The sequence below is a fragment of the Castor canadensis genome, chromosome 10 (genome assembly GCF_047511655.1).
Source record: "Castor canadensis chromosome 10, mCasCan1.hap1v2, whole genome shotgun sequence".
NCBI lineage: Eukaryota > Metazoa > Chordata > Mammalia > Rodentia > Castoridae > Castor > Castor canadensis.
In genome coordinates this window covers 5661664-5733752 of record NC_133395.1, presented here as the reverse complement: position 1 = coordinate 5733752, position 72089 = coordinate 5661664, and the positions used below count along the sequence as shown (strand labels likewise).

Genomic DNA, 72089 nt, shown 5'->3' with positions numbered 1-72089 from the left:
TTTATTGTTCCTAATTTTTAAAAGAAAAACAATAGAACATTTTCGATAAGTGAACTCTCCCTTTCTTTTTCCCTACTTTCACTCCCTACTGCTCAGAAACCACCATTATAGGAATTTGATGTATATGTTTCCTGACTACATTATACTCACACACAAATTATATATTGCTTCTTTTTAAAGTGTGCAAGTATATTATATTGTATTGCACTATGAAATTCTGCATATTGCTGTTTGAGATTATGTAGTATATTTTTAGTATTCATGTGTACTCATTTCAACCCTATCTTAGGAATACAAACCTAGTTCCCACATTTTACTTGTTGCATATTCATTCTAAATCCACCATGTTGATACATCATAGTTTCCAGCCATTCACCGTGCTGCAATACATACCTTTGTGTACATTTCCTGTTGCACACAAACATGAATTTGTCTAGGATCTGTGCCTTGTGCAATTACCAATTTGCTCCCTAAATAAACTAAGCTGATCTATAATTCCAACAAAATACATCAGTGTGTTTTGAGAGTTGGTCATTCGGTTGGCCAAACCTTATGGTTGCCTGACAGCTTAGACCAGCAATGTTATGAATGATAGGTCCGAGTAGGGGACGAAACACACAGTCCCAGACTTGTGGATCATTATATCGCTATTGGCCAAATATTCTGAGGCTCCTTTTAAGGGTCCTCCTCGCAGTAATCATCATCAGTGGGGAAGAATTGTGGATCTCTCGTCCTGTGTACTTTTGCCAATGAAATGTGAGTAGAGAGTGATATATTATTTCTAAACTTTTACAGGTTTATTGAAGGCCGGTGTGAGGTTCACCAAATCTGTTAGTTGCCTCTGTCCAGTGATTTTCCAGAAAGAGGAAAACCCAGTGAAGGTTTCAGAGTGAAAGCAATGAGTAGACATTCAATTTACCCAAAAAGGGACAAAAATCAGGAACAAAATGCAAAATTTTGTTGTTGGAATGCACTTAGATGGTGTGGTCATTTGTTGTCACAGCATAACCTTGCTTATCCTAACCGATACAGTTTTGAAATAAAGAGAAACAGGGATGGTAGCCACTGTAGTGAAACTGAATGAGTGAAATGAATGAGTAAATAGACAACTGTGTGCACTTCAAGGAAAAGGTTTCTAGTACTATGCTGGTTGTATTTGAGGGCAATACAGAAATGCTATTTTATTAGTGCTTAGTTTTTTTTTTTTAATCAGAAATTCAGAACTACGGTAATTCTTATAATCACCACTTATAATAGATGAAAGCCAAAAAAAAAAAATCCAAAGTTTCAAATCAAGAGAAAAATAAGAAAGAATCTGCATACTTACAAAACTTTCCTTGTTAAAATTCACAAGGAATTTTAAGAAGGAAAACCTGGGCTTTCAGATCTAGAGAGAGGTTTAATAATTCTCTTATAACTGAATGACACAATGTATTTTGTTCTGTCCATTTCTTTTGGATTAATAAAATAACATGAGTTTATAATTCAACATTTAATTTACTATCCCTTGAGAAGGGATTAAGATACTTGAGGAAATTTTAAAATATGTAGATCCCCCAGGTTAAATCAATATCTCTCTAGGGATTCATTATGTCTAGAAACTGAATTTGGTAGCTGTGCTGTGTGGTTAGGCTCAGGTTCTCCTGGCCCAAGTTTGTATCTATTGGTGTAATATTTTCAGTTGTGTGTTTTGAAAAAGAACATTCCTTGAACTCAGGGCCTCTATCATTTGAGCCACTCTGCCAGCTCTGTTTTACTTTGGGTATTTTCAACATAGGATCTCATGAACTACTTGCCCAAGCTGGCTTTGAACCTTAATCCTCCTGACTTCTGTCTCCTGAGTAGCTAGGATTACAGGCATGAGCCTTTTCCTAACTCTTTGTCATCCTTATTTTTAAATTTTACTTTTAAAGTACCTTTAACTTATAAAATAATGGAAATAGTGAATAGAAATAGTGAAGGTATTTTTTGTTTACTTCTTATAGTGTTATATTTGCCAAAATAAACAGTTGAAATTCTAAAAAAAATATGTAAATAACAAGGATTAGGATGCACAGCTTGGCATTATTTAAGAAAATAGCCTAATTAAAACTTAAGAAGTTGGAAACCAGGAAAAATCACATAGGCAATTTGTTCAAAATTTTAAGTGCTGGAACTATACAGTGGGAGAGGACAAACTGCAAAGAATCTGAGCTTGAAGAGCTCAGTGCTCTCTGGAAGTTTTATTAGGTGTACACTAAGCAATAAGCACTGAGTAAGCTTTCCTACTATGCTACTTTATAGTGTTGTATAAAGAGAGACTCAAAAACTACAAACCACAGCACCTATCTTCCCAGACCTTAAAATGTACTTGGGCAAGCTGGATATAGAAAAGCATGTAGACAAGCACCTAGTGGTACAGATCAAAACCCTCAGAGTGACACAGGTAAAGAGGACTCAAAAGAAGCAGAAGGTCCCAGGTGGCAGGGACCCAGGTGTCCAAGGTCCAACAAACAGCGGGTGGCAGAGACCAGACTGGAACTGGGGTTCTTTTAAGTCTGAAACATAGCTCTGAATTTCATTGACTCCATCTTGAGGCCAAGGGGCTATATACAGTACCCAAAAATGTTTTTATTCTTATCTTTTTGGTCTCCATGTGGTTTCATAAATTTGAGGCAAAATATAGTAAGATAGAATGTTTGTATTTCTGGCAACTCTGAGTGCTTCTTCCCACAGAAATCACCTGACTGGAGGTAGCCCATGTTTCCAGTAGATGGAGCATGGGCAGACTTCCCTGTCTACCTGGCCCTCCCCATGTGCGACCCCTCCAGTCCCTCACAGGTCACTCCAGGCAGCCCTAGTGGGCCCCATTCTCTGACAGGCCAAGATGATAAAGATGCTATGCAGATCCACTAAAAGCTATTTCCCCTCCCTCTAGCCCCCCAAGCCATGAGACAAACTATGCTCCACATAAAAGAAATACCCATAAAAGAAAAACATTGGGAAATTTAGTTCCCCGACTGTCAAATGTCACCTATCCTGCACCTGGGTTTTGCTCCATTTCTTCAGCCCCCTTTGCTTCTGCTCTCCTCCTCTAATCTCTGTTTATACCTTTCCTTGTCATTCCAACGTCATACGTTCTCTGCCGCCTCTTAGACAGTGACTTCAACTCCCTCCCACCTCTGGCTTTCATCACTCTTCTTGGGCTCTTTGATAAAACAAACAACCTCCCCATCAGCACCTATCCTTGTGCACTGGCCCAGGACCTGCCCTCCATCCACAGCCTCCAGCAGGAGCCCTGGGCAGGACCAGGCACAGCCACTGTGGTCCTAACCTTCCATTTTTACCAGTTTGTTACTATTTGCTTATTTTATTTATTGGTTTCATTTGCCTATTTTCAACTACTTTCTGAAAAAAAGTATTCAGAAGAAACAGACAGACATATTAAATGGTTAAAACAAGAAAAATTAAGGACCAGCTAACTGAAGAGGGTAGAAATAATTATACCAAAAGGAAAAAGAAAAGTTTAAACAATAGTAATTTCAATGGTGCTTCCAGCAGTTCTGAGATGCATAGCAAGCATGGCAAAAGCCACACACACAAGAAAGGGTGGACTTGCTATGGGTTAAACAAGTCAGATGAGTTAATTCTCAAATTAAAAACCATACTAGTGTGTTTAGAGGAAAAAATTCTGCTACTAAATGTTGAGGAAAAAGACAAAAAAGGATTTTTTATTGTTTTTATAACAAGGAACTATTTCTCTGAGTATTTTAGAGAGAAATAAAACAGATTTTTTTCTCTCAAAGGAGATCTTGGGGTAAACATAAAACTCGCCCCCTCTCTGCCTACAAGAATTCTCTCGCCTGTGAATGTCAACATGGCTGGAATGTCCCATCCCTGGGAATGAGCGCTAATCCTGACTGCTTCTGTTGTCCCTGACATGATCTAATTTCACTGACTGCTAACATAACTTGCTAACTTTAATTACCACTTAACACCTGAAAATTGATACTTTGAAGGCCACCGAGAAGCCCCTTCCAAGGTTCCGGCACGGGGACACTATTTTTCTTGACAGACCTATTGTGTGAAATAGACTCATCATTTCATTAGTTCTGGACATCAGATTGCTGGGAGCATGGCTCACTCCCCTTGGCGTGTCCGGGCCTGACAGCTCCCTTCCAGAGTCTGTGAAATCCCATTCTCTCTGGCAGCCCCTCTGACCTGCCCTTTGCCTGGCTGGCATCTCCCCTCTGCAGGGGAGGCTACCTTAAGCCCTTCCCTTTCAGGGACCATTGAAAGCTGCCCTTTAGAAGTTAAACAAGAGTTGGAAGCCCACAAATCATGCACAGAAAAATTCTTTTAACTTGCCCCAAAATTATCTAAGTGGACAAACCCAGCTGCCTCGCTCAATGGCTTTCTGAACAAAAAGAGCTCACAAAGTGTTTTGCTTGACCCGGAAAGCTATCAGAACTGGATCACAAGGAAAACTGCCAGAGTTTCAGTAGCTCCAGGCACATGCCAACCCCTGGCTTCTTAACAAACGCCAGGCCTCCCTTGCCAACGTGAAAATGGGTGTTTGCCTGGCCCTGGTTCACCAGTCTGGGCTGCAGCCTGGGCTGATAACATTGTCAGAAGCCTCAGCTCCTCCTCAGAGGCAATGGGGGCCTTGGTTTATGGGGGTGCCTTTCAATTAGCACTGTGCTCTGCAGAGCTGGATGGCCTGCCAGTTGGCACAGGCACTGCCATCAGCTGCCTCAGACGGGGCGACACCACCAAATATGTGAAAAAGAGACAGCAGTTAACACAGGCTAGGAACAAAAACAAATCTGAGAAAGGAGCTGGGAGACAGGTGGGGTCCTGAAAGCTCCTGCCTCCGGGGACAGGTGGAATGTGGCAGGAACGTCCGCGGAGAAGTTCAGACCTGATTTTTCTCTGAATGCTGCAAACTCACCAGGGTGTGTCTCAAATAGATACGGGTGCCTGAATCTCCTCTTCTCTGTAAGTCTCTGTCTGAAATAATCACCTTGATACCTTTGGTGTTTGGGACCTAAGACATGTTTCTGACTAATGAGTGTGGCCAAGTTGTTTTTAAAAAATCATCCATGATTGTTTGCAATTTTCCTTTTCTGTGTTGCCTGGAGACCTACCTTCTTCAGTTTAAGCTTCCTTTACCTATGAAGGTAAAGAAACACCTTGGCCATTTTTTATGGTCACATGATAAAGGATCCAAGAGAAAGAGCACTTTGCTGCAGGTGCCTCTGGAAATCTAATCTGAGCACAGGGATTTGTCCTGTCCTGGCATAAAAGACATGAAGACTTCACTGAAATCCGCCTGCAAGGAACAGGTTAGCCTTGGCTGCACCCCCGACTTGAGCACAGTCACACATGCATTCTTCACTGTTGGGAAATCACCTTGATGACAATTACTAACCTTTACAGCAGTGTGGAAGGTGGCCCTGGGAAAAAGATGTACAGAAACTCATGTTTCCCATGGGTCCCCAACTCAGTCACCTCTCTTGGCGACTCTTCTTTCGGCTGCCTGGGGACCCTGGCACCTGTGGCAGAGTGGAGGTGATCAATTAATAACTGATTAGCAATTGAGAGGGATAAGGCTGCTAAGTAAGGGCGGGCTGGCTGGAGGAGGTGTTCAGCTGTTTACTTGGCTAAGAGAGTGAAGAATTCAAAGCTGAAAACTACAAACCCAAAGAACCTTATAATCTAATGTAATACCCCACACCCCTACCCCCTCACCCTTGCACATTTCTCTCTGAACAAGTAGAAAAGAAGTTTCCCTTTGTGCGATGGATTGATTGACTCTTAGTTTTGTTTTTATCATTTATTTATTTTATTTTTGGCTGGAGTTTGAACCACTTGAACCACACTCCAGCCCTTTTTGCTTTTAGATATCTTCTGGATAGGGCATCTCATTTTTGCTCAGGGCCAGCTTCAGACTGCAATCCCCCTACCTATGGCCTCCCAATTACCTGGGATAACTTGTGCGTCCCACCACGACCAGCTTGCTGGGCTAGCTTTTTGCCCAGGGCTGGCCCAGAACCCACGAGATCTTCTGATCTCCCTCTCCAGAGTAGCTGGCATTACAGGCAAGAGCTACCACACACTCACACGTGCTTACCATGCATGCAGCTCTGGGGCCAATCCCCTCCACCAGAAAGAAACAGAAAAGCCTTTGCCCTCGTCTCTACCAAATTACAAACATATCTTGTTACTTTAGTGAGCAAGGAAGGAGGCATGTCTTACTATATCACAAATACTTTAATATTTTGAGAGCTATATTTAAGACACTTGGATTCCTTTGATAGCAGTTTCAATGTAACTGGCTTTCTGGGGTCTTATGTATTCAGTGTTACAGATTGTAACAGATTGTTCTTAGAAGGAATCTGGTGAGACTGCTGAAGGGGTCCTTGGAACAGAAATTAGTAAAGAATCCCTCTTACACATAGAAATCATTTCTCCTCAACTCTGAGGCAATTTTCTTAAAAATGGGCAATGTCTTGTCCTTCCAGAATGAAAGAGCTGGTTTCGCTAAGATGAGGAATCCCTTGGAGGCCAGAAAGATGGGGCCCAGCAAGACCTGGAGCTGCCTGGCTAATCAGGCGGGTTTCACCTGGGAGGCAGTTCCGCTCCTCTGAGTCAGCCTTGGCCTGGTGTTGGGAAGAATACAGACGTCACTTTACAAACACCAGGCTCCACTCAAACTCCAGCCTCCATGTGTTTCCGCTTATCTCGGGACACCCAGCCTCCCAGCCTCTGTCTGACTCCCCCACCCTGGACCTTTGATCTCTGCCTTGATTCAGCTTCCCAGTCTGACCACTGCTCCTGGACAGCTACCCTTTCCAGGTACCACTGCCTGAACAAGCCCCCTGTTTCCTCACTTTCCAGGATCTTGACATGACAGAAAGAAGTCCATCTTGCATAGAAAGTATAAGGTGGATCAAGATGAACTCCAGAGGGAACAACTGAGGACAAAATGGCTCAGGTTCACAGTAGGAGGTGCTCATCCTCCATGCAAAGAAGTGAACACAGAGATTCCTTTTTGCTTTTGCTTGTCTTTTCCTGTCTGGGTTCACAGAACCCTGAATAATAATCACAAAACCATCCAAGGGCTCCCAGGTTATAACCTCTGCTATAGACAAAGGGAAAAGCAACTTCCTGTCCTGAATCACATGAGTCTGGGGGTAGAATGCACACTGGATTCCACACAGGACTCAGTTTTTCTCTGGCAGTTTCCCTGACTTCTCAGCATCTTCAGATTCTCCTTCCTTCATCAGGGCAAGAGTTCTCCCGAGGCCTTAGTGGAGTCACCCAAACCCACTCCATACAAGGCTGAAAGAGTCGTGTTCTCTCCATGGCTCTAGCTGCCTGAGGTCCAGCTTGCTGTGCCCCAGGAGTTACGAGGGCCACTCAAGCAAGCCCCCACCCCACACTCTTACCAAGGGTGGTGCTACTGTGGCTGTTGCCTGGTGCTATCGATATTCTTGTCATTGGCGTATTGTACCAATAATCAGCTTCTTGGAAATGTTTTCAGCTACAACTTGGTACAGTACAGATTACTCAGACACTCTTATGCATTGCAATTACACTTTTTTTTGGTGGTACTGGGGTTTGAACTCAGGGCCTTGTGCTTGCTAGGCAGGTGTTCTACCACTTGAGCTATGCCATTTTGGCATTGGTATTTTTGAGATAGGATCTTGCTTTATGCTTGGACTATGATCCTCCTAATTCTAATTGCACTTCTCTGCGTAGTTAGGGTGACAAGTGTGTGCCACCTCACCCACCATTAGATGAGAGGGGGTTTAGGGGTTTTGTGAACTTTTTGCCTGAACTGGATTCAAACCATGATCCTCCCAATCTCTGCTTCCTGAGTAGATGGAATTATAGGCTTGAGCCAACCATGCAGGGCAATTACAAATTTAATGGCTGGTCTGAAATGGGAAAGGAGAGAAATCAAACTTGTCCATTCTTACAGTTTTCTAAAAATTAAACAATCATTTAACGATTACATATTTTTCCACTCACCAAATCTGCCTCATATATATGCAACAAAAAAAATAATAGCCACAAAAGCTAACAATCTTACTACCAACAGTGCTGTACTTTTATTAAACCATCTGGCCATCATGACAACTCTATTAGGTTGGTACTGTTAGTTTCCCCATTTTACAGATGAGGAAACTGAGGCATACACTCAGAAATTAGAATTCGGCAGGAGGCAAGATTCTAGGGTGGAAGAATATTTTCTCACATGTTTCCTGCTTCACTGACTTCCATGTGACACCCTGTGGTATCCACATCTTTTGAAAACTGGACAACTAATCTACCAGGGTTTCCTACTGTGGGTTTTAACTTACAGGAAGTTGGGGAAAGTTGTGAAATAAATGTAATGAGTCAGACTGCTTTTGTAGAAAACCGAAATAAAATGAAAAACTACACAAAACATCAGATTATATCACATACCCAATGAGAAAGTTTCATGAAGCTTTTGTTTCAGTGGTGGTGGTGGTGGTGGTGGTGGTGTGTGTGTGTGTGTGTGTGTGTGTGTAGTTGTGTGTACATGGGGTAACTGCAACACGTAACTGGACTGCATCACAAGAATTCCGTAAACACCTTCCCATTGTGGCCTGTCCCTGGGCAGGGCCACAGGGTTTGGGGTCTTACTGAGTTAACTGGGACCTGCCTGAGGCGGAACCAGTCCCTTGTCCTTATCTGAGCAAAGGGACCTTATCACCTCACCTCTGGAGCACAATGACAGCTATCTGCCCACTTCCTTCCTAGTGAGAGAAATAAAGGTGCATTATCTTCATGGCATGACTTAAACACAGACCACAGAACTGGAGTCCCCCTCACCCCTCCAGTATGACTCATGATTTCAGTCATCACAAAGGAACTGTGGCAGCAAGGCCTCGTGTCCCTCTTCCCTCTGGGCTCTCCTGCAGAGCCCTGGGATCTGCACAGGCAGATAGGCAGGCAGGCGTTTCTCTTGGGGTGAGGACGCTCTAACTTGGCAATGAGGTGGAGCTGGTGGATGTAGTCCCAAAAGCAGCAGCCTTGACAGAGGCTTCCTTCCTCCCTCCCTTGGGTAGGAATTAGGGCAGCCTCCCTACTTTCTCCAAGAAACAAAATCCTTTTGGCAATTGACTAAGCTATCTTCATCCTCATAGCAGTCATTCTCCTGGCTTAGTAATTGGCATAGGTACATTTGAGGGACTTTGGTTTTGGCATATGCAAAAAATTTTTAATGCACATTAATTGGTTGGGTGTGGTGTGTATGTATGCTTGTAATTCCAGCACTCAGGAGACTGAGGCAGGAGGATTGAAAGTTCAAGGCCAGCCTGGGCTACACGGTGGGTTCCAAGTTAGGCTATGTAGTGAGACCCTGTCTTAAAAAAATCAGTTAAACTAACAAGAAACATCAATTGGACTTTATTTAAATCTATTTTTAAACTGACTCATAAAACATATGAGTTGTACATATTGGGGGATGTCATGTGACGTTTCCATACATGTATGCATTGTGCATTACTAACATTAAAGGTTTCACCAAATTTTGAAACAGAATTTGAACAGAATCATAAAAAGTAAAATTATTTAATAGTTTCTTCAAAGCACTGTGCAAGAAGCAAGTATTGGATATACACTTTAAGTATATGCATGGGATTCGTAATCTGAACAGGTCTAAGAAACACAAGGCAAACACAAGAAGACAGACTGCTGGCCTTCAAGCTTCAGCCTCCTGTTGCAGCCCAACCATGAGACTTCAAAACCTCTCATGCTGTGTGGGACCCAGCAGGTGCACAGCTGTCCTCCAGCCCCAACCCTCTGTGCAAATAGCTCTAGGACTATGTTTTTGTTACCCTGTTTATCATAAAACTTGGAAGTATGAATCAGTGGCAGATAATGTCCAAAGAGATGGCTAACTAGAGTCAAGCAGGGAGATAAGAACGAGTTATTCTCTCTGGTCACAGTAACAGTTGCTGTTTGCAGTTCTCTCTAAAAATAAGAGTAAAATTAAGGATGGTCAGACTTTCCTTTGCTGTATCACACATCCTCTACAGCTATCTCTGTGTCTTCATTCTTGCCTTCACAATAATAACCACTTACATTTAACAAGCCAGTGCTTTATTTTTCACGCTCTTAAGAATGGTGGCACCCAGCACTTTCATATCCATGGCCTCATTTTACTCCTACAACACCTGAAGAGGCAGGTACTTCATACGGAAAATGTGTACAACAGAGTTTATGGGATGTGCCCACGGTCATGCAGGAGGAAGTATGGGGTCTGGAATGCAATTCGGGAGTTATTTAATCGCAAACCTTGTCCTTAACGTCTGTGGAACTCTAGCTGGGACACCACCAACATCCTCAGATACCCCCAGTCACATCCCTCCCTCGCACACTTGGGTTTCTCAAGTTTTTGCATGGCAGTGTAGCTAATGCTGTATTTGCCCATGTGGCATTTTACCCAGTGCTAAAGGACAATTTTCCCCAAGTAGGTAGAATCACGACTCTTGTACTGATACGAAAATGAGTCCACGTTGCAGGTTTTTACTTAACTCAAGATGAGGGAACTGGTGAGTTGCAGCTGTCAGTTTAAACAGAATACAAAGGCCAGGCATAATTTTATACCAGGAGCATCAAAATGAATGTGCAGATTGACACCCAGCTTCATCCACCATGGGGGAGGAAAGTGGATTGAACATAGACTCCACCAGACAGAATTTAGTTCCATGTCTTCAAACAACATTTTGTATTGTTATCCAAGATCTGTAAATTTTAGAGTTCTTTTGCAAAACCATTGAAAGGCATGGACCAGAGAACCCAGACTCAAAGACCACCTATTTGTACAGCGGTCCCCCAGGTACTCTTCATTGTTTACTTTTGACCTGTGGCAGCCTTCCCATCCCAACGGGACTGAGTAATCATGACTGAGCACCTGCGTGACCTGCAGAGCTTAGGGTATGTAGTATCCAGCCGTCCACAGTTGACATTTGTCATAATGTACAATTTTCCATGGAAGCACAAATTTCTCCTTATGCCAGTTAAACTACACAGTTTTGTATGTTATGCAAAGCAAGTGATGTGGATTCTGGGGATTTCTTTCAGAGCAGCAACGGAGGGAGGTGTTTGGAGAATTCATTTTCTAGGGCTGACATGACAAAGCTTCAGAGACTGAGTGACTTCGAACAACAGGAATTCATTTTCGCACAGTTCTAGAGGCCAGAAGTTCAAAGTCAAGGCATCTTTGGAGTTGGTTCGTCCTGAGACTGAGAGAGGCTCTATCCCAGGCTGCCCTCCTGGCTTGTAGATGGTCACCTTCTCCCCGTTTCTTTGTACTGTCTTCCTAGTTTCCACATCTTATAAGAACACCAGTCATATTGAATCAGGGTCCTCTCTAATGTGTTTATTTTAACTTAATTATCTCTGTAAAGACTCTATCTCCAAATTATCACCTTCTGAGGTACTGGGGTCAGGACTTGAATGTCTAAATTTTGGGGAACACAATCTAGCCAATAACATTTTCCCAGGAAATTTGAACACGCATTAACTACACAGTGAACATGGTCAGAACCTCTGCCAATCGCTGAGAATGGCACTGAAGGCCACGCCATCAGCCTTCTGCTTACTCTGGAACCCAATGGCTACTTGTTGACACCTCAACCCCTACCATTACCTGCTTTTGGTAAAGTTCTGCTCTCTGGCAGCAGCCAGCAAAAGTAGAAAACTGACATAGGTATAGCATTCCTCAGTGATGCACTTTTTGGCACTTTTATTTTGTTATAGTTTCTGGGCCTTTTGGTTTATTGTATTAAACCAGGAAAAGATGAATCTTACCCTGAATGTGAGTCAGTAGCACTTTAGTATAAAGTATGTGTTGGCACCAGATTAGCTAACATAGCAGAGTTGTCAGGTACAATGAGTGTTTGTTTTTTCCTTACTCTGGGGAGGAAAAATGAGAATGGTTTTCCCCTTCATTTAGAGATATGGGAAGAGGCTGGGTAGATAATGGGTGTTGTTAAGCTGAGTGTTCGCATTAAAAGAGGCATTGGTATAATAACTTGTAGCCAATATGTGATCACTTGTGGTGAAGGGTTGAGGCCAGCTGTTTGAAGTATGACACACTGGTCCAAGGTCATTACCAAGTACCTATTACCTTCTAGGCCCCTGTATGTGTGTTATTTCCACTAATCATGACAGCTCTTCAAGGCAGTGTTAATTGACCTCTTTTCTTTGATGAAGAAACCGAGGTTCCAGGAGGTTAAGCAGCTTTCTCAAGAACTGAGAGGCAGGACAGCTTCCCACTGAATTCATCTCCGACAGAAAAGCATTTGGGGCATCCTTGACAAGAACCATGCTAGGGTAACACTGGTTACTCTTTGATTCTTAAAGAGCTCCTTCACTGGTCAAATGCAGCCTGGTCTGGAGTGAGTGGGAAGGCCCCTGATTGCAGACTTGCACAGTGAGGGATGCCAGAGAGAGGTGGGGGTGGTCCCCATTGCTGTGAGCTGCATGCCGCCAGATTCCTAAGGCAGGGGGAACCACCATCACCAGCCAAGGCTGCTCTTCCTCACAACAGGATCTCTTCCTAATGTGTTTTTGTGACACGATGTACCAGCCTCCTGCAGCTCAGATCCACAGAGCACAAGCCTGGTGAGTGAGCTCTCTCCCCATGAATAGAAACTGGCAAGAAAGAGAGAGAGCTAAATTAAACAAGCCCACCCCATTGTCCCTCATCGTGGTTGTCACCACTAGCTAGTAATGGTGTGTCTTTGCCTAAATAATAGAAAGCCATCCCCACTTGCTCAACTCCTACAAGAAAAAAATTGAGTATGTTCTTGGTGTGAAGAAGAAGAAGGAAGAAAAGAAAAGAAATGCTTATCCTTCCTGTTCTCAGGAACTACAGCCAAAGACAGTCAGACATCTGGACAGTGAAGGCAAAGCTTGAATGTTACAGAATGTTGTTGGGAATAGAGGATCCAGATATGAAGCCACACAACTATGAGCAACTTATCTTTGACAGGGGAGCTAAAAATATACGATGGAGAAATAGCAGCCTCTTCAACAAAAACTGCTGGGAAAACTGGTTAGCAGACTGCAAAAAACTGAAACTAGATCCATGTATATCACCCTATACCAAGATTAACTCAAAATGGATCAAGGATCTTAATATCAGACCCCAAACTCTTAAGTTGATACAAGAAAGAGTAGGAAATACTCTGGAGTTAGTAGGTATAGGTAAGAACTTTCTCAATGAAACCCCAGCAGCACAGCAACTAAGAGATAGCATAGATAAATGGGACCTCATAAAACTAAAAAGCTTCTGTTCATCAAAAGAAATGGTCTCTAAACTGAAGAGAACACCCACAGAGTGGGAGAAAATATTTGCCAATTATACATCAGACAAAGGACTGATAACCAGAATATACAGGGAACTTAAAAAACTAAATTCTCCCAAAACTAATGAACCAATAAAGAAATGGGCACGTGAACTAAACAGAACTTTCTCAAAAGAAGAAATTCAAATGGCCAGAAAACACATGAAAAAATGCTCACCATCTCTAGCAATAAAGGAAATGCAAATTAAAACCACGCTAAGATTCCACCTCACCCCTGTTAGAATAGCCATCATCAGCAACACCACCAACAGGTGTTGGCGAGGATGCGGGGAAAAAGGAACCCTCTTACACTGTTGGTGGGAATGTAGACTAGTACAACCACTCTGGAAAAAAATTTGGAGGCTACTTAAAAAGCTAGACATCGATCTACCATTTGATCCAGCAATACCACTCTTGGGGATATACCCAAAAGACTGTGACACAGGTTACTCCAGAGGCACCTGCACATCCATGTTTATTGCAGCACTATTCACAATAGCCAAGTTATGGAAACAGCCAAGATGCCCCAGCACTGACGAATGGATTAAGAAAATGTGGTATCTATACACAATGGAATTTTATGCAGCCATGAAGAAGAACGAAATGTTATCATTCGCTGGTAAATGGATGGAATTGGAGAACATCATTCTGAGTGAGGTTAGCCTGGCTCAAAAAACCAAAAATCATATGTTCTCCCTCATATGTGGACATTAGATCAAGGGCAAACACAACAAGGGGATTGGACTTTGAGCACATGATAAAAGCGAGAGCACACAAGGGAGGGGTGAGGATAGGTAAGACACCTAAAAAACTAGCTAGCATTTGTTGCCCTTAACGCAGAGAAACTAAAGCAGATACCTTAAAGCAACTGAGGCCAATAGGAAAAGGGGACCAGGAACTAGAGAAAAGGTTAGATCAAAAAGAATTAACCTAGAAGGTAACACCCACGCACAGGAAATGAATGTGAGTCAATGCCCTGTATAGCTATCCTTATCTCAACCAGCAAAAACCCTGTTCCTTCCTGTTATTGCTTATACTCTCTCTACAACAAAATTAGAAATAAGGGCAAAATAGTTTCTGCTGGGTATTGAGGGGGTGGGGAGGAGAGGGAGGGGGCGGAGTGGGTGGTAAGGGAGGGGGTGGGGGCAGGGGGGAAAAATGAACCAAGCCTTGTATGCACATATGAATAATAAAAGAAAAATGAAAAAAAAAAAACAAAAAAACAGAATGTTGTTGGCAATATGTGGCCAAAAAACATATTTCTGTATTGACTTTCTCCGAGCTGATGTTTTATTGGCAAAAATAAGAAAAGCAGGAGCATTGTCTTCAGTTAAATAAGCCATGTGTTTCCTGAGCAAGGAGGCTAACCTTTAGAAAGTGTTCATCAGATTGGACAAAGTGTGGGCGTGGAGGAACCCAGACACTAAACAGAGGAACCTCAACAGGTATGGTTCATGCCAAAGCAAACTTTGCAGTGTGGTGATGGTCTGAGGGGCCAGCGTGGAGTCACAGAAGCCTCAGAGACTCAGGAAGTCCTGGGATGAGGCACCCACAGCATAGAGAAAGCAGGAAGCAATGGAGTATTAAATGCATTTGAGGCAATGCTACTACATTGTTAAGGGTTGATCCTTTGCCAGTCTCCCTGTTGGAAGTCTGATTTGTGGCTTGTTCTCTGATTTCAGGCCATCTGAATTATGTGTGGACAGGCACTGAAGAGGTCTAGTGACAATAAGTGTTTGTCCATAAACAGAGTCCTTTGAGGACTAATGAAGTTTTACCCTAAACGAGGTGGGCAACCACATGTATTGTATGATCTAAGGAGTCTGACATCCAAGTTTCAGTCCTAGATCCAAATTATCATAAAGGAAAAAGTAGTATGTACACACACGGATCCCGTCCTCATTCCTCCTTCATGTCTGACAACTCAAATTATGTTAGAGCTTAAATCCTTTCATTGAAGAGATTGAGCCCTATGCAAAAGGAAAATATTCCCATGAGAGAAAAACCACTCCAAGTTGTTAAGAATCATTTATACATCAGCAACCTTTCATGATTCCAGGGGAAGAAATGATTCTTCGATCACACCCGGTCCTGTTGAGCCCAAGCCTTTGTCTTTGGGTATAGGGAGCTCTACTTTAAAATGAGACATTGAAGTTGTCTGAGCTGCTTTCATAGACAGTTATAATCATGAAAATGATGATTTGTTCTCCCCAAATTTTATTTTTCTTAATAAAAAGTTAATTTCCCCAAAAAAGAATATTCCCTTTAGAAAACCAAGATTATCATAGCGAGCTGTGATCCCCTCTTATATAATAGCTCTGTCTGTGTGCTCCCTGCAACAACAAAAACTGAAACCACCACTGAGTAAAACCTAAACCTCACTAGATGAAATTTCAGTTACATTCTGGATTCCCAGTTTTGTTTGCGTTAGTGAGGTAAATGACTACAAGTAAGTGACCTGTGCTTAGGCATCTGGCACCTTCACATTTGGAAGCAAAAGTATCAAATACCTAGGTGTAAACCTAACAAAAGATGTGAAAGACCTCTACAAGGAAAACTATACACTTCTGAAGAAAGAGATTGAGGAAGACTATAGAAAGTGGAGAGATCTCCCATGCTCATGGATTGGTAGAATCAACATAGTAAAAATGTCTATACTCCCAAAAGTTATCTACATGTTTAATGCAATTCCCATCAAAATTCCAATGACATTCATTAAAGAGATCGAAAAATCTACTGTTAAATTTATATGGAAACACAAGAGGCCACGAATAGCCAAGGCAATACTCAGTCAAAAGAACAATGCAGGAGGTATCACAATACCTGACTTCAAACTATATTACAAAGCAATAACGATAAAAACAGCATGGTACTGGCACAAAAACAGACATGAAGACCAGCAGAACAGAATAGAGGACCCAGATATGAAGCCACAAAACTATAACCAACTTGTCTTTGACAAAGGAGCTAAAAATATATGATGGAGAAAAGACAGCCTCTTCTACAAAAACTGCTGGGAAAACTGGGTAGCAGACTGCAAAAAACTGAAACTAGATCCATGTATATCACCATATACCAATATTAACTCAAAATGGATCAAGGATCTTAATATCAGACCCCAAACTCTAAAGTTGATACAGGACAGACTAGGAAATACTCTGGAGTTAGTAGGTATAGGTAAGAACTTACTCAACAGAACCCCAGCAGCACAGCAACTAAGAGATAGCATAGATAAATGGGACCTCATAAAACCAAAAAGCTTCTGTTCATCAAAAGAAATGGTCTCTAAACTGAAGAGACCACCCACAAAGTGGGAGAAAATATTTGCCAGCTATACATCAGACAAAGGACTGATAACCAGAATATATGGGAACTTAAAAAACTAAATTCTCCCAAAACTAATGAACCAATAAAGAAATGGACAAGTGAACTAAACAGAACTTTCTCAAAAGAAGAAATTCAAATGGCCAGAAAACACATGAAAAAATGCTCACCATCTCTAGCAATAAAGGAAATGCAAATTAAAACCACACTAAGATTCCACCTCACCCCTGTTAGAATAGCCATCATCAGCAACACCACCAACAACAGGTGTTGGCGAGGATGCGGGGAAAAAGGAACCCTCTTACACTGTTGGTGGGAATGTAGACTAGTACAACCACTCTGGAAAAAAATTTGGAGGCTACTTAAAAAGCTAGACATCGATCTACCATTTGATCCAGCAATACCACTCTTGGGGATATACCCAAAAGACTGTTACTCCAGAGGCACCTGCACATCCATGTTTATTGCGGCACTATTCACAATAGCCAAGTTATGGAAACAGCCAAGATGCCCCACCACTGACGAATGGATTAAGAAAATGTGGTATCTATACACAATGGAATTTTATGCAGCCATGAAGAAGAACGAAATGCTATCATTTTCTGCTAAATGGATGGAATTGGAGAACATCATTCTGAGTGAAGTTAGCCTGGCCCAAAAGACCAAAAATCGTATGTTCTCCCTCATATGTGGACATTAGATCAAGGGCAAACACAACAAAGGGATTGGACTTTGAGCACATGATAAAAGCGAGAGCACACAGGGAGATATGAGGAAAGGGAAGACACCTAAAAAATTAGCTAGCATTTGTTGCCCTTAATGCAGAGAAACTAAAGCAAATACCTTAAAAGCAACTGAGGCCAATAGGAAAAGGGGACCAGGAACTAGAGAAAAGGTGAGATCAAGAAGAATTAACCTAGAAGGTAACACACATGCACAGGAAATTAATGTGAGTCAACTCCCTGTATAGCTATCCTTATCTCAACTAGCAAAACCCTTGTTCCTTCCTATTATTGCTTATACTCTCTCTACAACAAAATTAGAGATAAGGGCAAAATAGTTTCTGCTGGGTATTGAGGGGGTGGGGGGAAGAGGGGGGGGCGGAGTGGGTGGTAAGGGAGGGGGTGGGGGCAGGGGAGAGAAATGAACCAAGCCTTGTATGCACATATGAATAAGAAAACAATAAAAAAAAAAAAAAGACAAGTCTCTGCATCTCGATCTCAGGCCAGCTCCAGGTCATAGATTTGGGACTCACTAGCAGGCATTATTAATCCTGTATTAGTAGCAAGCACACTAATGAACCAGCTCCTATGTATCCACAGCTATGAAACAAAGAGAGGAAAACTGTGTCAGTGGGCAATGCAGACTATTTGAAATGTGTTTATGTGTATGACGTTTTTCTAATTCCAAGAGCTGGAACCAGCATGGTATACTGTGTCTCGACAAGTGTTGAGACTTAAACAGAGATAGCAACAAGAATACCAACAAGCAAACAAAAAGCTCCTTTCAGTTTTAATCTTTTTCATCTTTTTTTTTTTTGCCTCTGGTAGGCTTTAAAGCACATCACAGAGTAGAAATTGTAAACAAACTGGGGAAGGGAGGGAATGGAGTTGAGCTGGAATTGTATATGTAAACTTGAAAAGAAAGGGGAAGGAAAATGGAAGTCAATCCCATCACCAGGAGTTTATACAAGGAGCTACTCAAAAAGGCACCTCGAGATGTCAAGTGTGCAAAGGGCAGGTAGTTTATGTTATGATACAAACAGTCCCCAATATCTTCTGGTGTCATTTATTCAATTTATTTCTCAGGCAAAGAGTTCAGTAGCTTAGACTGGTGGGAGTCTCTGCTCCCAACAGCCACTCAGGTATAGGCTGACCAAATCTCCCCTTCTCTGGGCTGCTGAAACTTGTGACATCCTCAGACGCTCCATCAGGAGAGGCAGGGAATTTGAAAAAGCTGTATCTGCTCCTGCTTGCTTCTCCAAATGATCCCAATTACAGCCCTTTCCCTCAACCTCATGGCAAGAGAGGGAAAAGTGGGCAAGTGCATTGATTGTCTGATCACAACAAAATATCTGCATGAGACATGGTACTTAAAACCAAATTCTGCTTGTAGGTGATCATTTAAATAAACCGTGCAGATTATGTGGGTTTTGAAAAAGTAGATCTGAATGTACCAATGAGGAAAGATCTCCAAATGGATTATTCACTCCCCAAAAGCCATAGAACGATGGGTACAATGTGACCGCTAAAGTGATCAATTTGTAATACATACGTTCATTTATATTCACGTGTGCATACGGTACTGTTCCACTGGACATGACACTGCTTGCGATAGTTACTTTAAGGGATGGAGGAAGAATGGGAAAGGAAACCCATAATTTTTTTTTTTTTTACCAGATGCAAGTACATTTTATCCAAAAAAAAAAAAAAATGAAAAAGATAACTTTAAGAGATTTGACAGATGATCTTATTATGAAATACTGGTTAATGTTCTCAAAGTCGTTAACAACATTGTGCTTATATGGGAAAATTCCTTTTTCTGAAGTACTGAACTATCACAAGGTCTACAAATATTTCAGCCAAGTAAGTGTAAGAACAAAACATAGAAATACAGCTTATTTACAACCACAGAAACACAGAGAGCACGGACATAATTGCAAAAGGCTGAATGTTGATGGAGGCTACATTGGGGTTCGTAGATCTGTCTTTCAACTTCCTGGAATATCTAAAAGTGTTCACAGATGCTAGAAGGAATGAAAGGATGAAGGGTCCACAGCCTGAGAAAAGTCACTGGTCTCCAGTTTTCCTATCTTCTGTTGGTGGAGACTTAAAAATAGCCATATTCCAATGTCGCATCTCAGACATCAGCCTCTGAAACCACCGAGATAGCACAGCACGTGTGATGACTGGGCTGCAGGAGAGAGCCCAAAAGGGGCTCTGTTGGATGCTCTGCGAATCCAGACAGCCTCACACAGCATCACCAGGCTCCGTCCAGTGCTCCATCACCATCGTCATCACTCTACACTTGGTGGCAGTGCCACTTAAGAAAAAAAAAAAATCTATTGCCATATTTTCAATATCATCCTGGAATCTCTTCTCAAAGTTAGTGCAAATGAGACTGAGAAGCAATGCACAGGGGAGGCACAGTCACATGACTTTAATCCATTCTTGAGGAGGTGGTGACTCAAGGCCCACCTCTGTCCCTGCTGGTCATTCTCCCACAGGTGAGGCAGGCACACTGTCCTTCCAGTGGACGGTGGCCATTCTGTGTAGTGATTCTGATGTACATGAGTGTTTATGAGTCCCTCTCACTGGCTTCTACACAAACTTTTTTGTTTTTTGGTGGCTCTGGGTTTGAACTCAGGGCCTACATGCTTGCTAGGCCACTTGAACCACTCCACCGGGTCTTTTGTGTGTGTGTGTGATGGTTTTTTCAAGACAGGGTCTCTTGAACTATTTGCCCAGCTGGTTTCAAACTATGATCCTTGTCAGTAGCTAGGATTACAGGCATGAGCCACCAGGGCCCAGCTACACAAATTCTTAGTGTCCCCTCCGTTTCCAGCAATTCTCTGTAGCAAAGCCCCTGACCCTGTGCTGTGAAAAAACAAACTATGATGGCCTTTTTTCTAGTTTGGCGAAGTTCCCCAGAGCTTCCTCTTTGGAGATGGCAAACAGGGCTTCTGCCATGTCCGTGAGACGTTTGTTACAAACCCACCTGTGACTGCTATACAACCTCAAACCCCTGACCAAATGCTCCTGGAAAATGGGTGTTCTCCACTGCTCTGACACTCAGCCAGCAGCGTGGAGGAATAAATTCATGAGAGTGTGATTAATGCAGTCACTGGTAGAGAACCTCATCTTCCCCATCCCCTTTCCAAGGAGGGGAGTTAATGGCAGGGCCTGGCTTTCTATAGGAGCCAGGGCCGCCAGGCTGAAAGGCTCGGGCCACACGGAGCTTGGAGGTCACTTTGGCGCACTGCCCAGATGCTCAGGCTTCATTTTTTTCCCTGATGTTTTTGAGCTCAGTGCTAACTACTGTTAGCAGACAGAAAGCTCTCTGCAATTCTTTCCTCAGAGCTAGCTACAAGAAAACTACCAATTATAGCCAAGAAACAGTCTTTCAAATACACATACACACTGTCATGTGGGCTGGAAAGCAATTGGAAACTTTTTTATTTGCCCTTTAAGGCCAGAAGCAGGCACTTAAGGCAAACTCCTAAGACGTTTTGAAGAACAGAACAGTTGTACTAAATTTAGCTTCCTAACCAGCCAGTTGGCATATGTGTAATGAAAGATTTAAAAGGAAAGAAATCCAACCACTGAAACAGAAGACATAGATGGATGAAAAGAGGTCTACTAATAGGCAAATATATTTTTAAAAAGATGCTTAAGGAACACAAACAGAGTGATTAGCAGCTTATTACTTCCCTTCTATGAGCATCTAAGATGTCTAACTGGTATTCATGAAACTTTTTGAATTGCTGACTGAACTGTGAGTTCCCAATAGAAGGAATCCTGTCTTTCATGTTGAATCATGAACCAATATTTTGCACAGTGCCTGGCATGTAATGAAGGGTGAGGGATGCATGCTGCATAAATGAGCAAACAGACGTGTCTTTCCCCCTACAGAAGCTTCTAGACTTGCAGATAAGCAAGAGTCATTGGGTAGATTCATTTCCAGTTCCTTGGGCCAGTCGAACAAGAAGTTCAGCTGAAGATGGCTGAAGCTGGTGCAGGTTCTGTCCCCGGCCTTGTCCTCTACTAACCTGCAAATGTTTCTGTTGGTGATCTAGTAACAGTGCTGTGGGTTTGTTGTCTTGCAAGCTATGCTTTGAAATTAGATGCATGGAATTGGGCTAAACCTAAGGAAGTCTCAGTGAGAATCCACACAACCATTCACCGCCAGGATGGCTGGCCTAGGTTGAAGAGCAGCTCCAAAGTTTGCTAGGGTCACCTGAACAGCCAGTGGCTTTGTGTTCCAGCCTTGGGAGGGAAGTTGTTTTCTCTAAGTCAAACTAGACTTCCTCAAAGGAGAAGGGCTCCAAGCTTCCCTAAATCACTGGAGCAAAAGCAAGAAATTTGGAGTTAGGTTCACAGCAACCTCTCTCGCTGTTTTTGTGGCATCTTAAATATTATGCAGGAGCTTGTCTCCCACCCCTGTACTGCTAGCAGAAGGTATCTTTTCCCTATTCCCTTTAAATTTCTTCCTACTTTACTCTGTTGTACTAAAATAAATCCTTGCTAAAACTTAAAAAAATAATAATATGCAAATTAATGAGTCGGGAAACAATGAAGAGACCAAATTCTATGCTTGGAGACCCAAGTGTAAGGAAGACAACAAAGCTGAAAGTCTTCCTTCAGCAGGGCTTTTTCTTTCCCCTCACTTAATGGATCATAGGGCTACATGTTAATTTCTACTACATTTTTGGTCTTTCACTATCATTGCATTAATGGAGTCTCCCTACAAAATGATATATACCTGAGAGGAACTTTGGAGACTAAAGATTCCAGTTGATGTGAAGCAATTTTCCTGTATGACATTTATCTCCCGTGCATTCTTGGGCTTTTTAAGATAAAGGAGTTCTTATGCGTTTAGTAATAACAACACACATAAACCCTCTAATCTCTTTATTAAGAATGAATGCACTTATTTAGAAAATAATAGCTCTATTTTCAACTAAAAGATATTTTTCAGTTACATTTTTCTGTTGCAGACTGGAGAAGCAGAAGTATAATAAAGGAGGGATAAGAATGCAGTCCAGATCCAGCATGAACAAAAAATTAAACACTGAGTAAATTAATCTCAAGTGTACAAGGAAGGTGAAGGAAGTTGGAGCAGACAGTTGGTAGAAAAGAATTCACTGCCACCTGGCCCACGGTGCAGTGCATCCTAAAAAAAGCGAGAAGCAGAAGGCACTGGGTATAGTTCATTGCTGGAGCACAACCATGGCGTGTACGAGGCCCTGGGTTTGCTTGTGGAGACCTAAAAATGTTTTTTAAATAAAGAGTCTATTTGATAATTAGGGATATGGTGGTGAAAGCACAGAATTCCTGCACCCCTTTCACTCAGTACATATATACTGTACATTGTTAGCTATTAGATCTTTCTGGAGTCCAGGAAGAGCCACAGCTGTGAGCCCTGAAAGTGGGTTTTCTCTCTTCTTTCTTTTTTAGTGGTACTAAGGTTTGAATTTAGGCACCTTGAGCCACTCCACCAGCCCTTTTTTTGTTATGGTTTTTTGTTTTGTTTTGTTTTTTGAGATAGGGTTTCTTGTACTATTTGCCTGGGCTGGCTGTGAACCTTGATCCTCCTGATCTCTGCCTCCTGAGTAGCTAGGATTACAGGCGTGAGCCACTGGTGCAGGGCTGTGTGGGTTCCTGACAAAGGTACAGCAGAGAGGGGTGGGGGCTGGCTGGAGACTACCTGGTGGTCCAGGAAACTTTGACCCTGGATACCTAGACATGTAGAAGCTGGCCTGTGACACCTTGTTCAGAGGAAATTCCTTGTGGCTTTGCTCCAGATCCTGTAAAAAAACCAAAGGTGACCTTCAATGTCTTAGATTCCACCCCTCTTACTTTACAGATGTGAGACAGCTGAGGTGCAGAACACAAAAGGCTTTGCTGAAAGGCTCAGAGTGAGTCAGAAGAGAGCTAGGAGTCAGGTCTCCCTTTCATTCATGCCCCACATTTAATTAACTGTGTCTGTACAACAGGCAAAAACTATTGGGATTATTAGCAGGATTCCTCTCGCCATATACCTGGAGAATTTTTATGGGCCAGTGGTTTTTAAAAACATAATTGACTTCATAAGAGATTCCATCAATTTATCAAAGTACAAAAATCTCAACGTGAACGTTTCTTTAGATCTGAGGGCACATCACCCACTAAAAAAAATTGATTCATTAACTGGATTGCTACATTACATTGCGAATAAATATAGTATTTTAATATTGTTATATTAAATAGCATCTTAATACCTCCTTCCAAAGTCACTGATGAATCTCCAGTTGAAATAGTAAGCACAGGTGGATTTTTTTTTTTTTTTTTTTTTTTTTTGTCATTACAGCACTGAAATTTGCTTTCAGGTCAGGTCTATAAGTGTAAATATCACAGATTTCTGAATTTCAAATTGACCGGACACAAATGAAAGCAGCACACCACTTACTTGAGTCTCTTTGGGGCTTCCTGAAGACCTATCTGCTACTCAAGCAAAAAGTAACACAACTGCCCTTTTACATACATTAGAAAAGTGACTGTTGCCACTCTGGATTTGATTCTTTGTTTCAATAGCTGACTCTTCTCTGGGCTGGCTCAGGAGACTCACACACAGCAGGCTGGGCAGCCAGATTGTGTTGTTGGCTAACAGTGATGTTCAAACAGTGGACTTAGCTTTCAGACAGAGTGAAGAGCATCTCCTTATGCCTCCCTTCGAGAAGCTTCCACAGCTACCATTCCTTCTCCCCACTTGACAAGTGCGACACCTGCACACATCTGATTCTCTTCACTGGGCTTGGCTGACTTAGTACAGAGAATGTGGTCTCTAAAGCAAGGTAGAAATGGTGGCATTGTGTCATACAGGTCACCAAGTAAAAACTGAAAATGCAAAAGTTCACTGTTATTTTGTTCTACCTAGATTAAACATAAGTCATCTTGGCACATAAGATAATTTAGGGACTGGGCTGTAAATCGTGCCCCAAAACTTGGATTTGTAACCCAGTGAGACACAGAATAAAATCGTGCAGATGAAATTACTATTTTCTGTTTCTAGCAAGAATTAGACTGTTCCTCTGGGAGGTTTTTGTTTGTTTATTTGTTTTTAATGGGGAGCATTTGCTCAACAAACACTTCTTTAGTACAAAGACTCTACTAGGCTGAGACTGCATAGATCCCTGAATCCTAAACCGATCTTTCATCACTACCTCCTGGGGATGCCTACAAGTTGTGGCTTTTTTACTTGCCAGGGCTGGAACCTTGGGCAAGTCAGTCAGCCCTGGGAAATCCTATGGCTTGTTTTCTGTACTGACTTCAGGGGCCTTTCTAATCCTTAATCCTTAGACAGCGATTTTAGCCCTCAGATCCTGGTGCTGCTCAGGGTCTCCCCTATGGGTGGGACTCTGGCTACTCAAAGCTCCCCAGCGAGTGTGATGATGATAGACTCCAAGAGCCTGGGAAGCACTCCAAACCTTCAGGGCATCGTCCCTGGAAGGAGAGCTTTGGGCCAGTGGCTAACCTCACCACCGGCCTCTGGTTTATCTTAATTCAGAACCACAAAAAGTGTTTTAATCAGTGGTACATTTTTATGAAGAACATTTGACTTTTTCCTTTCCCTTGAGACTACTGTGAAGAAAAATGAAGTGTTCGACAGCAAACTTCTTTGCTTAAATGGAAACAAAATCAATCTGCAGTTAAGAATAAGATAAGAGGACAGTCCCCTTTCCTCTCAGCTCACCTTGTAGGTAGGTGACTACTTATTCCTACTGTGCAACACAGGGGCCACCAGAGGCATTCCCTTCTCAGGACGATTAGGGTTTTATATAGAGTAAAAGGAGGCAAATCAAACTTATACAGGAAAAAAAAAAAGAAAAAGAAAAAGAAAAAAAAAAAAGAAGAAAAGGAAAATACTTTGAAGGCGCTTTTTCCATAGGAAAAAAATATTTTATTTTTTTAAGAACAAATTCAGTTTGAAACAGACGTGGAATGTATCTTCATGGATCTCATTTTCTGGGGGCTAACTGTAATGTGGAACTAAAGCAGATTTAAAACCTATGACAGGCTATTAAAATAAAACAAAGGAAGAAAAAAATATTTATAACTCAAGCATAATACTGTGTTACTTACAAATTGGACAACAAAATTTTAAATAAATATTCATGGTACATAATTACGGCACAAATATGCAGCAATTTGGCAACCTTTTATACCATTTTCCTCATTACAGTGCAAAGGGGAGTGACGCTGCCATTAAACAAGCTGTAGCTAAATACATTGCAAAATTCAGATTTTATACAAAACATCTTGCTTAGACTTTATAAAAAACCAACATTGCTCTATGTACACAATCTGGGTAAGAAAAACCATTTCTGTTTTGTTTTCATGTGTATTTTTATTAAAAAGGTGAATAAGGCTACTGTAACACCCCAAATCCATAGACAGTAAAATCTGAACCTATTTACAGCATCTTCACTTAAACATGATGGTGCAAGTTCCGAAGTCAGGCGACTAGGGATGAGAATACAGCAAGGCATTTACAGTAACTTTCCAAAGCTGAACCAACTCCAAAGAAGGGGACAGTTGGTAGATTGTCATTTTCTGCACCAGACACAAAACAGACGCACCAAACACTTTTCAATTGGTTGCAGGTAACTCTTCATCAACTCATCTGATTTTTCACAGTTTAGCATATAACCAAAATGTAGCCAACTGAAGATACTTGATTTCATTAAAATCAGGACTGTTTCCCATTTCTCCCCTCCTCGCCCCTCTCCCCCATCCTACAAGTAACTTTTGATGGCTTACAAGAGAATCTTGTATGAATGCACAGAAAGGAGAGGTTGGGGTGATGGAAAGAATTACATATGTACTGTGGCTGGTCACCATGGCAACCTCCACAGAAATATGATATAGATATATATAATATATATTGGAGATATATATTATACATATATGTACACATGTATACCACACACCCACTCACACATACACACACGCACTTTGGACCAACACCATTTTCAGGTTCAGGAAGTAGGGAATAAGTTTCTGTGACAACTCACTTTTGCAGGTACTCACTGGAGGTCTGAGAACCTTCAAATGCTGTCGCTACATTTTTTTTTTTTCCTCCCAATTCAGAAAGCAAAGCGTTACCATAGTAACAGGACTCTGTTAAAGATGTCTATTTTGCATAGCACATAAAAAAAGTAGGTTTCCTGTTTCTGGAAGGGCGGGGGTGGGGGAGGGGGAAGAGAGGAGGAGGGAGCCACAGCTAAACCTGCAAGTGAAACCCCTCAGTGTGACCTGCTGGATTCTAGAGAACACTTGAGCCCGGTAAGGCAAGGGAAAACCCGGCACGGAAGGTAAGTGCGGGAGCATTTTGTCATTGTTACACATACGATACAGTCACATCCATTTCCTGGAATTTGGGGCTTGTATTTCCTAGTCTACAGTTTGTGAGATGCCTTCAGAAGGCTTTGTTATTTTTAAATTTGCTCTGATTATTGTTATTTTTTGGAATGATGATGTTTTTCCCAGAAGTAGCTGTCCAATTTGTTGATTTTTATTTTTTAAAGCACTGAGCACTGGGAACGTTTAATTGCTACAAGTAAATTTCACATCTTCTGGTGTGTACTGTGTGCAATCTTAGAATATATATTAGTAAAAAAAAATCTTTCATTTTATATCCCTTGTGTTCTATATACCTATTATAAATACGCCCTAGCTTCCTTCTCCCCCTCGACATCATAATTTACTTCCGTCTTAAGGACTCTAAGAGGTTTGCCAAATGTGCTTCACTTTGACACCGAGCACCGGGCCGCGCTGGTCAGTACCTCCCAGCAGCCTCGCAGCCCAGACAGCACCGCCATAAACCAAAGTGTCGTAAGGCTCAATGGGGAGGGGGCGGGGACAGGGGCATTTAGGGGAGCTGGGGAATCTGACCTACCTTTTAAATATGAGAGCTCTTTAATAACGCCAGTGCTGATGGAATTACAGCCTGTATGACCGTTGGCTTTTCAACTTCTAGGTCAGATTTGGCTCTGCTGTTCTCCTAAATGCTTTCCCTGCGTTTAATAAAATGTGTTAAGTATAGCAGCTGAGTCTGCTTCAAACATCACCCAAAGCAGACCGACTCTCCTACAGCTCCCGAGCTGTACGTCTTATTGCCAGTACCACGACAGTCCTGCCCGAGCACATCGGCGGCCTGCTTTCTCCCTCCACTCGAGGCCCCCCTTGTTCCTGTGCACGAGAGGGGTGCTTCCCTGTACGGCTTCCTGGTAAGTAACCCCGCCACACACCGCATGGACTGCGCCTGGTGGCTCCTGAGGCCTCTGCAGTCTCCGCCAAACCCAAGTGCTGTGCTGCCTAATGTTCCCTTCTCCCTTGCCCACTTGTTCCACAGGCAGCAGCCTTGCCCTGTATGGTAGCCAGCCCTTCCCGCCCCCTCCACCACGCTTAGTTTAGTGGCTGATGCCTGGCCTTTCTGGGCAGCCAGCAGGCCTGGTTCTGGTTCTGGGAATGATGACCAGCGAGGCTGAGCTCTGGGTGCAAAGGGCGGAGGCGGGACTCTGCGGTGTCCCGTGGTGATGCACAATGTGGAGGTGAGGGGTCGCAGGTGAGGTGCTGCAGAGCCCTGGGTAACAGAAGGAGTGAGACAGTGAGGACTAAACGCTAGAGATCTTTGAAAACCTTACTTAGCCCGAGGTCCGAGTGACAAGTTCAGTGCCTGCGAGCGGAGGCACACCGAGGCGGAGGCCGGCCTTGGCCGTGCAGCCTCCCTGCGCCACGGGGCTTCGTCCCGCACCATCGTGTCCTCCCCGGGCTTCCGCGAAGGCCTGAGTGACGCAGCGCATGGCTTGGAGGCCGCGCGGGGCGCGCAGCAGTCCCAATGGGATCTCCTAGCAGTCTTCGGCTCCCGGGGAGGTCTGTGGTCACCAAGGCCGAAATGCTACAGACTAGAAAGCCGTCCAGCCCCGGGCCCTTCCAAGAGGCGGGCTCCGCATCCGCTGCCGGGCTCAGCCAGTCCCGGGCGCGACAAGGCGACAAGGCGGCCGCCGAGGGGAGGCGAGGTGCCCGCGCGGGCTCAGACCTTGTAGTAAATGTTGGCGGGGCTCTGCGGGGGCATCTCCTGCACGATGTACACCGGGTGCCCGTAGTCCCCGCTGACCTTCTCGTAGTGCGGGCAGAACACGCTGTCCGCAGTCCTTAGCGGGATGATAATGTCACTGGGCTCCGAGCCATTGTTGTTGCCGCTGCGCTTGGGCGTGGCCAGCGTGCTGAGCGACAGCGTGGTCGTGTGCTGCGGCGAGTGCTTGCGGTGCCGGCGGCGGTACTTGAGCAGAAGTACCACCAGCGTGATGATGATGACGATGAAGATGATGCATCCTGACGCGATCCCTGCGAATAAGGCCACTTCGGAACCGAGGAGATTGTTCCCCGAATGCCCGGCGCTGTTGCCGTCTGTGCTGGAACCTGGGTACGCACAGAAGAACAGAAGGTTACTGCTGTCCTCGGGGCCACCCCGCTGCCTTCAGGATCCTTCAAATTGCGAGAAAAGAAGCCAGGCGGGGAGATTGCCACAGGCCAATCACCTGCTTTAGCAGCGAGGCCTCAGCAATGAGCGGGAGTGCCCTCCAGGTTGGCCTTCCCCAGCCACATGGCTTCCTTTTCTTTCAATTTCACCCACCAAGGCAGGACTGGAGCAACAGCCAGCCCTTGAGCTTCTCAGCTTTTCACCCCTCGTGCGCCAGCCTGGGCAACTTTGGGGAGGAAAAACAGGAGAAAGGCCACCACTCCACCACTCTGGGTTTAGCCCTCTGACTCTTCCCCTTCCCTTCCCTCTAGAATCCGTGTTTCATGTGACTTCAAATGCCTGCCTTCCCGCAAGAGCCCTGCCTACTGGCAGCACAGCGCCGGGAACATGGAGCGAGTGATGGGGCCTGGGAAAAGATTCAACTCCTAACTCGTTTGTATTATTTGATTTACACTTAAAATATATTTGGAAGGCAGCAGACACTCTCGCACTGAACAGACTGCCAACCCAAATGTTAAGTACTAAAAAATTGCCTGCCATCATTATTTTATCCATTTATCAGTTTGTCACAAGAATTTGACACATCTTGTCATTGAAAGTTAGAAATAACAACTTCCCTCCGTGACTCTTAGAAAGAGACGGAGTATTACTGCAGATGCTAAATTCTCTTAACTACCAATCACACACACAGATCCCTAATACAGAAGTGTTGACGTCCCCCTAACAGCTGCTACATGAAGCCTGCATCAGCACAGTGAGGGCCACACCACTATTTGTTCCAAGACTGCTAAGAAAATGAAGTTTCAGTGGCAGCCAGTTTTATCTGGTATTCTGTACTGTGGTCAGGGAGTCCTTTAATATTTCATTTTGCACACAAAATGTGAACAACATTACCACTAGTAACTTGAAAAGCTACCATTCTGCAGTATTTAAAATGTTACCATCCAAAATTCAGAAGGGGATCAGGAAGCTCTTTGTGGATTAGATATAATTAGATGAGGGATTACAACATTAATTATACATACATTAACATCAGCTTTAAGCTGGCGTTGACAACGAACTTGATACAGTGTCAGCCAATGAAAACTGGGCTGAAAGAGTAGTGCTAAAGACTGGCACGTCCACCTGATGAGTTCTAGTCTTCCAAGTGCACTTAGCAATGACCCACGGAGAACAAAGATTACGAGGTCTGGAACTACCAGTTAATCTGACTGCTGTAGAAGAACTTGACTGTTCTACCTCTTGCATGCTATGAATGTGGTCACACAGACCCACATACACACAGACCACTGCTGTACCTGGATTTGGTTTTACAAAGGGACTTGTTGTGGAACTTCTTCCATTTGTACCAGCTTCCAGTTCTGGACGTCTTGTTGGATCATTATTCCTGGTTGATCCAGCAGAACTCGCATCTATATGAAGAACAAATGATTAATTACAGCACAGACATCTGATGATAGCTAGCTTTAGGAGCTACACATATATCTCAAGAAGCATGAATAGCAATGAGCATAAGATACTTTATGCAAAGCACTATGAAATACAAGAATATAATTTTCCTTTTAAAAGAAAATGGTTATACTAGTTATTTCAGAGGTTTAGATTGTGAGGCCATCTGTGGAAACTATAGGGATTCTTACATTTGGCAGGCAAAGCATTGCAGATGACATTTCAATTTAACTGAGCAAGTTGATTGACTACTATACCGATTTTTAATTAGAAGAGTAATTCTTTCTTTCTGCACAATAGGTTATCTCTATGTGAAAAGGCACAGTGAACACAACTCTTTAGTAGTCAAGATCTGAAAATGAGCAAAACTGAAGAAACATAGTTTCCATTCTGGATATTCTGATTTTGAATCAAAGAGGTGTTTTGCTTCTTAAAAAGAAATATACATATATATGGCAATAGATTTTCTGCCTGGCTGATCATAACTTTTAGAGAGCTCTCCAATAAGAGAAGCTTACTACATTGACTAGAGGAAATTTATTGATGGCTTGAGGTGCAGAAGGGTCTGCTTTCAGAACTAAGGAGAGGAGGGATGGAGGCGAGTGTCACCAACATTGGTGCCACGTGTGCTGGGGGATAAACCAGATCACAGTGGCTTCACAAAGCAGCAGATGGTCTTTACCTTGTCCAACTTTCATGAGGATCTTCATGGCTCTTGTCTGGCACACCCCTCCCTCCTGGTTATCCAGGCCCTCCAAAGACCCATTTGATGTAGCTGATTAAAAATAAAATGGACAAAACAAAAAATAAAGAAAAAATCAGGAAATCAATAAGCCAAGTTTACATGAACATGAAATGTCTGAAAACAATTTGAAAAATAAGAATTTACTCTCAGTTACAAGTTTTCTAAAAGTATGGGATGCTGAAAGCTGAAAAGAAAAAGAAAAAGAAACAAAGAGAAATGGGTATGGGAAGCACTGCACGCTGTCCAGTTCCGAATGCACTAACAGTTTCCCTCCTTCACATATGACTGGTCTAGTTAGTATTAGTCTACAGATAAAGGGACAGCATCCTCGAAAATGCCTACTGATTGTTTGGGGGCAAATGCAAAGGAGCAAAACAGTTCATACAGTAATTTGAAAATGCAGTAATCATTTCATGACACCTGCTTCCTCCACTACAGATTTCCTGTTTCAAGAACAATTAGGTTGGTGCACTGTTTGTCAAGCTTCCAAGTTCTGTAAATACTAGTAGGGGAGCTCTCCCACACCCCTTTTCCTTTTTTCCAGCCTTAAACATGCCGAAGAAGAACACGACAGCTCAGGTCACCACTCCATCACTTGTGAACCCAAAAGAACACCTATGTCATAATTGTCAGTGTCAACCCCAGTCACCCTCTTCAGCTAAGCTACCTGCTGTCAGAAAACCTGGCTGGGTAGAGGGATGACATCTCCCCACCCTCACTGCCTGGTCCTGTGGCAACCCTGGATGTAGGCGAGAACTTCTAGCAACTACTGTGGCAACCCTGGATGTAGGCGAGAACTTCTAGCAACTACTTGCCTCTTGTTCGACCACTAGATTCCCTTTCCACCTCAGCAGAGAGGGGCTGGAGGAAGGACAAAGCCCTTCTACTAATGAACATATTTTTTTAAAGCATACTGTGTTCTATTTGAACACATCATTACCTGTCTCCAGGGCAGTGAGTTCTCTCAATAGCTCTGCAAAAATCTGCAAAGAGGTGGACTGCCAGGCACTGTAATGAAGAGCAGCTTTCAATTACAGTTCAGGTTCAAGAGGAAAGAGAAGGAGAGTGCCCAACACTACATTGCCCTAAAGTTCAAGGGGCAAGGACTGGAGTGTTTCATATACACCCCTGCAACTTAAATCATCTTCTACTTTGATTATCAAAGTCTCATCTACTCACACTGTGTTCTCAAGGGAACTGCAAAAGGGACAAGTGTTTGGTAAAAATACATCTTGAAGACATTCTTTTAACCTGGCTCCTTTGTTTTCTAAGTAGAAGGTCAATCAACAAGCTCTACATGCCTCAGTTGTAGAAATATGCATTCCACCAATAATCCTATAACTGCAAAATAATATACTTGTTCTCTTTGTGTTCTGGAATTACCAACATCTACTCTCATGATTTTCCTTGAAAACAAAGACTGCTTCTTCTGCATATAAATGTCTTTCTGCTTATCTGAGAGTTTGCTTAAATTTCAGCCTCCTAATCACATTCTCACTCTTGTGCTGTTGCTGACACTAAACATTTCCTGGCAAAATAGGCAATAGTTGCCATAATAATGTTTTTGGTGTTTGTGTGTGGGGAGGTAAGAAGTAGACAGTATCTGTTTGTAGATTTAGAGAAATTGTTTGGCAGATGAGTATAAACAAACACCTACAGACTTTGTATTTTCTGTGAATCTGAAAACAACCTTGCTTTTTCTTCTTCCCATTTTTCCATCCTTCTCTTTCCCTTTCCTCTTCTCCAAATAGGTGGCTACATGTCCTGATCAGAAAAAAAGAAAGTGATGTATTTGACTAATGATTGCAAATGTTTAGTTTACTTTATTAAGTAGGATCTCAATGTTTAAGCTGATAAATGACAAAAAGTGGGCAAGAAAAAAAGGGGAGAAACACAGATATGTATATTTTCATCTTGAGGGGAAAAGTATAAGATTCAGATTGAAAAGAAAAAAGATGAAATGAATAAGAGGAAAAAGGTAGAGAACTGGCAAATGTACTTCAGAATGCATCTGCAGAGGCAGGAGTCACCAAAGACTTCTGCCTCACCAATCGCAAGAAGAGGTGCCCTGATTTGAGTGATCTTTTTTCTTCAAATTTGTAGCTCAATGTCTCTTCTAAGCCTTGGTGGAGATCAATTTATGCCAAGCCTCCAAGGTTCACCCAAAATGACATCTAAATACCCCCCAAATGTAAAGAACACTAAAGGTATTCAGATTAAGATATAATGTATAATTTAGTGTCCACAGACTATAGGACAGTTGGAGGGAAATGGTGTTGTATAAAAATGAAACTACATTTCACTTTAAAAGTGGGAGCTTTTTCCTTCCTTCAAGTCCTGGCGCCCTAGAACTGACTGAAGGAAAATGTTCACATGGTGCCTTTGTAGGAACGACACAGCCGGCTCTTGTGGTGGGGAGGGGTGGAAAGGACCAGGAGGCAGAAAGGATAGACCGAATGAGGACAATTTTCCCCCACATTCCAAACGTCTCCTTTCCCTTCAATTCAACTTGTAACTTGTGGACATAACTGGAAGATACGGAAGAATGTTGATTACTAATGGTAAGACAGCCTCCCCTAGGCCTGATCATTTAAAAATGGGCTAAACTCTAGAATACTGCTCCATGTCCCACCATGAAACATTCTAGCCACAAGAACAATGTAAGTTGTTGAGGAAAACCCTGTTTACTGAAGTAAGTACAAACTGAAACTTCAGGAGGTAATCTTTACAAATATAGTAGAATCCAGAATGATTCCAGTTTTATTTATTTGTTTTTGGTGGTACCAAGGGTTGAACTCAGGGCCTTGAGCTTACTAGACAGGCACTCTACCACTTGAGCTACGTCCCCAGCCTGATTTCAATTTTATATTTGTTATAAATATAACTTTCCATAGTGAAAACAAACTTCCCTCTTCCGTATGGCCTCACTGGGGATGTAGTTCTAATTCTAGCGTCCCCACCCCTGCCTGAACAATGACCAAAGTGTCCTATCCTGATCGTGTCTCCTTCCTGGCAGTGAACTGTGAAACAGGACCACAAGATTGATATTCTGACTTCTTCCCCAGCAGCCAGGCACCCAGAAGTTTTGAAAGAATCAGCAGCTGATTTTGAAAATAACAAGAAAATTGCTAATGCTAGGGAATAAAATCTATTTCCATTTCAGGAGATAATTTTGCAATTACTTTTATTGTTCATTTGAATGTCCTGGGAATTTTTAACTTACAGAAAGAGTAAAAATAAATTGTTACCTCATTACACTTAGTTTTTCTTTGTATCTCTCCACCAGCATTATCTAATGTAGCCACAATCATTGTATTACTAAATGGGTAAAATTGCATTTAATCATTGAGAGGCAGAAAAAATAACATTGTTATACCTAAGCTTTTAGTGTCCAGACATCCCCCCACCCCTTGGCCCAGGGGAAAAAATAGACTTTATAAAATTAAAAATTACTAGAAAAGTTTCTCCATCCGGTTGGAAGATAGGCTTATAAAGATACATGGGCATTTCACAGCCTGCTTTTAAAAGCTTTTGCTTCAGGGGTCTAATTGCATAGAATGCGTATACAGAAATCACTATATTGCTCTCCCTAGGGCCTGACTTCCAGTGGGCAGGAATCACTGCTCAGCAAAAAAGCACCCTGTAATCCCAGGAGGGAAACAGAGAGAAAGGGGGAGAGAGAGAGAGAGAGAGAGAGAGAGAGAGAGAGAGAGAGAGAGAGAGAGAGAGAGAGAGAGAGAGAGAGAGAGAGAGAGAGAGAGAAGAGTGTACTGGCAAATAGTAGACTATTCCTGTCTTTCAGACATCCATCCCTGCAGAGAGGCAGTGATACTACACGTTAACATGTCTTCATTTGGTTGTTACTCTCTCTTCCCCAGGATGCCAGGCTGCAGCTCTACGTATTAGCTACATTGAGTCCATCAGGTTGGTAAGGGTGTGCTACAGATGGAGAACTGAACTTCTGGACTTGGGCCATAAGTGGAACTGGGTCTCATCCACAAGGAGATTAAGAATGAGGACAGCAAAAAAAACTCCAACAAAAACCCACGATAGCATAGTAGTACCAGTACAAAGGATACTTCTTAATTCTTATGCAAAGAATGCCCTATCAAGCTTTAGTAATACTATGGAGGGTATGTGAAATTATCTTAAAATGCAGCTTATTAGTAGGAGCTATGAGAAGGCTGTAGGTAGATGGACACTTGAAAGTAAATATTTATATCAACTAATTAAAGAAGTCCACTAAAGAGAGCTAGATAATAAGCATATAGGGTCAGGAAAATCACAGACTAGTAAGAATAAAAACCTCATCCTTCTACAAAGCTGAAGTTCACAGACTCCTTCTCACTTGATCATCAAACAGCCGCTCACGAGAATGTCTGTCAAAACCGTACTCTATCTGCACTGCTTTTCCCACATGTATCATGTTAGCCCTGCTGATCGGGGTTTCTTAGGCCAGATTTCTACATACCCATTTCCCTAAGCTTAGCTGACTACCCACCAACCAGGAAAAAAAGCCTGTTATTTGGCAACCTGAGGAGCTAAAAAAAGCATATCCAGTGAGAAACATGGAAAGCAAAGCCGTGACTTCAAAATCGACATGACACACAAAGCTAGATTTCTGGTTTCTTCTACCAGAGCTAACAAGTCATCAAGAGTCCAAAAAGTAAGTGGAAATCAGAGGCTGATATTAAAATGTAATTATTAAATGCACAGCTCAGGAAGCTAAGATCTATCTACTTATCTTAGCATCAATTCAAGTCCAAAATTTGTGATGCAAATTCAGAACACATAGGCAGTCTCTAGAACTCAAATTAACATGCTCTTGTGTCTTGAGTAGCATGGTTGTCCTTTAAGACACTAACTCAGAAGGGGAAAATTGTAACATGGAAATGGTAATGTTCACTAAAAGCTAAAACTAAATGCTTGTTTTTAAAAAGTTATCATCAAAGTGTCTGAAACAGACACCTGTATAACGTGCTCAAAAGGAGAAGAAAAATTCACTTCTGATTTCAAGTCTCAGCATTGCATCTCACAATACCACATCTGCTTTATCTCAGAGCAAAAGTGCAATGGCCTCATTTGAAGAAAGGAAAATCTATTCAAAAAGAAACATTTATTCACTAAAACTTAAACAACATAAACATCCTGCTCCTTGATGGGATAAGTTCTCTGTGAAATCAGATTTTTTTTTTGGTTTTTTTGGTATGCAACTGTTCACAGCTTAAATACTATACAAACTATTAGTGATGTCGAATATGTGAATTTCTCACCCAAGGAAACATTGTTGCAGTTCTTTAAGAAGAAAAATTTCTTAAATTAAAATCACATGCTATAGTTGTGCTTTGAATTTCTTTCATTTTTTGTAGTATTGAGGTTTGAACTCAGGGCCTTGAACTTGCTAGGGTGGGACTCTACCATTTGAGAGCCTCATCCCCAGCCCTTTTTGGTTTAGCCATTTTTCAAATAATGTCTTGTGGTTTTTGCTTGGGGCCAGCCTTGAACCACAATCCTCCAGATCTCTGCCTCCCAAGTAGTTGGGATTACAGACGTAAACCACTATCCCTGGTCCTGTTCTAAAATTTTTAAAGCAGTACGTCATGCATAAAGAAGTAGTAACTGACACAGCCTCAGGGACTTCTATACACAATGGATTAGTTTCTCCACTAAGCAGAATGATGTGAGGAAAGTGAATTCTAAAATGGAGTCACAATTTAGACCACTCCTCCTATTTACAAGTATTAAAAAAAGACTGAAGAGCCCATGAATCCAGCACAAAAGCATATTATTTTAAAAAAATAAGGTTTAATTTTATTTCCTGTTTCAAATGTTCTCTGTGGAACAATGATAGCTCAGAAACAGAAATTTTTAAAAATGGAACAACTCTGAAATGTAAGCTACTTTTGTTTGCATGTGCATGCAGAAGACATTAGTGACATCAGTCACATGGCCACCATCACCTGGGAAGAGACAGGACCTGAGGACACTACACAGATGAGTGGATGATGCTTAGCCTCTGGGGGATGTCATTGCCTTGGAAAGACAGCATAACACTGCATGGTAGAACAGTTCTTTCACAGCTTACTCATACAACCTGTTAACCACTAAAAAGTGTTCAAAGACAAAGTCAGTGGCGATCAACGAAGATGCTAAGAACCACGGGTATCTTTAAGAATTCAGTCCTGAGAAGTTACTGGCACATACACACAAAGTAAAAGAGATAGAAGACGAAAAAGCAGTGAAAGCATGTGTGTTTGTGCATGTGTCTACCCAGGTATGCATGAGCATGAGTGTGCATATGGGCAGATTTGAAAAGGAACACAGACTGAGTTCCCCATCTGAAATGCTTGGGACCAGAAGAGTTTCAGATTGGGGAGCATTTTGGATTTTGGATTTTCAGATCAGAGATTCTCAACTTGTATCCTCCAGGCTCAATCCAGTACCCCGACATTTTTCTGTGAAAGGTCAAACAGTATGGCAATAACCTATCCTGTTCCCCCTTTTAAATTCTAGAAATACTTAAATATGAGGTTATTTATGAATGGCTTACTTTGAAAATATTGCTTGCAACAATTTGGTGTCTTGATTTTTAATGGATTCTGTGGAGCAAAATATTGCTTTCTAGGTCTGAGATTTTATTGCTAAAGTTATGATGATTTATGCAGGTAGAATTTCTCATTAGTTAAAAACACTGCAACTTGATTTCATTTTAAAATAAGCTTTTCTTCTTGTACACTTCAAGGGAGTTTTCTTCTTGCCACAGTGATTCAGACAAAATTAATATAGCACAGACATGTTAGTGAACACTAAAACAATAATTACCTTTACATAGGAGAGCCAAGGCTAATATGGGCCAAAACCTACTAAAGGGAATTGTGTTTTAAAAATAGGTGGCCAGATGACCATTTCAATAGCAATGACCAAATTCATCTGTTATAAAGAAAAGAATGATGTCATAGTTCTAAAGATAAAATATAATTCCCTATTGTCTATTGGCTTAACTTCAGCATGCAGATTTTAAAAAGCAAACTTCCTGGTCAAGAGCTAACGACAATGTCTACTCCGTGAAGCTGCACATGTCCCAGAGGACTCTTTCTAGCACATAACCCATCTCCCATTCTCTCGTTTTTAACAGTCCTAAGCATTAAAATATCTTTGCAGAGCTATGGAAATGTCTAGCTAGGAAAGGGTCAGAGAAAAAAGTTCATGGGAGAGGGGCGGGCGCACATCCCACAGACCTCTCGCTCATTCGCCTGTCACAAATCGCACGCAATGATATTAATGACCCAGTAATTGCAAGATGAGCAGCACTGAAGTGGAAAACCCCCATCTGAGGCAGAGTTCGTCTCTAGGTGGTGGGACTTTTGCAGTGACTGAATTAATGTCTGCTGACAGTTTCGAACATAACTCTGCAGATGAGGAAATGTGTCACTCTCATGGCATAATAGTTTAGATGGACATGATGTTATTTGCTTTGACCATTTAGAGACTAGCAGTCACCCCAATAAAGTGCCCCTGTCTAAATTTGCCCTACATGTGAACCTTATTTCATTCAGGGGACATATTCTGTATACTCTAAGAATCCAGAGCAATTTTCCACACGTTTGCTTCAATAAAAGAATAGCTTCATCTCCTGGTGTAACACCAGGAACAACAAACCTTGCTACTTCACTAATGTAAAAAGCCACTTTGGAATCAGGGCTATCTTTTAGCAAACACAGCCAGGCTCCTCGGTAATGGGATCAATTACACTCCTGCCAGAGGTTGGGCTGACCTATCAATACATCCATCCACCCATCAGTAGAAACTGTAGTGCTTGCACTTGGCTAAGGAAATCCAAAGCCTCTTATTGGGCTATTTGTATGTGACAGATTTTTATTTGAATGGCTACTATTGGCAACTTTCTGTTAAGGGAGTATTTTAAAACAATGCTACTTGCTAATGTTATGAAAACACAAAACAGCATAGTCTTATTGAAGAAATGGAATTAATAGGTCTCAAATGAAAAAGAAAATTCAGACTAGCTATTGAATTGTTTTTATAACCACCCCTTCCAAAGGCCCTTTCTCCCTTCCTACTGCTCTGTAGGTCTTGCTGTGTTGTCCAGGCTAGCCTCAAACTCCCAGCTCAAGCAATCCTCTTGCCTCAGCTTCCTGAGTAACTGGGACTATGGGTACATGCTACTGCAGCCAACCTTTGAAATATAGGATTGAAGTTAGATATATTCTACATAATGGATGATATGGCATCAATATGCTTATACATGCAGAGCTTGTCATCTACTCTGTGTGAGCTTCTCACTATTGTTACATGTACAGTGTGTGACATGCTCTTTACCATCTGTGTGCACTGTGTGCATTTGCACACTCTTTATGATTACCACGTATGCAATATGCATGTATGCATAGTCTCTACACGTCTGCATGTCTTTGCATGCTATCTTTACTATCTCTGCACATGTGCTCTGTGTCCCTACATACTCTCTTCACTACTGCTGTGTATGCCATGACCCAGAAGACACTGTTACGCACTCACAGTGCTAGTCTAAGAGTCCAACAGCTGTGGGTTGAGTTTTGCTTCTGACACTTCATGTACTAAACTGTCTAAGTTTGGGTGTTCTTACAGAAGTAAAAATTGTCAGATCACCTGTGTTTTTAGACTTAAATTAGCATAAGTGTATGTGAAGGCCACAGCACTCCCCTAAGTGATCAAACACCCAGACTGAGATTGTAGAATTTTAGGAACAAATGTGTGACCCTTAAGAACTATATAAAATCAGTCTTCTTAATATAATCTGTCTGGGCTTCATGGCTATTTTTTAAGAGTTTTATTTTGCTTTAAATTTTTATCTTCATGATGAATATTTAAAGGCCGTTAAGAAAAAAATCTTGTCTTCCTTTATGCTTGCAAGGTCTCTAGTATTGTTCAATTATTTATAAATCTAAGTGAACCTTAACAAGCTATAAATACAGGGGCTAGGGAAATGAAGATGCGTTTTACAAAATAATAAAGGCAGTTTTATTCTGAGCAATTCCTAAATAACTTGTTTTTCCTGAGTAACGCCCTTCATTTCCCGTCTTCTCTCACATCTATTTTGCATACATCTTTCTCCCTTCCTCAACAATTTCTCATCACTTTGGGAACTGAGGTTGTCTTATCATTTCATTGGTTGCTTTGGGAGTAAAGACGGTGTCTGTCTAGTTTGCACGAGATAAGCTGTCACCATTGCCTAGGTGATGCCACTGAACGTGAACAAAGCCTCCATCCTGTGAGTGATCCGAGACAAATATCCCAGTGGTCACGACTCCATTAGACCTGAGAGCCAGAAGTTTCTCGGCACAATCTTAAGTTAAGCAGAAGCTGAGCCATTATTCATTAAGTGTAAAGAACTGAGCTTTCTTTATATGAAATTCAGCAAGGAACCCCCCGATACACTCTGGGAGAGGCTTCCATACAGAGAGAAACAGAGCTCATGTTATGCTAACAAATAACAGGAACAATGCCTTCTAATTATCAGACTAATAGACTGATGTACTTTCCCAGCTCATCTCAGAGATAAGACAACTCTGATACATTTTGTTCTCTGGAAGAATATTTACGCTGCATTAGGATGCCACTGAAATTACCAATAAAATACAGTATTTTCTCTGTGTTCTAGAGAACAGAGAAAAGCACTGCGAGGCTGGTGAGTGGCAAGACTGGGACCATGATTATGCATATCGAAAGACTGCTCCCCTGTCTCTTTTAGGTCTAACAAAGAACCTGCTAACAAGCTCCAGCAATTCCAGGAACAAATGATATAAAAATTCATGCTTCTTGGTAAAGGAAGCCCACACACAAAAGAACTTTGATGATACTCAAAGATGACAATAGGTAAGACCTTATGGTTAAGTCATGCAGCATTACTGAAACTTGTAAACTCTCTGCAGTTTTATTTTATGGATGGACTTCAAATCAAGGATGGCTTTTTAAGCCTGATCTTCCCAGGCAGTCCAGCTCAAGCTTCCTCCCTGTTCCAGGATTAACTTGTACTCTGTTGGGGCCAAACATAGAAACAGGCATGCAACATATTTACCCCACAAAACTCAACTCAACCCTGTGAACAGGGGCTATCATTATCCCCATTTTCCAGATGAAGAGATGGAGACAGAATTACAGGTCGAGTTACTTGTAGACTGACACTTATGAGCCCAGGACTGACAGGTCTGGACACAGCCCCTGCACTAATCTGTGTCTCTGAGCTGTCTGTATTCATCCTCTAAGCTCCCCACTGTATACTCTCTGGCAAGACTATGATCAACATTCAATAACAAGACCACATTTGTAGAGAAAATAAAAATGTGTTCAAATGCTGGAACTTAGGAATTATGTGCGAGGTATGAAATGTAAATCTTCACCCCTAAATCAGAGGCTGTGTCACTAACGTGGGTATGTTTAATGATGGAGTGTGGCTCTTGCTACACTGATCACTGTAAATAATTCATCAAATAAAGTACATAATCACTTCATGGATGGCATGCATTCTTACATGTTCTAGAAGATATCATATCTAGAAGATATGTCAAAGGGCATTTGAAAGCTCCCATAACCACTTTTCTAGGGAAAGAAACTATAGTATATTCAGGATATGTTAGTGTAACTTGTCATGTCATCCCCACTCCCAGAAGAAAGTAAATCAGCAACAGAAAGAAAAAAAAAAGACAACAAATATAATCAACCAAAGTAAGAAAGAGAACCTACTGTTGTGTCTTGGTTCTTTAAGAATAATGTTTCATTACTTTAGTGTAAGAATTTAGCTTGTGATTTGCTCAGAAATGGAATATATGCCTAAAAAACCAAATAAGCAAACAAAAAACTCCACCAAAGCTGTCTCTAGAGCTTTCTAATTTTACATGCTTTCATTAAAATAATAAAAAAAAAAAAGCTTTGGAGACCCATATTGATGAGGAGCCTAAGAAATGGTAGATCCTACACACTCATTCAGTGTTTACTACAACAGCAGACTGGAACATAAGGGCTGATTCCAAGAATGAACTCTGTGAACCGCCCCCCCCACATGTGTGTGTGTGTGTGTGTGTGTGTGTGTGTGTGTGTGTGTGTAAAATAGGACTTTTAATCAAACAATCTTTAGAAATGATGACTTACAGACTATGCCACTAGACCACAACTTGAATATGGATTGACAGTAAAATAGTGCAAAAGTCACAGGAATCTAAATTGGGAGATGCTCTCTGGAGATCCTGTCTACAGCGCCGTTGTGGCCACTGATCACCTACAAAGTATTAGCACAATGACATTCAGGTTCCATCCTTCTCTGATTCCCATGATTCTACTTTGTAGGATTTTTGCAAGGTTCCATGGCCAAGTTATATAAGCAACCCACAGCACCTTTCTCAAGACAATGTCCCAAAGGCCACTCAGCTCTGGGTTGTCACCTTAGGAAAGAAATTGTAAATCAAGCACAGAAAGTACCTCAAAGAAGACTTGCAGATAAAGGCTGGTCACACAGGCTGCTTTCCCAGTATTAGCTCTAGCTAATATGTATCATGTCCAACATAGAGTTCCCCTAAAATGCACACCATCAGAACATATAGCTATTCATAAATAATTTTAAAGACATGATAAAAGTATCTATAGGTCATATAAAATACTATGTTTTGAAGGCAATTAAAGCTGTGAATGTAATGAAGAACAGAGGCTTTTCAGACCATATGGTCATAACATCCTCCTCTTTGGATCACTTAATGATTAGGAGATTTTATTATGCAAATTAAGCCCAAGGCTAATTACTGAAATAGGTCACTTGAAGAAGTCAATTCTAAATACGGAGAAAACCCAGATATATCATTTTGCCACATGTCAAAGCGAATAATCACCTCTGAGAAGAATTAATGGGGGCGCATAGCATTTTGTTATGTTATTTCTTAAAGGAATTCAGTGGGTTTCAAAATACAGTTTCAATTAAATATTGATATTTATTTTAAAACCCCATTTTAAATTGGGCAACCCTACAAATCAAATAAAAAGTTTCTACAGAATTTAGAGCAGAGCCTGTTCATTTTAAGTGGGAAGAGCTCTCCTGGTTTGGATTTGTGTGTCCAACCATGCAATGGCTTGGACCCGTAGGAAGAACTCCATCATTAGGGTGAACAATACCACTGATAAAATTATTTTATAGACAAGGAAGCTAAAGTGGCTTTTTCACTGAGCTCAGGCAGCAGAACTAAGACATAGGATCTGGGCTCCAGCCTATTTCTCCCCAAATGCTGCTCATCTCGGGGAATGTACAACACCCGTGCAGCTGAGGTCCCCACTGGGGAACATCAAGCACACTCCAAACACCGTCGCCTTTTCCTTTCCATGAAAGCAACCAGAATACAATAAGATGATGTGCTTAATACTGTCAGTGGTGAAGGCGCCACCAAGCAGGCACTATGATCAGGAGTTTAGCACACATAGTATACTTCCTAGCAACTCAAACTCCATTATCATTTACTGTCTCAAAATCAATCAATGCTTTGAAGTGTTAAAACTATACTTGTAAATCTGAACTTCCCATCATGCTACCAAGCACAATTTTATGAATGTACTACTATAAAAATTACTGCCTTGCAGAATAGAATGTGACTGTGACTAGTGTATTTGCATGTGTTCACATACATGTGTGTATTCAGATGTATACATTTGTTTGATAGGGACATAGTGACTTTCATAAATCCATCAATTGTTTTGGTACCTTGGGATTCCTGAAGAAGGGGTGCAAAGTCAACATTAATTTTAAAATTTATTCTTTTCATTTCCCATCTCCTTTCAAGGGAAGCCTGAATACCAGTGAGCTTTGCTGAGGGTGGGTAAGAAACTGGCTCCAACATTTTCCCAAGTGTCCAAAGTGCCTTCCTCTGCCTGTGACATAGGGGAAGCCTTTTAACTCTGCTCAAATTGTCACTAGATTTCTGCACAAAGCTCTGGTTCCTGGGTCATTTACCAGCCCTGGAATAGTCACTCAACAGGCAACATTCAAACAGTGTTTCTTTGGTTCAAACTTGAAACCCCACACTCTATTTTAAAAGGGTTTTTTGTTTCTTTTTTGAGAAAGGATCTTATGATGTAGTCCAAGCTGGACTGACACTTGTGACCCTTCTGCCTCAGCCTCCAGAGTGCTGGTGTGTTCCACTATACCCAGTCCTCCTTACGATTCTTTGATCCCATGCTACCATGATTTTACACTGCAAATCGTAACTGTAAGGAGAGTTCTGGAGGCCAGAGTAACTTAACTATCTGCAATGAACCTGTTTAGGAGGCATAATGATTTTCCTCAAAAAGAAAACTAAAAGATGCCATTCAGATTCAAACTATGATTCTAAGTACAAAGCTCTCATGCATTGATAAAAAGTAGTTATTAAATGCTCATTACATTAAGCAAAGAGGTGTTGGTAAAGCATTTCTTTATTTGCACTTCTTGCATTTTATTTCAAGTGAAAGGTTAAACCTCTAATGTTTACTGAAATCCTACTTGTGCTCAGTGGGAACATAGACTTCACAAAGCCATCTTTATGAAATCATAAACTAACAAAAGAGGAGGGACTGTTTTAGGTTTGTTGGCTTCCCTCCATCAGGTGCCACAGGGTAGACCGAGTCTGCAGAAGTAGGTTTGGGGACAAGTGTTTACCACCACAGGGAAATCTAATCTCTGGTGCGCCACTCTTCAGGCAACCCTGCCTTTTTTGTCCACCCACCCAGGGGCAGAAATCTTCTTCACTCCTCTGAGGTCTGTTTCAGTTCCCTATAAATGTCATGCTAGACACAGTGAGAAAAGCACTGCCAGCCTCCAAACCATTTATTTCACCCTGTAACTTTTTTAGATTTGTTAATGCTTTCCCTATTATTTTGTACACTTTATCACCCCACATACCTATTTCATCTCAGAATGCTTTTATTTTCATTTTATGATAATTATTCCATCAAATATATAATTTATCATTTTTCTCCTTTGTTATTCTTGGAAAGCTAATTTCTATGAATCAAGTTAGGTTCAAAACTAGGTTCTCAGTCTCTGTGGCATTTTACAGCAACAGACAAGATAACTGCACATCTATGACCACCTTTGTTTTAATTACTAATGTAGTAAAAAATAGTTATTATGGAGCAATAGATAAATGTGCATTGAATTACTGTTTCTGTGCTCTAAAGAGAGCTCATAGATGGAGAAGGCCAGACTTTCATTTGATCATCATGTGCCATGGGTGCCCAGCCAGAGGACAGCTATTTCCTCATGAGCTAAAATCTATGGATACAGAGGGAGAATTTAACCCATCTAAGGGTAGAACTTTAAACCAAAAAACATGAATAAGAAAGATTCTATTGCCTGAACCATGCAAACAGCTGTCTCACTCTCCCAGACTTTACTGTAACAAAACCCAGGACAGTGGGAACAACCCTGGCTTGGTGCCAGCCTGTGTCTTTGGTGACTTTGCCTGAAGTAGGCATTAGTCAGGATATGTACATTGTAGGACTTAACTACAGTGGATACACTTGCATCATCTATTCCCGACACAATATATCACGTTATTGTTACATATATGGGGGAAAGTGAGCAAACCCGTTTTGTCTTGTTTTTCTAAATCTGATTTAATGTGTATGCATAATGGTTCTTTGCCTGTAGTCCCTGTCCTTCCACCCTATGACCTCATCTCTATCTAGATCGATCACTTCGCAAGGAACGTATGCCTTTATACCACCTTGTCACTACTGGATCCTTAGCACTGGCACGGCCACTGCATAAAGAATGAACGCTGGATGAGTGAGTGATTGGATGGATGGATGGATGAAGAGAAAAGGCATTGTACAGATTGTTGACCTATCAAGATCTCACCAAAGGTCCTTAAAAATGTTTTTCTTAGGAGAATGTTGAGTATATTCACATAACCCACTTATATATATTTCAATACTGCAAGAATCCTAGGCATTTCCCCCCTTTGATTATTTATATTCAATTAGTACTGCTACAATATGGTCCCAAATTCAAGTAAGATATCTTTGAAAAACAATGGACAATTGTTCAGCAAAGATTCTCACCAAATAATTTGCCACGATAATTTTAAGGAAACAAAAAAATCAATATAAACCCATTTAGCTTATCCTAATTCCTACATAATAAAGGAACAGAACAGTACTTACATATAATGTAGTAATCTTTGTTCTTCTGAAATTCTAGACCCCACAGGTTCGGGCTGAATTCTTGGAACTTGATGGTAAATTTCACGTCTTGGTCTGGTCTGGCACAGTTGAGCAAGGGTGTATTTTCCTTCTTAATAGTGCATCTGTCTGCTTGGTCTTTATCGACCATATAAACTTTATAATATTCATACTGGCCAACAGTTTTAGAGTCCACTTTGGGGCAAATAATATCCAATTTGTCTCCTATCTGTGGGTATAGTACCAGTCCTTGTCCAGGTAGAAATCTAAAAGCATAAAAGAAAAGCAAGTGAGTTGGTAAAACTCAACAATTTTAGTAAGCGTTATCAAAAAGCCAGACACTGCCAATAATCCCAAAGCACAACATTTCATATCCACACTTTTATTCAAAACAAGTCAGATCATCATGAGACAAATATGTTTAGAAATTAAACTTTGAAAGCAGCACAATCAACCAGCAGACTCCTTCCTCTAAGAACTAGGGTCAGGCAGGCACCTCCTCCCTCATAATATTCCTGCACTCCTCTGTGTAACTTTACAGCAACTTCTCCACAATGAGTGGGTGAGTCAGCCCTTCCTACCCATTTGTTATTTTTTAACCATTGGCAGCTTTGGTTTATTGGGCATGCCACAGAGAGCTCATCAATTCCAGGCAACACTGCAGGCACTAAGACTTTGTTGTCCTGTTACTTTCCATTTGCTGTTGATGTTAATTAACAGACAAGTTTCATCAGGAATGTTTCAAATTACTTATCATAATTAGTCAGTTACTGATCAAACAATGGGTTTTTTATTACACTGAACAAAAGAAATGTCTTACAAAACTATAAAAGATAACCAGAAATAATTAGTTGCAGTATTGATTCAGCTGCAAAGTGAAGAGTCCTCAGCTTGCAAGGACAACTATAGTCCCTACTCTAGACATCTTCTCTTTCCCCCTCCCTTGAGGTGTACTTGCTCCAATTAATTCTTAGAAGCAAACCTTTAGAAGGAAGACTACTGATACAATATCCCCTGAATGCTTAGAGATAAAACTTCCCTCCTCCCCTTTCTTTCCTTGCTAGCCATGCTGCTGAAAGATCTTTCCTAATGGGAAGTTTCTCTGAGAACCTGAAACAAGAGCTTCCTAATGAACATCCTTCTAAAAGTGCTAACACTAACAACACACTCAGAAATCCCAGGACCGGTAAGCAGCCAAGCCTGCAGGCTCATTAAAATATTAAAGCCTGAGAACAAAGTATTGTGTCTGAATCCTTCCAATCCAAGGCTGTATTTAACCAAGGGAAGCCCACCAGCCATGATGACTAATGGGCCAGGACTCACTAACAGAGATAAAGCAAGAATGATGGGGTACCCCAAATTTCAAATCCATCTGGAGGCAACATGGTTTATGCTAATGAAAGGTATTAATTTTCTGAGAAGTGCATCAGGGTGGTTATAAAGGAAGCAGCACAAAACACAAATTATATTGTAGACTCAGCTTAAAAACCAGTACTTTTTATGGCAAGAAGGATGTCTGTTGCACATGGTGGCTGCACAAGCCACCTTCTTGGGAATGTGTTGTTGCACAAGCCCAAAGACAGAATGGTACCCTGCACACACACTTTTTTAAAAAAAAATTGGCCCCTTTAGTAAGACCATGTGACATTCATTCAAAAACAAAAAAAAGAAAAAGGTGGTGAATGGGAACCACCTAAGATAAAATCCTTCTGTGAAGCAGACCTCAAAATGAGTATTTATAACAATGTAAATTTTAAAACACCCAGGTAGGCACTGAATTCTCTGGAACTTCTGACAACTGGAGATGACCACGAGGTGACTGCCTCACTATGACCTTTTTGGCCATTTCCACAGTTGTGTAGAAATACTTCTAAAATCCAACCCCAAGGAAGTGAAGTCTGAACTTCCCCAGAGTGCTGTCTCAATCCCTTTAATACCAGTGCCTTCTCTTCAGTCCGTTGTTTGTGAATGAGGCTTTGAAATGTCTAGGATGCCTAGCAGTGGGTACAAACTAAATTCCACGAGCATTAAATTGTTCACCTTCCAGACACTTTTTCTCATGCTTATCCTTGACCTTTTTAGGAAATCTTCAATGTTTACAAAAAACAGGCGCCAATTCCTGTCTGGGGTTTCCCAGCATGCTTCAAACATTTTCTCTTCTAGCTGGCACAGAGGGACACCATAAGCATTTGCTGATGTGACTAAAAGTTTTCTTAAATTCTAACTCAGGTCTGTGGCTCAGTCAACATTTTTTTTTTTTTTTAAACCTTTTGCCAACTTCCCTAAGGTCTGTGCAGGTCTGGTAGGTCAGGATCCCAACCAAGCTAGATGCACCATTTTCTTGTCCATCCATTCCTAAGACAAAGCATGGTTCCCAGCCGATCTGTACACCTGTGTATGTTTTAGGGCTCCCCACATCACACCTCAAATCCCACTCCCACAGCTCTTTCTTCATTGAAAATGCTCCTAAGATCCTGAGTCCTTCAGGGAGATATTTTTCCTTGTTAACTAAGGACTCACTATGGATTTCCTCCCACCCAGACAAGTCACTTCTCATGACTCTCTTGTCACTCTACAGGTTAGAGTCCCAGTTCTCACTGGTGCTAGTGAGGTGAAGTCAAGGACACATGGAGCACGGGCAGGTATAGCTTCATGGATCACATATTTCAGATGATATTTTCAGAAGGCACAAATCACATTAAATAATTTAATGAGTCTTTCCATTCAGTTTCCAAAGGAGCCACCCTTCCTTGATATACAGTTTTAATTTGGGGTATGTTGAGAGCTGTCATGGTCAGTGACAGGGAATCATGAAACCCCAGGAGCTTATAAAAATGAAAGCATGTGAAGAGGGAGCTCAAATTTTAATATGCATTTCTGATATGCTCAGAAAGTGAACTCTGACCAAGCCCACTCTTCCCAAAACTTCAAAAACTGCCAATTCACCTACATTGTGGCAAAAACTGAAGCAGGAATGTGCTTTTCGGCCCTAAAAAAAAAAAAAAAAAAAAAAAAAAAAAGACATTGTCTCAAAAGGTCATTTGAAAAAAGATACCTGTTTATTGGATTTTGGATTCTGTAGAAAAGAACCCAATTCTGGAGTGGCGGAAGTTCCTATTTTAAGTCTATCTGTAAAGGATTGGCACACCAGTCACCTTCATTGCTGAGACTGTGGTTTCTCAATAAACAGAGAGCATGGCTGAGTTGAGAGAGGTCCCAGGTCTCTGCAAGCTGCCCCAAGGGCTGGCTTCAGGATTACTACAGCCAACCTCCAGCACAGACACCTCCTGGGAGCCCTCACACTTCCCAAAGCCACAGGACAGCAAACAAAGCATGAGCACAGTGACCCAAGTGACTTATTTTGGGCCAGATGTTCTTAGAGGCAGAAAACAGGATGATCCAGATCATCAGGAATTTACAATCTAGCTTTCTGAGGGCAGGCAAGTCCCGGGGGTGTCTGACTCAATACTGAAGGCCCGTGGGGCTGCCATAAGGCAGACGCTCAATAAATAATGTATAAATTGGAAAAAAAAATGAACAAATGGGAGCTAACATTTACACACAATCAAGTCAAATTAAGTGTCACAAGCTGTTTTGAGATCTCAGGTGGACTAGGCATTCTGCAGACACAGCTTCAGCTGGCGTAGGGGTAGGGTTTCCATAAGACCTCTTCAGGCTTGGTTTCTGACCCTTTCTCTCTCGAAGGATCTGGACAATCCCACCCTATTTAAAACATGAGGCAACTGAACATTCCTAGAACCAGTAATGACAAAAACACTGCAGCTTCTGAGCTCTTGCTGGTGGCAAAGCACCGGTCCAGGAACTTCACATCCTTGACTTCCACTGGAGCACTGCACATACCCAGTGCTCAGACCAGGTGAAGACACTGATGTCCCATGAAATGCAACAAGAAAAGCCCTTTTCCCTGCACACTTTCCATTTCTTACTGCATCACAATGAGTCTAAACCTGGTTTCGTGAAACCATGGTTTATTTATTTATTTATTATTTTTAAATCAGGTTTTTCATAGATAAGCCATGAAGTTAAGAAAAATTAGGAAAAAGCCAATACACAGGCAGGCTTGTGAGCATCCCATGGAGAGCTACAGGGAGTCTAGCTGCAGGCCCAGCACACACTAGTCATTCCCAAAGCCAAGAGGCTTCTTCAAGGTAGTCAGCTAAGACTTGGGCTCATAGGCAGCCACCTAATATCTGTGCCTTGGCCCAGGAGGCCAAGAACCAAAAGTGGAGAACAAAGAAGCTAACCACTGGAATTTGTGTTTTATATTTAATGTTACAGACTGACCTCAGAAGATTTATGCAAATAGCAGAATGTATTAAAAAAAAACAAATGGGGTGTTTCTTAATACTACCATTTTTTAATGGAACACAATGAGTCCTATAGGCTATAATCAAGTCAGTGCACATAGTTCTGTTTTTGGATTTTGTTACCTGGCGATTGCTTAGAGACCTTACTAAGTCAGACTACCTATACATCTATGCTCCAAGTATTTTATGATATTCAATAATACACTCATCATTTGTTGACTTTAAAAGTGTTTTTAAAATTATGATGATGACAACTGGCCAATTTTAAATTACTACCTGACTAGCCATAGTGAATGTCAAAACAGATTTCTTTTAGTGTGCTGAAATAAGGTTCATCTTGGAACCAAAAACAGAACAGTGGAAACCCCCCAGAGATACAAGCCACACCACACGGGGGAGGTAGTTCTCATTAAACTCTGCAGAAAAAAGTGGCTAGAAAGAGGTGTCATTTCATAAAGTCTGTAAATTTTAAATCCCAACCAAATAACAAAGACACAACAGTGTTCCATGACCCATACAGGAGCCAGCCTTCTCCCTGAATCTGGCTGCTGAGCTGTCTTCCAGTGAGGGAAAGTGCACCTTGCTCCCTGTCAGGCAACCTCAGGACTGCTTCCTGGGCCTAACCCCCCAACCCCATCCTCCCTTGAAGTAAGTGGAGGAGCACTGAGCAGAAATGGGCAATTCCTCTGGTTTTTCCCAGTGAATCATTTCCAAGCAAGACAACAGATGCTTTCAGATATAGAAAACAGAATGTGGAAAAAATGCAAATTCTGAAGTAGGGTTTTCAAAGCTAACATATCTGAAGTAAAATGATTTGACATTAGAATACTTTTTCACCTTTGGGATTGCCTATTGAATTTAATTCAAGTTGCAAAAAGTTCTTCACCAACTAGACACTAATACTTACTTCCATGTGGAATACTGTGATGATAACTCTAATAATCTAAATTAGACATTAATATTTATTAATCTAAATTAGATCTCTAATAATTTACACATTTCAACTCCATATTCCTAATTGTAAAAACTTATATTATCATTATGCAACACAATATTCTTTAATGTTAATAGAGCAGAACATAACCGAACCAATGAGGAACAGAGCACAAAGTTCTAACAATTCCCACGTGAATTGAGGCTAGTTTAAAACATTGGCACAATGACCGAGAGCATAATCTAGCTGCCTGGAATTCAGAGGCTTCCACAGGCTGTTGTGGTGGACAGAACAGACCCTCTCGTGTTGCAAAGTCAAGTCTGAATCCTTCTACTGACCAGCATTGCCTCACTAGGTGCTTGGGTCAGGTGAAGGCAGCAGTTGCCAGATCTACTTCTGAACTTGGCCTATTGGCCTAACACAACAGGAGGATCCATGGGGAGCCAGAGGGTGAGATGGTCAGGGACAGCTGCACTGCCTGGCCCTCTTCCAGCAATGGAAACCCCATTTTCCCTGCTCTTCTTCACCCACCCTTCATTTCCCCTGACCACACCCAGGTTGCCTCAGTATAGACGTCCTGTGACTTGGCACATGATTCTTGAGGTTGAACAAAATGGGCTAATGTACAAGCATGTCTGGATCTCTGAAAGGCCACTTGAAGCTGATGCAGTCTGAGAAATGCAGGTGAAGAAGGACAACCTGGTGGTTCTCCCAAGAAAAGTGATGGATAACATGGAAGTAAATGACTGAAGAATAGGCCAGAGTTGTTACCACACACAAGGGCAAGTTAATATGTTAGTGACTGAATGGAAAACAGTCAAGCTGACACAGAACAAAGTGATGAGGACAAAAGACAGGAAAGACCAGTTTTGGGGTCAGGTAAAACCCTTTCAGACAGGATGGCAGTGCTTCTTGGAAACCCAGAACAAGAGCTTCTACTTACAGTGTCAGCTGAAACTAGAGCTGTTGCTGTCTTCTGTCATTCACCCAGAAAACTATTTAAATAAAATGTTTCATATTTGGCATTATCAGGGCAGGTATTGAGTGCTGAGAAATATGGCCATGGAACTCATGTAACAGAACAACACAAATCCCGCCAAACTGTGCGGGTGCAAATGCAAATGGGGTGGAGAGAGACAGGAGACCCACACAGTATTTCTATCTGCAGAACACGGCCAAGCAAAGTAAGTCTCCTAAGTGAATATACAGTATGTTCCATGGAAAACTAATTGTTTTTCCTTTCATCTCACAGTCACACAACTTGCAATGACTTCTCAGCCCATGACCGGCCACGTACATGAAGGTGGTCCCGTAAGTTGTATAGCACCCCGTTATGTCTCGGCCATTTTAGTTTGCATAGGTACAATGTATGATGTTCATGCAAGAGTTGTCCCTGTGCTTAGGCAATGTGTGACTCTGTATGATCACTGAACATAGATGGCTTATTTCAGATGAAAATAAGACACATATCAAACATGTGGTGTGCCATTCTTCTTACTTTGCTGGCTGCAGGAGACCAGCATGGGCAGACAGTTACACCAAGGCCTTTAACCTGTTACTGCTTTGGGCTGCTGGGTGGAGAGTCTAGAGTGGACTTTTAACTTTCTGTGAGTTTCAAAACTTCTGCAGTAAGCATTTACTGACTTTGTGAGCAAGTTGGGACATTATTTTTAATGTATAACTTCAGGAAACAAATTACACTATCTTCTTCAACTAGCTTTCATTACTATGACTTTTAAAGTAAGTGTTTAAAATATTTAAGGCTTGTAGACTTTCTTAAGTTTGAGATGCAATTTCTTAGAAAACAAATAAATGAAATTATCATAGTTGGAATTGTGGCCCTGTAATAAGTCAATGTCTGAAACCAGAAAAGATAGAAAAACATACAAATTGCTTATTCGAATAAATGAAAAAATAAGTGGTAGATACAATTTATGCTAAATCACTGAATGCTCAAATCTGGAAATCGGCTGACATTTCGAGAAGCATAAATCCCAACTTTACCAACAGGCTCACCCTAGCAGTTAGCAAACCAAACATCATCTGATGCTCTAGGTTCGTTCCCAAGTCAGTGTAAGGACACTTTGAATTTACCACATTTTGTAAAATGGACTTCTTCCATGAAATACCTCTATTTTAATTCATCAGCAAAGGCTACAAGAAGAAGAGAAGCCAGCATGTAAGTTGGTTAGTGTGAAATTCTAATGAGGACAGAGACTGCAGTTTGGCTTGTTTTGCTTCACAAAGGACACAAACTGCTTTGGCTAAGCCCTACCCTTGACCCTCAACTCTGCTGTGCGCTTCTGGCCTATGGAGCTGCATGAACACAGCAGACGGAGTGCTCTGTGCACTTGGGAATGCAAATGCTCCTGAAGAATGACTGCATCAAGAGTGTGTGCATGCAATGATACATCTCATAAACAGGCAGGATATTCAGCCCGGCGTTACTTCCACTTAATGTTACAGTGCTGCTACAGCTTAAGAAGATATTCTAGACAACCTCCAAAAAGAATCTGTTCTCAAATGAATAAGTAAAAGTGGCTCAAGAATGACACAGGCAGTATCTCCCATAGGAAATGCGTGAGAAACGTTTCTGTTTTGGTGGATAGCACTTTACTGCCCCCTCTTGCACTTTAACATGAGAACAAGTTTCCACACAGCCTTATTCTGAAACCAGAGAAGTAGTGGGGTATAGCTATAGGGTGTCAGGTTCATACAGAACTAGGTTACCAGAAACCACTGCTTAGAGTAACAAGTAATTACCTTGAAACTTCCAGCAAGAGTGCACCACTATCTTCTCAGTGGCTTCAAACCTCCAAGAAATAAGGTAGTAATTGGAGGCTTTAATTGACACTTTCTGCTGTAATTCAAATGTGTATGTGTGTTGGAACAATCACTTGTTTTCCCAGGTGCCCTTCTTTCACAGGTTTCTAAAACAAATACCATCTGCAATCTGAAGCTGATTTAGTCAAGGATAAGAAAGAGGGCCTAAAAGCAGGCTACACAATTGGGGACCATTAAAGTGTTATAAATGGGAGGGCGAGGAAAGAGGTGTACATTTCAATCTTCACACCAACCAAGAGCAAACTCTTTTCAAGAACAGAAAGATGAGAAGCACCGAAATTCAAATGCCTTATGAACCCACAGGAACACAAACCTGTTCAGCAACTCTCCCAGGTGAGGTACATTTGTACCTCTTCATCTGTGGACACACTTGCAAAAAGGAATTAAACTATAGGCTAAAGGTGAGTTTTCTTTATCAAATTCTAATTTGCAATGACGGAGCTAGAGGGTCCACTTCTTGGCCCAATGACCTCAAGTCATGTTTGACGGTCTTTGAGTGTACCAGGGTGGATACTTTTATCTAAATTTATCCATTTCCCTGTCATTCTACAATTACCAGTGAGTCCAAATAATATTCAATTTCATGGCTTACAGTGCTACACAAATGAATGAAAACTGACACCCTTTGATGTTAATCTTGTTTTTTATTTGTGATATAATGCTCAAAAACACTGGTGGCTAATGTAAATTTAATTTTAAAACACTCAAAAATAATCTCATGGCTTAAACATTTTTACAGGAAATTAACAGAAGTATTTGTTACATTTTTACCTCTGTTATGATTTTCATGGTCATAAACTCCTGTAACAAGTCAAGGTTGAAAATACATCATCTTCTTGTATATTAATCACCTACATGTCACACATTTAAAAGTAAGATGTGCAGATACCATTGTTGTCTTTTCACAAGAAACTGTTAAATTTCTGCTATGAAATTAAAAACAATGACCAACAACCTACCTCAAAGCAAAAACAGAGGTCTTTATATAATTGGTCCAACACTCCTCCCAAACTACTCCCCACCCCCCCAAAAAAAAAGTCTACAGTGAATTCTATGGCTACTCAAGCAAAATCTGGGGGTCTAAAAATGAAGCCAGGGTGCCAGTGAGAAAGCAGGAAGGGAGTGATCTCAAATGCTAGACTGTCCTGCTGGCTCCACAACCATGTGGCTCCATGATAGAAACTAGGATTTCATAACCCTCAGAAACAAGAAACATTGCAGGCTTCTTTCCCAACCATAATTTGTTTGCACCTGTACAGTCTTGTTCCCAACTGTGCTTTTAGCAAGAGTCTATAAAGGAAGATGGAACTCATGTGATTTATAGGTGAGGCACCAGACAGAAAAATGGCTCTCACAGAGAAAGGGATTCAAAGGGCTTTTCTGCTGGCTTGCCATTGTTTCAGATATAAGTGGTCGGGTCCATGCGCTCCTTTACCTGAGTGAGAAAGTCACAGAGATGAAAACCACACAAAGTCTGGCAGGGACTGGTTTGGTATTCTAAACACATGAAGAAGTCAGCTGAGGGACCAGTGGCATAACCAGCCAGACATGGCCATAGGCACCTCTGTCCCTTCCATTACCACCATCACCCATAGTTTCTTTTTCATTTCAAAGAATTTGGCCTATTCAGAGAAGCAATTGCCCATGTCTTAGTAAGACAAAAATCTCTCCTTTTGGTGGGGCAGCAAGCAGCTTGGGTCCTCACCCCAGTGAAGGCGCACTCATTGGGTGCTTCTGCAATTAAAGCACAAATAAATGGACACGTCAGACAGAAGAAGAGATAAGACTCTTAGTTCTCTCGCTACAAAAAGGGACTCTCCTTGCCAGGCAAGCACAGTATGCCTAGCAACACAGTTTATAAGGCTGTGTGTGATTGCTTTACAAGCCCCTGAATGGCTGTCTCCCAGACACTTCCTCCTTCCTGGGCTCCAGAGGAAGGGTCAGGCACAGGTCCACTATGGGTGTGTGACAGGAGACTTCTTCCTGCCTGTCTCATGACTTCGCCACAGCTATAAGACTGCTAACATCAAAAAGGAGGAAAACCACAGTGAGTTACTGACTTTGCACATATCACCCACCCCAAACTGTGTATCTGATAAAAATGTGAATGAATGGCTGTCACTGGCTGTTAAGGCAGCCTGGACACACCTTGACCAAAATCCAAAACACCCTAGGACTTCGATCCTGTCAGCTCTTCCAACAGGCTGTTACTGAACTAAGCTGAAGTGAGCTGAACAGGAGGGAGTTAAGAGGATGTGCTGGGGTCCCTGAGCTCAAAAGAAAGGAAGATGTGGATGCCAGAGGCCTTGGGCCAGCAGCATGGTTTGCAGTAAGCCAGGTAAGCAGATGAGGAGCATGGTGAAAATGTGAACCAAGAGGCACCTCAGTGAAGTCAAGAGAACCCCAGGCCCACGGATATTCACCGCCTGGCTTCCTTAAACAAACGGCTCCAAACTTGCAGAACATCAAAAGCCAGATGGGCTGTACTGAATGACTCCACAGGCAAGAAGCCAGACTCCCGGTTTGCTATAGAAATAGGCCTGGACTTGATTTGAGTTTTCTCAGCTCTGACAAGCTGGAAGCTGGCATAGATCCCAAAATCCAAAATAAAATGGCATTTAATTGTGACTAGACTCTAAAGAAGATGTCATACTATCTCCTTAGCTTGACATGCACTCAGCTTCTAACCAAATGCAACTCTCTTTGAAAATTTGACCTCTTTTACCTTGCAGGGAGAGTTGATCAATTATTTAAATTAAAGAAAAATGTTAATAGTCAAAGGAATAATACTCAATAAATGCATTAATATTATATACTGTAAAATCAGCCTAGTCATCCTTCAAATAAGCCAATGATTATTCTGTTTCCAGGGAGTATGACCCTGTCATATGGAACAGTCAAAGGACCAGTTTAGAACTGGATGGCATGCATAAGAAAGCAACTAAGTCAGAAGAGACAAGGGTCAAACCTAGCATATTCTTTTTATGTACCTTGTGTGCACGACTTTGAGCAAATGTGTACTTCATAACTAGCTCCTCTCTGTGACAGCATCGAAATAAGAGCAGATAATTAAGAGGGATCCTGGCTCCAAGTACTTGGGTTCAGTCCACTTCTTAGATACCTATACCCTTGAGTAAGTTCATTAACCAATGTGGCTTTGGTTCCCCTCATTTGTTTAAGGTGACAACTGCAGTACTTCCTTTATGTAGCTGCTATGAGTGTTTGTAAGTATTTATTCGCCCACTAGTTAGAAGAGCAGCTGGCACTAGTAGGTACTATATGCAACTGCTGTTATATAAAACAAGGTTCACCAGGAGCAGGTTTCTAAATGAGAGATACCATGTAATATAAACGGTAAAAATGCTACATTGCCCATTCCATCCATGTGCCACTCAATGACCTCATCTCTAACTGTCCTAGAATACACAAAATGGATTCAGACAAAGGCCCTACTCCCACCACACAGTTGAATGCTGTACAAGTGTCCGGGTTCTAAGTGCTCTTTAAGTAAGCCTGGGGTAGGGAAGCAGGGGAGAGGGTGTCTAACTTGGTAGTAAATAGGAAATAAAAAAGGAAAAGTGCTTCATGAAGGAGAAAATCTTAAAGAATGAGAAGTTTGGCAGGAAAACAAAAGATAACATCAGAGAGTTTTAAAAAATGAAAGTTATTGTCTTTATTAACAGAGTATTTTCAATTTTTCTTTGTATGTGGAAAGCAAATTGAACCATAGCCTGGCACACAGTAGTATGTTCAATTAATTTTTGTTAATACTAGCTGACATTTATTGGTTTGTTGTGCCAAGCAGAGAGCTAGGCTCTTTAAACACTTTTAACTTGACCACAATTTTATTACTCTTTTATTCAACACTATCATATTACTGAACTATCTTAGAGATAGGACAACTGAATGACATGGGGGATACTGCTCCCAAAGCCACACAGATAACAAATGGCTACACTTGGGATTGGCTCACATAGGCAAATTTCAAAGCAGATGCTCTTGACCAAACTACAGTAGCCTCTGCTCCACTGTCTTTGCTAAGTGAACTGCCTAACCTGCTGGTTACCACACTCATGTTGAAAAACAATAGGTACAGATAATCCTCACATTAAAAAGGAAGCCAAAATCAATGGACTGTCCATTTGTTCAGTTCATGGAATTTGTCTTTGTGCTATGGCCAGATGTATGAAATGATGGCACACGTTTACAGTGGACACTTCACAGCATTGCTATGGCCTGCTGACTATTTTCTGTATTTCAGCAATCTACCAGTATTCCCCTGGGCTGCTTCTTTGAGTAACTCCCCTCTTCTTGGGTGATCATTGTCCCTTCTTACTGTGTCTCCCCTACACACCAGGCCATGGAACCCTAATGCAGAATGTGCCTGCTTTCCTCTGTGGTTTCTCTCTGTCAGCCTTAGCACTTAAATCTCAAGGGTAGACATGTGTACTTTGTATTCTCAGAACCTACTAACAGGCCAGACAATGGTGACTAAATTAATGAAGTGTCCAACATCAATGGTCTAGATTCCTTATGCTCCCCCACAGCAAGAATGGGGACAGGGAGGTTGCCCTAGAGATCCTGAAACAGCCTTTCAAAGTAGGATGACCCAGAGCAACGGTTCTCCAGGCATGGTCTCCCAGCAACAGCAACTGCATCCGTATCCCTGGCAGCTTTCTAAAAATGTAAATCTCCCAGCCCCACCCTAGAACTCAGGAATCAGCAATCCCTGCTTTCTCAAGCACTGGGGTGACTCAGGAACCCTAAAGTTCAGGAGCTATGCTCTGGAGGGTAGCTCTCTAGTAGCAGATGATCGTTAACAGTTAGGCAGTCATCAACATAAATCTGGGCTGTGCCTTTCATTCCCGGAATACTTACTGGATGCCAGTGCTGGCCAGAAGAAAGTGAACTGGAACCTGCACTGGGCCCTGTTCTTTCTGTGCCTGCGGTAAAGATTAGGGATTGCATTTCACAAGTCAATGAGATAGAGCACATCTAGGAGAAATGTTGAATCCTTGTAATGATGGTCTGTGTTCCAATAGAAAGAAAGGGTTCAAAGCTTTTGAGAACTTGTTTCAATTTAAAATATACCCAAAATATAGTTACTTTAAGTGAAAAGTGACATTTTCTAACTTCTTCTGTAATTTGATACATTGTAAACTGGACACGAACATGATTTGCTGTGCTTTCTTCATACATTAGGCAACTCTGATCCAGGGCAAATATTTTGAAGATACAATAAGCCCACTGAAGTAGTGGAAAGAACAAGACTGAAATGCAGAAGCATCTTCAGGTGGCATGACCATGACCACATTGTGTATCAGGTTCCTCAGCTCTAAAACAAGCAACTGAAGGCGGTCAGCTGAAAGACTCTGCTGGCTTTGAAAGTCAGAAATTCTAGCACATAGGTGAGGTGCCCTGCAGGAAACAATGGTTTAGAGTGACAGACAGTAATAAGCTGCCCCAACACATATCTGCCAGCTGATGTCTCAGGCCCACTCACTTAATTCAAAGGCAAAGACATATTGGCCTTAAGGTTTCAAACATCTGCACAGCACTCCTACTTTTCCATGAAACACACAGATTAACGCCTCAGTGGCAGTAGGGATTGTGCTAGCAAATGTTGGATGAGCGATACAAATACTATAATTAAAATTGGATGCAATTGAATTTCAATGGAGAAAACAAACTGGGTTGTTAATCACTCTCTGTGGAACTTATTTATAGTACTAAAGATGTTTTACAAGTATGGCCAGAACACCAATGGCTCATTCATGGCACTCTGATGTTCCCTTTACTGACTTGCCTGAATGCTCACCCACTCTATAGCCCTGGAGAATGGAAAGTGCAGACTATCAGAATTTATGAGTGCCTACTTGTTCTTCCTATTTTGTTTAGATTAGAATTACTTGGGGTAGAAACAACTTGCTTTTATTTAATGAAGCTTTTCCTGAATATTTTTTTCCTTTTTATTCAGTTTGAAATCAGCAAGTGCATACCCACCAACCAGAGAATGCCCTGGACTAGGAGTGCATATTTGAATTTATATGTGAGAAAGAAAATGTTTTAAAAATCTGGAGCCACTACTGATTTCCTGTTGAAACTGCAGAATCATGCTCACCTGGCACTCAGTGTTCACGGAAAACATTCAAAAAGGATCACCTACTCTTTTCTCTAGTTAGCAAACTAGTTAGTTAGCAAGCACCATCCTTACCCTTACGCATCATAATTCTGAAATGTGTTCACACAGGTAAGACGCAAAGCCAACTGCAGGACTCCTGAAGAAATGGCAGGGCTTTCTTGAACCATTTCTTTAATCACTTTAACCCTGATCCTAATAGAAAGCGGGAGGCCAGGGCAATTCAGCTTCTTCTTTTGTCATTTGCCTGCCATAAATATGCACCAGTCTGCATCTGAAAAGCTGAAGGAGGCAGCAAGCTTGCTGGACATTTATCATGCTCTGTTCCCTGTTAACAAGCAAATACTTTAGTTGAATGGGCCATTAGCAATCATTGTCAAATGGAGAATGCAAGGTGCTAGGATGTGACCAGCTTATAAATTAGGGGGTGTCCTTCTCTTTGATGAATCTAGACAAATGAAATGGATCTTTTGATATAGATTAGTGAATTAAGTGAGAAAAGAAGGCAGTGGCAGGCCCTGGGCAGGGGAGGTCTGTGAAGAAATAACTTTAAAATGTTTTTTGTCTATGAAAGCAACTTACTAATGGCTACAGTATTTCTTAAAATGATGAGTAAAACAGGCAACAAATGCAATGTATCTATAGCCCACAATTATGGTCAAGTCAGCTGTCTGAAAATTAGAAACAAAATCAACAAAATGGGTGTAAGGTAGGATATTTAAGATTTACTCACAGTCTTCACTAGAAGACTAGAAGTCTAGAAAAGACCTAATGCTGTTCCTTTTGGTAAAAGGTACCCAAGATCCTCTCCATCAGGAAAGTCACTTGGGGTCTGCAGCCTTCCGTGTGCCCAAACACCTTCAAAGTTTCTGAAGAAATGCTGAGACTTTTCTGCAATACCAAATGGGAGGCAATAAAGTAAATGATTCCCTTCTGGTGGTTTGACCCAATTGCGGATGTCACTCTGCATGAGACCCAGCCATGGATTGAATGGCTTATTCTGTTTAATGACCAAAATGGAAAGTGTGGATGGCAAAAACAAAAAGTCCATCTCATTTACAAGGCTGTTCTGGACAGGGCAATAACAGCCAACAGCACAGAGAATTTTGTTTTGTTTTTCACTTTAATGCTGGAGAAAACTGCCATTTTTCTTTTTTATCTTAGAATTTATACCAGGGAACCCATTCCATCCAACTGGAAGAGTATGACTCACATTTATGAATAACATAGCTTCTAGATATGTTATGGTTTTTGCCATATTGGATGAATTAATTTGAATTAAAAGGAAATCCCCCCCCCCTAAATTTTATTATCTGTTCTTTTTCTCTTCTTCTTTAACTCCTACGGGGTGGGAAAGACAAAACTCACAGAATGACACGATGGGCCTGAGGAAGGGCCTACATCCTATGTTTACTTTTGCCTCTCCTGTGTGATGTGAGATGCAGCGGGGTCTGAGAGAGGCTGAAATCAAAAGGCCTCTGTTTTCTTTTCAGAGAGCCGAAGCCCTACCTATCCCCGCTGGTCTCTGCTGCTGCCCAGCAGGTCTCTGCCTGAAGCCCAAATAGATGAAGGCAAGGACCCTAAATGCGGTTAATCCTACAGAATGGCTGCTGCGGTCAGGCCAGGAGTTAAGCAGGAAAAGCTTCAGGCCTAAGGACTGCAGCGATCTGAAGCTTTAATCAGCCTCCATCTCAATCTATAAAAAGGCCGTCAATGCAACCCACCTTGACCATATTATCCTCCACCAATGAGCAAGAACTGAGCAGCTTTTCTTTGCTGCTTCAGCTCCCCCAGACCACAAGTGGCGCTTTCATACTTCTAATCCCAGTTTCCAAGTCCGTGTGGTTCTCACATAATACCCGACAGCCTGGAGCAAGGGCTTCGCCCCGCACTCTTTTCAGGGACGTGTCATTTCTAACATCAAGCTAATCTATATGTTGCCATGGCTCCCCCCTTTATCTGCCTTTACATCTTATGAACTGCATGGATTTACACATTATTTTTATCTGAAAGACAGAAAATGGTGGTTTTATTGCCATACAATCAGATTACTGCTGCTAGTTTCTCTATGCCTTTTTACCATACTTCAATCAAAAGGGATCAGTTTCTTTATGCTCTGCCCTTGATTTACATTACATCTGTAAAGACCTAGTCTGGGTTGTAATCCCCTTATTAACTATGACCAGGGTTGATTTGCCTAAAAATAAAAGCAAATTGTGTCAGACCCTTTCACTTTGTTTTTGATTCCGAACTACAAAATGGATTACTAAAGAAATCTTCAGAGTTCACACGGCCAGTATAGTGCTGAATTTAAAATGAGAATTAAACGAGTTAAACAGGGGCTATGTCAATGGTTTACATTTTCCATCATGGGAGAAGCGCTGAATTGCTTATGCCTTTGTATTCTTTGGCTTTAGAGAGACAATGGAGCCACAGGAGTTTCTCCAAGCTGTTCAGAACATGTCCCATTTGCTCTCCTTCGTTCTTTACTGTTCTTAGTCCTTCCCCAACCCCATTCTAATTCCCCCCCTTTAAAAATGGGGGTAGTTCTTCCCTAAAGAGCTAATTCCTGACCAGCAGCTTATAGTTCTATGGATTCTGCATATTTTAATCAAAATATTTTAAACAGTTGAACTCTCCTCTTTAAGGCTCTACTCCGCTACACAAAGGGTGAGCTCATAAGCAAAATCTATGTAGATGTATGATAAGTGACCTGAAAAACAGGTTCTTTATGTCAGCAGCAAAGGAAGGCAGAGATTAGGCTGACACTAGGGCCATTTTAATCATCTTTCAAAGAGTCCTTCTTTTTGTCCAGTTTGCGATGAAATCTTTATTTAAGAATAAAATTTTCGTAAAATGCTAAGGAAATACATCTCTCACAACATGTTTTTTTACTAGGGTCTACTACAATCTGGATTTCCTTCTCCCTGCCACTCCCATTCCTATGACGCATCACTGCAGTCATGCTGAGGTCGCCAATACTTTCCATTAGGTGAACACACTCTGAAACATGGTTGCTCAAAGACAGGTGTTACATGAGGCTCCTGCAAGCAACCTGAAGTTTTTCAGTGGAAGACAGGTTGGCAATTCAGTGTCTCCAGTGGCAAAGCCGGTTTGAGGCAGTTATCATTCACAACCACCACCCAGAGGACTCACCTCAGTACTTGCACAGAGAAGAGGTTTGAGGATAATTGGTATAGCTATTCCAGCTGTTCTTCAGCTGACTATGGGGAAGCCATTCCAACATGCAGTTTTTAGGTGGTCTCGGGGCCAGGGCTAATTCACCTGTCCTCATACTTTAGCTTCTTCAGAGTCAGAAGCATTTAGGCATGTTGGAGTCATTTGCATTTCTTTGCGTTGGTAGGGCTAATGTCAACAGCTAGGCTTTGTGAAAGATTTAGAACCAAGTGCTTAACGAATCATTTCAACCTCCAGCTCTTGTTTCTGAAGCTCCAAACTGTAATTGTTGAGGTTAAGAAGTGCAGACCTAAGACAGGATTCCCAAATAAATTCTCATCTGAAAAGGCTACCGGACATGTTGTGAGGTATCACTTTAGCTCTGCCTTTGTGCTCTGCCTGGCTCAGTTGTCCTGGGGAACAACGACAGTCCATTACCTACAGTTTATCAGCCTGACAAAATGTGAGGAATGTGGACAAACAATTCCACCCCTGGTGCTTTGTGCTTTTCTCTCTATATATTAAAACCGACAAGATTAACCCAAACGCAAACTGTGGAGCATAGTTCAAGGGGCTATTCAATCAGTGCTGAATGTGCATTTGTTTACCTACAAAAATAAGAATTTCAGACACAATGCAAGGCAGGCCAGCATATATATGTTATTGAATGAGCTGTTTAAACAGCACTATCCATTGTAATTTATTTTAGCAATCTGACAGGTCTGTATTTATTCAGAGTCTGATGGGGAGAGGCCCATGTATTACAGGTTATCTACATATTATTCAGCTTTTCTTTGGCATCAGGTCAGTCAATATCAAGAATTCAGTAGTATGTAGGGAAAAAGTTACGTGAGAAAAGCAAAATGCTTTGTTAAGTAAGTAGTGTGTGATGCACAGGGAACAGCATCCCTAGACACAAGGGGTTAATGCTTCAATGCAATTCTCAACAAAGTCAGTGAAATTTATTCTAGAATGCTACACCAGAACAGATTTGCTCACTCTAAAGTGAAATAATCATTATTCTTTCAAAAACTCAACTACTTTATTTTGGCAGAAACAGCATGCTTGAGGGAGAAAAGTTTTACTTTAGTGTTAATTGGAAATGGAAGCTAGGCTTTGCTGTTTTCTCCTGAACTAGTAGTGTGTGTGTGTGTGTGTGTGTGTGTGTGTGTGTGTGTAAGTGTGTGAGAAATAACCTAAATGGCACCAGAAACTATGGGTGGGATGCAATGTGAATAAACTAAGGATAACCACAGATCCTCCAGTACACAGAACTTCTTTTAATTAGTACATAAACTCTGGAGGAGGAAAGCACAGAGAACGTGATTAAAGTACTTATGGAGACGCTGAATTTACAAAGGGTCTTCTGGACACTATGCAAACAGCTGCTGCTTGCTCCCCATGTCGACCACCTGCTAAAAAAGCTGACCCCCAAAGGAAACAAATCTAGTTACAGATGGCCACTTCATTACAAATAAATTGTTTCACAGTGCAACTTCAAAATATGTGATTACCTTCCTGCCACCTCGTATTTACTGACTGAAACTTCTCCCTGGAAAGAAGTGTGCGACTTCCCCAAGTGAAGCAACCTCCTGGCACCAGGCGGGTCCATCCATTCTCAAATTCAAAAAAAGGCTCTTTCATATCATCCTTCCAGGAGGAAATCCTTCCGATCTCTCCTGCGGCCTTTCAGCTGCCCACTTTCCCAAAGTAAACCTTTTCCAGAGACAAAGTATCTAGTCCTCCACGCCAGCCATTACCAGGAGAGTTTTAAAGGAGATTGTACTGTTGAGGGTAGGGAGCAGCAGCAACCCCAGCAGGGCAGGGAGGCAGGTTTCTCCAAAATGCAGGCCCCTAGCAGTGCTCTAAACCAGTGGCCTCAGTTCAAAAAAATAATCTAATCTGAACCACGAGGGCCGTGAGTAAATATCAGTGACCTCCCCTTCCCTAACACAATACAAAAAGAGATATCACTGCCTAAATCTTAGGTGGAAATCATCATTGTTCTTTCTTTTCCAAGTAGGTATTTCTAATCCTCCTCCCGGATGCACGCAAATTAATGGTTAATAAGAACACAAAGATACAGACGCTGGGCTGAGCGCTGAAGGGGTTAGCGGGAATTTCTTTCAACTCCATTTAAATGTAAATATTAAATCCGAAAAGGAAAAAAGGAATCGGCCTCGGAAGAGAGCCGGGGGTGAAAGTGAGAAGCGGAGCGGAGCAGGCAGCCTGGGGGAGGGCGCGGCGCTGCAAGCATCGCGCAAGGGAAGGGTGACCTCTGTAGGCACCGAGCGCTCGCGCAGCGCACAGGTCCCAGCCAGGCGCCTTCCGGCCCCACCTGGAGCCTCGCGGTTCCGTATCGCTGTCTTTACAACCAGTACAGCAAATACAACACCTTGCATTAAAAAAATTCCATACAAGCAGAGACTACGCGGAAGCTGACTGCACTAACTTTTAGATCCGAGCAGTGTTTGAAAGTGCCGTCCAGCAGCATGCAAGAATCTCTGTTTAAACCGATTTAATACTGGGGCGGTTTTGCCTGTTAAGGAGGGCATTTTCGGTAAACTTGAAACTGACCACTTTTGAGAGTAGATACAATTCTTTCATTGAGGTGTAATTTCTAAATTAACCCCCTATGTTTTTACTACTAAACCCACGCACCCCTTGCTTAACTTAATGAGGCCATTGATTTTGCTTCTGATCCCAAACGTTCCTCCAGACACTAGCCAATGTGCCCACACTTTCCCCCAAGTTTCCCAAGGCTCAAATCCCAAGATTCTGTGAAACGCCTTCTGGCTATGATTCGAAAAGTAGACCGAGAAATGAGGTGCTCTGAATACTCAGCTGGCTACGGGTACATGAAGGAATGGACTGCAAATTTTAAATTCTCCATGTACGCTGGCAGCTCCAAACGAAAGTTACTCTCACAAGGCCTGGCTTTCTCCTCCTGGCTGTACGATGTGACAAAAGCAAGTCTGATCCAAAGGATCCCGTTCCTATCCAGGGCCCCCAAACGAGAAGACTTCAGCAGCTGCGTGGACTGGGTAGGGCCCTAAGCTTTTGCAGACGGCGTCCTGGAAATGAAGCCAGCTACCAGGCCCGCTCAGAGTTCAAGACCACTGATTTATAACCGAAGGGAGGCCGACGTGCAAAGGACCCTCAGGAAGAAACCTAAAGCCCATCTGCCAGGCGGAGAGGAGAGGGCTCGCCGCCAGAGTTCTGCGGGGCAGGAGAGCTCCCCGCGCACACTCGGGCTGGCGACAGGGGGCCGAGGCGCGCGGGCCTTGGAGCGCCGCGGGCTCCCACTCCGAGGGTGCGCTGCGCTGCCCCAGACCCACAGCCCGCGTCGCCTGCCCGCCCGCCCGCCCGCGAGGCCGGGGCCCACGCATCCTGCGCTCCCCGCGAGGGCAGCACCTCCGCCTGTCTGCTGAGCCCGCCAGTCTCTGCGCGTCGGTCAGCCCCGCTTTTGGCAACGTCCTTCGTCCTCAAAAATCGAACGAGGGTCAGGTATCGCCATCAGACACCTACCCAGACGCGCCACCCGAGCCGGCCAAGGGCTTTTAGCACGCTGGAAGGGCTTAGGGAAAGAAAGGCGGGGAGAGCGCCCCTTCGAGTAGGCGCTGGGGCTGGCAAGCCGAGCGAACCTCCACCTAGTGAAATGTGGCCGCGATAGGGGATGGGGGACAGGAGGCCCGGGTTCCAGAGACGGGCTCCGAGGCTCCCGGGCCGACCCCACCTCCCGCCCGGACGGCGTGGCGTACCCGGGGCGGGGACCTCGGGGCGATCGCGGACATCACTTACTTGGAGTTCGAGGAATTCCAATAGATAGGCTCTAAAACTATCGATCTGGAAATCGCAGTTCTGCATAAAACCATCAAAACTCCCCAGCAGTACTTCCACACAGAGTCCCTCCTCACGGCCATGGCTAAGCCGCTCCCAAGCTGTGCGCACTCCGGGCGCGAAGGGACGGGGCGCGGGCCGGACCCCCAATTCTCCGGGGCAGACAGGTGGGGAAGAAGCAGGCGCCTGGCGGCAGCTCCGGGACGCGCCGACCAGCTCCAGCGGTCGCAAAGGCCGGGTGCGCTCGCCCTCCGAGGCCCTCAGGGCACGGGGTGGGATCGCACGCGCGGGGCGCGGCGGCGCGGCGGACTCGGGGCTCCGGGGCGCCGCGCCGGACGCAGCTCGGACGACCGCCTCCCGTGCGGATCCAGGGTGCCGGGCCAGCCGCGGCGGGCGGGCGGGCGCAGGGAGGCAGGGACGGCGCGGGCCGGGACAAAGGCCCGAAGCGGAAAGACGAGCCGGCGCGGGGCGGCGGGAGCTGCGCCCCAGGCAGGGCCGCCTCGGACTATAGATCCAGGGGAGCGGGCAGCGGCCCGAGCGCGCGGGCGCCGCGTCGGCGCGGTTCCATGTCCCCGGGCGCGGAGCGGAGAAGGGCGCCTTCGGGCGCGCGGGAGCCTCCTCAGTCCTCAGAGCTCTCGGCGCGCGGAGTAAGTAGGAGAGGCTCGGACGCGTGCGGGCCTTTGTGTGCGGGGAGGGCGCCGGGAGCCGCTCGCACGCAATTCCTCGTTCCAGCCGGCGCCGCCGTCCCCGCGGAGGAGAGTCAGCGCGGCTGGCGCGCTGTCAGAGCGCTATAAACGCGGGGCCCCGCCCCGCCACGCGCAGCCCATTGGCCTGCTGCGCGGCAGCCGCGCGATGATTGGGCGGTCGGCCCGTCTGTCCGCCTCCCCCGCCCGACATTGGGCGCCGCGAGGCGGGGCGCCAGCTGACAGGTGAGCCCCGCCCCCGCCCCGAGCGGAGCGGAGCGGCCGGAGCGCGGCGCGGCGAGCGGCCGAAGGCTCGGGAGAAGTGGCCCAGCCCGTGCACAGCGCCCCCGGAGCGGCGCGCGGGCCTCCCCGCGCGGTGACGTCGAAATAGGGACGGCCGAGAGCTGAGCGGGCGGCCACGACGAGACGGGCGCCTGTGCCCACGCCCGGCTGCTGGCCCGGCAAGGGTCCTGACCCGTACACATCAGTTAGGGGCGAAGCTCCCCCTTGGCCAGTCGACGGCGCTGGGTTTCGTTTGGGGCTCTAGCGGGGACCCCACACCCCGCACCCCGCACCGCGAGTCCCTTCGCCGTTTCTCGGTGTCTCATCGGCTCTGCTACCAAACGCCGGCCCCGGCGCGGTCGAGGCCACCAGCGCCGAGAATTGCAGAAAACGACTCGTGGGGACGCTGCGGGAGGTGCACCCGCATGGGGGGCGGCAGTGTCCGCGCCTCCGGTCCCCTCCATCCACTGTCGCCCTCACTTCCCGAGACAGCCGCACCTCTCAGCTCTCCCGCAGCAGCCGCCGCGCGAAGGCTTCCTCAGCCCGCCTCCGGGAGGCTCCCGCCCAAGGTGGCCGTGGGCCAGGGGTGGCGGGACAACTGTCCGGGACTCCTCGGCACTGAGCCGGTGGAGAGTCGCCCAAGAACGGCTCTGACCGGCGCCACGCCAGCGCCTTCCGCGGACCCACAGCGCCCACTAGCGCCCACTTGCGCTCCTCCGCCTCGGGTCCAGACCCCTGCAGTCCCCTCCCCCCCCACCGGGGACACCATAGTGACAGCCCAAAGGTGCAGGTCACAGTCCAACACAATCAAACAAAATACGCTTGGCTTGTTTTCAAATGCGGTCCACACCAGTTTCTTCAAAGAACCAGGGATACTCCTAGATTTGTATTACTTAACCAAATTACCCACTAAGCTAAATTTAAAGAAAAAAAAAACCGCCTTTAGTTACTGAGTAGGTTTTTCGTTGTTCTTTTTGGTGGGACTGGGGTTTGAACTAGGGGGTAGGGGCTTGCACTTGTAAAGCAGGCGCTCCGTCGCTTGAGCCACAACTCAAGTCCATTTTGCTCTAGTTATTTACCCAGGCTGGCCTCGAATCGCCATCCACCCCATCTCAGCCTCTCAAGTAGCTAGAATTACAGCTGTGGGTCCCCGGCGCCCAGCTTCTCTCATTCTTCCTTATAACATTTTCTTGGGATTTTTTTGGATGCCGTGCTAAATTTTAAGTACTAAATTTTTTTGAAATATTAATGTAACTTAAATTTCCACTTCAGTGTAAAAAATTTGTAAAGACCAGCTTCAAATAAAACACTAAGAAATGTAAACTACCAAATGCACTCATCTTCTTCCAAGCAGATCCTTGAGAAAACTTTTTCATAATTACGTTCTCAATAAGCCTTCAAACTTAGGGAAATTTAAACTACGATTTGAACTTACTGACAGAATTAAGATTTAAAAACAAAAAAAGAGGTGCTGTTATTTCAACTACAGAAGAGTAGAGAGACTAGTTTTTAACATGCTTGACAGTATTTAAGGAATTCATTGAAATTTAATATAAACTTAGCAAAATGGTCTTTTTAAAGAAGTACCTTAGTGTCTCATATTTAGTAAACATATTTTGAAATTTAAGTTGTGACCTCTTAGCCCCTACATCCTCTCACCAAATAAGCTGGAGGAAAGAGGGGAAATTTGCATTGTCTGAAAATAGCCCAGCTTCCAAAAATAAACTTGCAGATAGTCTCACATCCAAAATACTTTACCTTGGGGGGGAAATGTAAATATATATTTAAAAACTGCTTCCTTTTAAAAAAAGTGCATATTTAGCAGGAAAAAGGCCTACATAAGATTTCTACTGCATAATTCTGTGAAGTATGTGAACATACATCAACTTTCAGTAGTGCAGACTTGCTGCAGACAGTAAATGAAAAGCATCAGCAACTGCAAAGACCTGGAGGATGTCAAAGGTCTACTAGTTTATGTGGTGATTCCGTGTATTAAAGCATCACCTATCTACTGTGGTACATCTTTGAATGCCAGGCAAGGATGTCACAGGGATGTGTACTAAAGTAGGAAATCTAAAGCAACACAAACCAGGAGCCAAACACAGCACTCTAATACATATTTGTATTTGCACATGATTTTTGTAATTCTTGGGTAGTTCTGAAATCTGTTAATTTTACACTTCATTTCAAAAGACAAGACTATTTCAACAGAGGAAGTTACTTTAGTGTATTCTAGAGTTAAGGAAGTTTCTACTATACTCCATTATAAGTTAATATAAACTTGAATAAAGGGGGCAGTAATAAAAGCTGAAAAAAAAAAAAAAAAGGCAGCTGCATACCCATGGCATGGCTCATGCCTTTAGTCCTAGCTACTTGGGAGGCTGAGATGGGGTAGACCATGGTTCCAGGCCAGCCCTGGGAAAAAGTTCCAGACCCCAGTCTCCAAAATAACCACAGCAAAATGGACTGGAGGTGTGACTCAAGCAGTAGAACACCTGCTTTTCAAGTACAAAGCCCTGAGTTCAAACCTTAACCCCAAGAGGGCAATCTATTTTGCCAAGGAAAATGCATCTTAGTAAAAAACTGTGTTCTTGATCCTTTGAATTCCTAACCATGTTTTGGTCTTTGGAACTAAAGACTGTTTCTTCCATTATTTCTAATATGGCATTCCATCAGTTGTATGACATTCAAGAGGTAACAGAACTCCATTAAAAACAAAAGCTTACCTAAACATAACATTGCAGAAAAATTGCTGATCGTGTGATATGTTAAGTGTTGTTTCTGTGTTATCTCTAAGCTTTTCCTGAAATTGTATTCCTCCTTTTCTGGCACTGCATGTTTATTTTATGCAAGTCACTTAAGGTTTTAGAACTCTTCGGCAAATCACATTTTTGCCCAATTCACCCAAACAGAAGTTCCAAACAAGAGTAAAATAAAATCCTTAAAAATCAAGTTTGCCAGACACATTCCTCCCCTAAAATTCAGATTACTATACAATGAAGTATCTTAATTTAGAGCTTACTTAAATTATGTTATTTATTTTCCTTCTGGAAAGTTTAGTGGAAACTTAGCTTACAGAACACCCTCCTTATGGAAGCAAAATCCCACTAGTAGTCACTTAAGACTCTAGCTCAACCAAATTTTTCTTTCATGGCACTATTAATGAATGGTATACAACAAATGACCCCAGTGAGCTTGGGCACCTGGCAAAGGAGAAGTTTAAAGGGCCAGCCAAGCTTTACTCATTACTCCAAAATGGAGTAGGTAGTGTGATGGAGCAAATGACAACTAACTGTGTACTGCTGCCACTGTTCCTACTAATTGTAATACTTTAACCTCTCTTTACTTTGTACACTGACTTGATAAGACACTCTACAGGAAAATTAAAAGTTAAATGCTGTTGTGCACATACAAGGGAAATTGCTAGCATAAAGCAATAATGGATCTATATTTGGGTCCATAAAGCCACTGTTTTCCCTTCCCACTTTACAAAGAACTCAACAGCACTTAAAAGCAACTGCAATTACTTATTTTTT

The 72089-nt window shown here is 42.6% G+C and overlaps 1 protein-coding gene across 1 annotated transcript; it reads right to left on the bottom strand.

The window, feature by feature from the left end:
* Positions 1-28190: 28190 nt before the first annotated feature.
* On the bottom strand, positions 28191-67847 carry Efnb2 (ephrin B2). The gene is made up of 5 exons (XM_020156141.2): positions 67550-67847; positions 46309-46592; positions 31069-31161; positions 30236-30349; positions 28191-28876 (listed from the first exon to the last, which is right to left on the bottom strand). Exons 1-5 carry the CDS (start codon positions 67669-67671, stop codon positions 28488-28490), a joined length of 1002 nt encoding a protein of 333 aa, XP_020011730.2. The 5' UTR covers positions 67672-67847; the 3' UTR covers positions 28191-28487.
* Between the last annotated feature and the right edge of the window lie 4242 nt (positions 67848-72089).

Coding starts and splice junctions, on each gene's coding strand:
- Efnb2 (XM_020156141.2), bottom strand. CDS start 67,671: ATGGCCGTGAGGAGGGACTCTGTGTGGAAGTACTGCTGGGGAGTTTTG. Junction 31,162..46,308: donor CAAAGATTACTACATTATAT/GTAAGTACTGTT, acceptor ATTTTTAATCAG/CTACATCAAATGGGTCTTTG. Junction 28,877..30,235: donor CTTTGTAAAACCAAATCCAG/GTACAGCAGTGG, acceptor GTGCGTACCCAG/GTTCCAGCACAGACGGCAAC.